A 64,065-nucleotide genomic window follows, 5' to 3' on the forward strand; every position below is an offset into this window, starting at 1 on the left:
CTGCTAGCTGGAATTTAAAAAATTATTTTAAAGTTGCTTCTGCTAGTTGGAATAGAAATAATTTGATTGGAAGTCAGATAGTCTAGATTTGACTCTTAGTTCTTATCCTTATAGGTTGTTTAAGTTTGAGCAAGACTTTAGACTCAGAGCTTCAATTTTCTCAAGAGTAAAATAAGAATACTGCTACCCACATCACAGGGGTATTTTTTAGTATTAAATGAGATAAGCCATGTGGAAAATATTATTATGTAAAAATACTATAAACTTCAGGTCATAAATGGCAGGCTGTTGGCCAAATGTAGCCACAAATATGTTTGAATTGGCTGTCATAGTTTTGGCTTTTAGCAGTGCTGTAAAACAATTTTAATTAGTCGTCAACTTTCAAAGATTTGTTAATTTCACATAAAATATGGACTTTTGAGTTTTCCTTAAAAAGTCATATTAGCTGGCAATATTGGCTTTGCATTCTTCACTGCAAAAGCAACAAAATGCAAGTCTGATTCTCACCTTGGAGGGACTTTGCACTCCCATCGGTTGCACTTCCCATCATTTAATTATCTTTTCCCTGACACTGAAGAAAGAGAGGCTCAGTTTTCCTTGTCTGGTCAATTTCATTCACTTGTGTCTTTTTTTTTTTTTTGAGACGGAATCTCTTTCGACAGGCTGGAGTGCAGTGGTACCATCTTGGCTCATTGCAACCTCTACCTCCTGGGTTCAAGAGATTCTCCTGCCTCAGCCTCCAGATTCTCCTGCCTCAGCCTCCGGATTCTCCTGCCTCAGCCTCCGGAATAGCTGGTACTACAGGTGCCCGCCACCACGCCCAGCTAATTTTTGTGTTTTTAGTAGAGATGGGGTTTCACTATGTTGGCCAGGATGGTCTTGATCTCTTGACCTCGTGATCCGCCTGTCCTGGCCTCCCAAAGTGCTGGGATTACAGGCATGAGCCACCAGCCCCGAGCCGCTTGTGTCTTAATTCCTCTTGGTAGTGCATTTTAGTTTGTGTCACCCACCTCTGTAAGTTGAAATACTTTTACCATTTCAGTAACTTGAAAACAAATTGCTCATTTTTCTTCTTTATCAGTTATGAAACTAAATATATAAAATCTTCTTATCCCTAGTCATCCAGGATTGACTGCTCCTTCTTCAGAAGAGTCTCTGCAGGTCCCAGTATACCAAACACGTAGTATTAATCAATATTCATGGAGTGAATGAAAAAATGAATGAATGAAAGTGATATATTTGCTACCTTACAGATAACATGTGAGTAGTTTTTTGTTTTAATTTTAACATTTCTTATGCTTTTGCTATCTAGATACGGTTACTGTATCTGAAGTAGAGAAAAATGTTGTTTTTCCGGCTGGGCACGATGGCTCACCCCTGTAATCCCAGCACTTTGGGAGGTCAAGGTGGGTGGATCACCTGAGGTCAGGAGTTTGAGACCAGCCTGGCCAACAAGGTGAAACACTGTCTCGACTAAGAATACAAAAATTAGCCAGGTGTGGTGGCCTGCACCTGTAATACCAGCTATTCAGGAGGCTGAGGCAGGAGAATTGCTTGAACCTGGGAGGCAGAGGTTGCAGTGAGCCAAGATCACACCACTGCATTCCAGCCTAGGTGACAAAGCAAGACTCCTTTAAAAAAAAAAAAGAAAGAAAGAGAGAAAGAGAGAAAGAAAGAAAGGAAGGAGGGAAGGAAGGAAGGGGGGAAGGAAGGAAGGGGGGAAGGAAGGAAGGAAGGAAGGAAGGAAGGAAGGAAGGAAGAAGGAAGGAAGGAAGGAAGGAAGGAAGGAAGGAAGGAAGGAAGGAAGGATGGAAAGAAGGAAGGAAGGAAGAGAAAAGTGTTGTATTATTTTATTTTTACAAAATTTTATTACAGGTTATCCCCAGATAAGATATGGCCTCAATTATCAGCTAAAATGTACTTGCAAAAATGGTGGCCTTTGCAATTCTGCAAATAGAAGGTCTATCTGTGGCCTTGGGTGGACAGGAAATTATTGTGAAAAAAGCAAGTTGATCCACTGCCTTTTTTTCGTCAATAAAGATCTACTTTAGGCCTGATGCAGTGGCTCACACTTGTAATTCCAGCACTTTGGGAGGCTGAGGCGGGCAGATCATGAGGTCAAGAGATTGAGACCATCCTGGCCAATATGGTGAAACCCTGTCTCTACTAAAAATACAAAAATTAGCTGGGCATGGTGGCAGGTGCCTGTAGTCCCAGCTATTCTGGAGGCTGAGGCAGGAGAATCGCTTGAACCCAGGAGGCGGAGGTTGCCGTGAGCTAACCTTGCGCCCCTGCACTCCAGCCTGGCTACAGAGCAAGACTCCGTCTCAAAAAAAAAAAAAAAGGATCTACTTTTGAGAATGCTGTCATTGGTTGATAAAATACAGCAGAAACTTGTGAAGAAGCTATTTTCCAGTAAGCTAATTCAAGTTGTTTAGAACTATAATTGAATTTCCAATAAAATTGTTATGTAAATATGATTGATATGTTCCCTTGTTACTGAAATATCACATGAAAACTCCTAAACTCCTTAAGTAATTGAAATAGTTTTAATGTGAAAGAGCTCCTCTGAGACCTAAACTTAACTCCCCTACCAGCCACTTTTTAAGTCTAAAGGCTTTGTGGACACCATATCTACTAAGTCTTGAGTTTCTAGGCATGAAGCTGAAGAATCTCCACCACCCCTAAGGCTTTGAGGCAGGCAAGGTGGAGGATACAGGGCTCTGGGAGAAGCCAGATCACATGAATAAGAATAGGCACAGCTGCAAAGAGGGAAGAGGACCGCCCAAAAGTCTCCAAAATTTGTTTCATCAGGAAAAATTTAATCAGTACAGTAGTCCCCCTTTGCCTGTGGTTTACCTGTGGTATAGTACAGTAAGATTTTTGTAAGACTGGCAAAACTCTAATTAAGTATATTGATGTAATTTTTTATTTTATTAGTTACTGTGAATGCCTTATTATGCCTAATTTATGAATTAAACTTTATTATTGTTATGTATGTATAAGTGGAAAACGTAGTGTATATAGGGTTCAATACTATCTGAGCTTTCAGACGTCCACTGGGAGTCTTGGAATGTATTCTCCATGGATGAGGGGGCCTGCTATACCACTATATATGCATTTTTATTTATAAATGACATTCTTGCACTTCTTGACTAATAAGTATATTATAAAATGTAGATAAATGTTTAAATTGATAAAAATTGATTAAATGAATATTGATAGTGGTTCTAATGTTTGTTTTCCTGAACCACAATTTATTATTTTGTACAACATTGGAAAGCACCAACTTTATTTAGAGCACACTATTGTAGGAGACATTGTATTTTGGCAGATTACAGAGCAAAGGTTCTGGCAAAGTGTGGATGAGAACATTGTGCTGGAGGCCTAAACTTGAGACACTCAGAGTAGAAAAAATTCACAGTGTACGTTTACCTAGATGGTTTCAACTACGAGTGGTGTGACTGTTTAGACCTGGTGAAAATAAGTGTGATTATCTACCATCCTTCACTACTAATTCAACTTTCATGAAATTCAACAACATGGTATAGAAGAAACCACATTGCAATGGTCATGGATAAGCATGAATGCTAACCCTAGCTCTGCTAATACCATGTGGTCTACCTTTGGGCAGCTCACATCCTCTTTGTGATTTAATTTTCCCATCTGAAAATGAGGGTATTGAGCTGAATAATACCTGACAGTCCTTCCAAATCTGAGATTCAAGGCCATTTTTCATGGGATTTTGAAAAGATGGATATCCTGCCTAATTCATGGGAGATGGCTCTTACCAGTTTTGTGATTTGAGATTACAAAATCAGCTTTTTAAAAACAGACAGTACTATCATGTCCATGCTCTTTTTGATTGTAAATTGAGTAATTTTCTGGCATTTAGTATGTGGGATATTTTTACTGTTGATTCTATCATTTAAACTTTTTATTATGTAATATTTCAAACACATACAAGAGTTAAGAGAATGCTATAATGGTATAATGAATCTCCATATATCTGTCATTCACCTTCAACAATAATCAATTTGTGATTAATCTTGTGTCATCTGTACTTCCACCCAATCCCTCACTCTGTACCTCTATGGTATTATTTAGAAGCAGATCATGGTCATATTATTTATTGATAAGTATTAGTAGTATTCTTTTAAAAATATATTCACAATACTTCACCATATCTAATCATTTAAAAAACTGTTTTAATTTTAATTGTCTTATTGTTTAATCTAAACAGAACCAATCAAAATATGTCTTTAATAAAGTTATAGGATTTTCTTTTTAATGAAGATTTTAATCCTATGTAAATCTAGAGAGGTTAATATATGAATCCTAATGTACCTGTCACCCAGTCACAATAATTAGAAACTCATGGCTAGTTCTGTTCCTCTCTCCTAACTGTTTTGAAACAAATCCTAAGCATCATTTCATTTTATCCATACATTCTCATAGCATATATCTTTAAAAGATAAGAATTTGTTTTTTAAATGTAACTATGATATAATTTTCATATCTAAAATAATAATTTCTTTATATAATCAAATAGTCTTCAAGTATTATGATGTTTTAATACATTTATTGGCTCAAGATTCAAATACTACCTCTAAAATTCAGTTCTTAATATGTTTCTTTAATATCTTTTAACACATTGAAGTTCCTTCTTTTTCTTTCTCCCTCTTGTAAGATACATGTTGAAAAAATTAGGTCGCCGCTGTTGTCAAGTTTCTCGTTTTGCTCTTTGCATATTTTGATACTGTAGTCACACATTTCTCTATCTTCTGCCTTCCCTGGGTAGATGAAGTCTTGATCGGATTCAGGCTTGATATATTGATGAGAACACTTCATGGGTGATGTGTCTTCCACAAGAAGGCACATAATGTCTGGTTTGCCTATCTTTTTGTTATGCTAGCCGTCAATGATCATTATTGCCCTGATCCATGAATTCATTAAAGCTTACAGAAGATTGATATTCTAAGTCCATAAATTTTTCTTTATTTGTTAGTTAGAATAGGTCTATGTAGACAAGTTTTCTCTGATCACATATGTGGTTATTTTGAAGCATGGTTCGAATGGAAAAGTCAAGATAAATGCTTTCTACTTTCCACTTATTTATCAATTTACAAGATAGTTGATTTACCAGTATCCTTCAGAGATGAACAAAAAACTACATTTTGGGAGCACTATTATGAAATCATGGAGGTCAAACATGTTGATACACTTAGATTCATACAGTTAGTATACTTATTGATGTCACACTTTTCTATCATTGGACAGAGGGGCCTCTTAACAACTGGCTCTTGAGTTCCAATTACACAACCCCAGTAATATGATCCATTCCTTGCTATCTGAGATGACTAGGTGCTTGTTCTATGCTTAATTGTACATATCCACTTCCAAATCTGAAATATCTACTTCTTCCAAGGTGCTCTGGTTTTCTTTAGTTGGAAACAGTATATAGAAACCAAAATTTGGTTGTGCTCACTGCAACTGGGATAGTTATTTTTTTCTAAGGCTTTCTCTGGACAGAGCTATGAAATGCCTTTTTATTAAGTAGCAACTATATAATGAGTTCATACAGATGCAGTTCAAAGTGAGGACCACAGCAATTTTACATACCCTCTTTGTTCTTACATATGTATTTTCTTTCTCCCATATTAAAATTCCTGATTCTGAACAACATCAGTATAATTTCTCATTTGCTTTATTCCATAGTACAGTCAAGTCTCAAAATAGCAACACTACTGACATCAGTATAATTCTGAAAATTATTTTAAATATTAACTATTTCAATTAAATATTAAACTATTTTAAATAATAGAGTAATTTTGGTTTAATTTTAAGTTGATCAGTTTAATAATTTAATTAAATTTAATATTTAAATATTTAAATCACGTTAATACATATTTTAAATATTTGAAGTTTTTTGGTAGTTTTTTTCTTATACTTTCCACTAGACACATGTTGTCCAATTACTGTGTTTTGAAGTTATTTGAAATAGTTCTCTGCTACATAGTTTTGCCACCAATTCAATTATAGTTAGGTTCATTTCATTGATTTTAATTATTATTTACAATGACATAAAATATTTACATATCTAAAAAATGTTATAATCAGAGAAGTCTAGCTTCTTTCTTGCTGTTTCCACTCTATTCCTTCATCCCAAATATAAATGGCCTTTAAAAAAAAGTTTCTATGGCATATTATTCAATTTTTTAATTTAAGAAAATAGACATATGTATTCCTATCTCCCTTTCTTATAATTCAATAGTATGCAATTTTCCACTTTGCTTGTTAAATGCTCTTTATTTTGAAATAATTATAGCATCACAAGAAGTTACAAAAGTAGGAGTCCCTTGTATCTGTCACCTATCTACTTCGAACAGTGGTATATTATAACTATGGTACAATATTAAAACCAAGAAATTGATATTGGTACATTACTGTTAACTAGACTATAGAACTAATATAGTTTTTACCTACATTCATTGTATGTGCATATCTGTGTGTGTGTGTGTGAGTGTGTGTGTGTTTGTAGTTCTATGCAGTTGTATAGATTTGTGCAATTACCACCAAAATCAAGATACAGAATAGTTCTGTTTCCACAAAAAGAACTGTTTCATGCTGTCTCTTCATTATATATTCACACCCACCCCCATTTCATCCCCAAATCAACTTCTGGCAGTAACTTATCTCTACAGTTTTATAATTTCAAGGATATTATGGAACATAAACATGTATGCAAGAGATTGCTCTCTAATAGTATGTGAAGCTATTCTTCACTCCTTTTCATAGCTGAATGGTGCTTCACTGTGTGAATGCAGCATAATTTATTCAACCAGTCTCCTAATAACAGATATTTAGGTTGTTTCCAAGCTTTTGGTATTATAAATTTTGAATCAATAAATAGTTTTGTGCATATATTGTTTAATATTTTTGCCAGTTCTCCTTCTCTAGCAATATCAGTGAGTCCTGCATCTTTGGGTAAATTAAAATGTAATTCTGTGATGTACAAGAAGTTCTTCTCCATTGTGGAGTTGTATCATTTTGCATTGTCATAAGCAATATATGAAATGTCTGTTCTCACAGCATCATCCAAAGATTATGTTGTGCCTACTTTCTCTCAGGGAGAACTGACTTATTTATATTAACTCTCCAAGAATAAACATGGTGTTTCTGCATTTGTTTAAACATTTTGTTTCCTATTAAATAAGATGTTGGGCTGGGCCAATGGCTCATGCCTGTAATCCCAGCACTTTGGGAGGCTAAAGTGGGAAAATCACTTGAGCCCAGGAGTTTGAGGCAAGCCTGGGCAACATAGTGAGACCCCATGTCAACAAAACCTTTTTATGAAAAATAGCCAGGCATAGTGGCACATGCCTGTTCTCCTGGCTACTTGGGAGGCTGAGGTGGGAGGATCGCTTGAGCCCAGGAAGTCAAGGCTGCAGTAAGGCATGCCACTGCACATCAGCCTGGGTGACAGAGCAAGACCCTGTCTCAAAAAAAAGATGTTAGCTTTTAATATTCATATTAACATATAGCTATTAATTTTCTAATTTATTCAATATTTTTATACCAAATTTATAGTGAATCTCTTGCAAATGTCTTTTCTTTACCTACACAATTAGTGATATGATTCCCTCTGTAGGCTGATAAATATCATGTGTTGTACTAATGAACTTTCGTATAACGAATGACTTTACATCTAGGAATAAATACTACTTTGCTGTGATCTATACTCTGTAATGTACTGTTAGATCCTGTATATTTACATTTTTTATGATTTTGACATTGATATTCATGAGTGAAACTGAGCTTTAGTTTTTAGTGTAACTTTTGTCAGATTTTGAAGTTGATGTTATATGCACTCAACACAATGTAGTTGAAATTTTCCTTATAATGCTCTGAAACAGTGTAAGTAGTAAGGTGATGATCTGATTGGTAAAGCTTTATAAAATTTTTTTGTGAACCTGAAACTGCTGAGTTTTTTTGTTTGTTTGTTTGTTTGTTTAATGCAGGCGCTATTTTACTATTTTCTATATTGTTTTTCTAACTTAATTACCTTGTCTAGATTTTCTGCCTCAAATTGGGACAATTTTGGTAAGTTATTTTCTATAACATTTTTCATTTCATTCAGCTTTTTAAATTTATTTATATTGTAGCTTTTATATTTATCTCATTTGATGGTCATTCCCTCCACCTTAAACAATCTTTTTCGTATATTTGCATTTTATCCATTTTATCTTACTGGGGTTAACTAATGGTTTGTCGGTTTTTTTGTTTGTTTGTTTGTTTTTTTGAGATGGAGTTTTGCTTTTGTTGCCCAGGCTGGAGTGCAATGGCACCATCTCAGCTCACTGCAACCTCTGCCTCCTGGGTTCAAGCGATTCTCCCGCCTCAGCCTCCCGAGTAGCTGGGATTACAGACGCCTGCCACCATATCCAGCTAATTTTTGTGTTTTTAGTAGAGATGGGGTTTCACCATGTGGGCCAGGCTGGTCTCGAACTCTGACCTCAGGCCATCCACCTGTCTCGGCATCCCAAAGTGTTGGAGATAAAGATAAGGAAAATGGAGGAATCAAAGATGGCTCCAAAATTCCAAGCCACGGAGGGAACTTGGAAAAATGATAGTATTATTTAGCAAAATGGAGACATCAAGCATGGCAACCTTTATTATTCTCATGTTTGTTGTTGTTGTTGTTGTTGTTGTTGTTTTGAGATGGAGTTTCACTCTTGTTGCTCAGGCTAAAGTGCAATGGCGCCATCTCGGCTCACCACAACTTCTGCCCCTGCCCAGGTTCACGTGATTCTCCTGCCTCAGCCTCCTGAGTAACTGGGATTGCAGACAGGCACCCCCACGCCCAGCTAGTTTTGTATTTTTAATAGGGACGGGGTTTCTCCATGTTTGTCAGGCTGGTCTCAAACTCCCGACCTCAGGTGATCCGCCTGCCTCGGCCTCCCAAAGTGCTGGGATTACAGGTGTGAGCCACGGTGTATCTCAGTTTTATATATAATTAAAGTAAGGGGGATAAAGGAAATCTGGTATTTCTAAGTATTCTCGATAAAAATTGATTAATAGGAACAAACAGAAGAAACTATGCACTGGATTTCTATTATTTTTAAACATTGTATGAGGTCAGTAAATGAAAGAATATATGCATATAATTCATTCTTTATCTTCTTTCAGTTTTACTTCTTTTTTCTGCTCCTTGAATGTGAGTGCTTCCTAATGATAAATCTGTCATGAGTAACTTCATGCATACTGGAGAAGTATCATCCACATCAAGCCTAGTCAAATTCAACTCTACATGTCTGTTAAGAGGGCAGAGGGGGATCAGAGAGAGAGAGGGAGAAGAGAGAAAAACAAAGGCAAAAGGAGATAATAAATAAAGGGTGAGGAAATTGCATTCCATGCGTGAGTGGTAAGCATAGCCCTAGAGAAAACTCAAGAAAAGAAATGGAAATCCTTTGTCCACAGTCAAGCTCTCCCACACCTCTTCAGAGTGAGCATCTCCCCTGGCAGATGACGATTTTAGCTTTCAAATAAAGGTATTTGCTTAGACTACATGAATTCTAAATACAAACAAATGACTTCTTCTGATGTTCAGCCAGAAAAATATTGATCTTCTCCAGTCTTTCTTGGAGTAAAACCTCCAAGAGGTTTTAAGTCTTCCATATTGGACTTACATATTCTGTATTGTACTTGATCGGCCGCCTAAGGAAATGTTCCAAAGGTTAAATTTTACAGACTTTAAAACCTAGTTTCCTTGTAAGATATTTACCTACGATATATGCATCATATTATTTTACTTTCTTTCTTCCTTCTTCTCTTCCTCCTTCCTTTCTCTCACACCCATCTCTGTCATTTACTCCCAGGACTTCAAATATCAAAAATTATATGATATCACCTTCCAGAGATACTCTTATTTATTTAAATAATTTAATTTAAAAATAATTCTCACTAAATTTAGCCTGGATTTGAACACATTGCTTCTTTATGTCTTTAAGGTCTTGAAGGATTTTTTTCTTTTTTTCTTTTTTTTTTTTTTTTTTGAGGTGGAGTCTCGCTCTGTCACCTGTCATCCAGGCTGGGGTGCAGTGGCACAATCTCGGCTCACTGCAACCTCTGCCTCTTGGGTTCAAAAGATTCTCCTGCCTCAGCCTCCTGAGTAGCTGGGATTACAGACATGCATCACCACGCCCGGCTAATTTTTATATTTTTAGTAGAGATGGGGTTTCACCATGTTGGTCAGGCTAGTCTTGAACTCCTGACTTCATGATCCACCTGCCTTGGCCTCCCAAAGTCCTGGGATTACAGGTGTGAGCCACCGCACCCAGCCAGTATTGAAGGATTTTAGGAAAGGCTTTGGCCAAATGTTATGTGCACATCATAGGACATAAGCACGATCTACTTAAAGCTATTTCAATTTCCTCATTCATTTTTCTAGACTACTTATGGAGACTGGCACCTATATATTCACTTATTTGTGTGACCAAACTATTGTCAATATGCTTCTCTGTACAATTTTTTCTTTCTTTCCAATTCTCTCATCTCTTTATTTGGTATTGGGAAACAAATGAATTGAACATATTCTAATTTTCCTTTCATTTTACTTTTAAAGTAAATAAAACTCTAATTTTCCTTTTATTTTTAAAGTAATAGTATTTTGACATTTCCATTTCCCAGTGTGCCCTCCTGTATTTTGTGGCTTGAATTGTGCTCACATCTGTGACTGCAAAAAATGGAGCTAGTTGTGATGCAGCAAGTGAACAGTGCATTTGCCCAGCAGGTGTTCATGGCAGCCAATGTGAAAAAGATATTGCCAGAGCATTTTTAAGGACATAAATGTGAGAATTCTGTGTGACTATGTGATCTTCTCATCTGGTGACAAACATGTAAACGAAGCTGAAAATATGCAATAATTACTTAAACATTCAACTTGCACATTAAAGTGGTAGAAATTCACTCAATGGCCAATATAATGAGTCCTTCTGATTTTGTGGCTGATTGGTCAAAATTTTATTTTCCTTTATATAAAGTTGTGAGATATTTCAAAACACCACTAAAACTGTTAGCCTTTGATGGACAAGGATTCTACCTCTGAATAAGAATAAATATTTCATTAAATGCTTTTAAGGAATGTGACCTATGTATTGGGTTCAATGGCATTAAAAGAGATACCAGAAATTTATGAAAATATTTAAAGATGTGAATTAGGCATTTACCACTAGAAAGTAATCATGGCCATGAGTGGAGATAAAGATATAAAGGTGAGAATTTGGGCTACTCAGTTTGAAATAAAATATTATAAAGCCCTAAAAGCCACTAACTCAGGAAACAACACAAAGTCCTGTTTTGGCCTATATTATGTATAGTCTTGTGTCTATAGTTACAACAATCATGATTATTATAATTATAGTATGATGATAATGGTAGTCAAAGTTATAGTCTGTGGCCTTTAAAAAGGATCTATATATTAGTCTCATAATATGTTCTCAATTGTCACTATAAAGAAAAATATCAATATTTTTCTGGCTGCAGTGGTGTGATCATAAATAAGACATAAAGAAGCAATGTGTTCAAATCCAGGCTAAATTTAGTGAGAATGTTTTTTAAATTAAATTATTTAAATAAATAAGAGAGTATCTGTGGAAGGTGATATCATATAGTTTTTGATATTTGAAGTCCTGGGAGTAAATGACAGAGATGGGTGTGAGAGAAAGGAAGGAGGAGGAGAAGAAGGAAGAAAGAGAGTAAAAGAATATGATGCATATACGGTAGCTAAATATCTTACAAGGGAGTTAGGTTTTAAAGTCTGTAAAATTTAATCTTTGAAACATTTCCTTAGGTGGCCGATCAAGTACAATACAGAATTGTCTCTTAGTAAGTCCAATATGGAGGACTTAAACCTCTTGGAGATTTTACCTCCAAGACTGGAGAAGATCATATTTTTCTGGCTGAACATCAGAAGAAGTAATTGGTTACAAATTAAAATCAGATTCTGGAGTGCTCAGGAGAGATACTGACTCACAACTCTTTTTGTACATCCTTCATTATTCATGTATTATTTAGTGATTCAATAAAATGTCACCCATTATATGTCTGTGGTAGCAATAAGATAACAAATTCCAACCTGACTCTAGTATACTATCACATGACAAGTAGCAGGCCCTGTGTTAAATTCTGGAAATATAGTGGAAAACATGGAGTTTATTGCTTCTAGAGAGATGAATAATAAAAACACTTTAAGGGGAAATATTAAAAGTAAGACGCTTGGCTTGTAGACTTGGTTTCCTTCCTAAAGCTCCTACCTTCAAAAATTTTATTTGCATTCTAAAAGATATATACTAGTGTTAAAGTAAATCAACTTTAAGACTTGCATGTCCAATCAGTTATAGAATGGACCTTCGTTCTGACATTCCAAAACTTTTCTTTCTTCTTTTGACCAGCAAATTCCAGTATCATCCCACTTTACTATTTGGAACTCAATCTTGAGGAAATTTTATATTTAGTTTTAATTAAGATGCATTAATGAAAGTGTAAGGTGTTAATTTTTCAGCATTTCTCCTTTTTTGGTCAGTGTTCACCTGGCATGTTTGGAGATGATTGCCATCAACTTTGTGACTATGAAGGAGAAAACTTCTGCCACCCAAAAACTGAAAAATGCCTCTGCCCCCCTGGGAGAACTGGAGCCAGATGTGATGCTGGTAGGACCCAAAGCACCTCAGGACTCCCCCCAACCCATGGTTATACAGAGATCTGTAGACATTTTCCACTAGAAGTGGTACTCTATTAAAGAGCATTGCCCAGAATTGCTTGATACTTTCCCCTTAGTATGATGAGCAGGGTTTGTAGCTGTTACATCACGGGCAGCTCAAACAACACTACAGCTGTTGGAGGACACATGGTAAGTATTTAAAGGGACACAGTTAAATGCCCCATCACAAAGGTGATTTGTAGAAATCACTGAGAATTAAGGCAGTTAAGGTGTGGTCCAGATAGTATTCTTGAGACCCAAGCTTCCAGCTACTCTTTGGGAATTGAAATGTATATTTAGTTTTTTCTTTTCACTCAGAGAAATAATGACCTAAAATATAAAGTTCTAATTCTTCAGGGACTGTCTTAAGAAGAAGAGAGAGTAGATTGAGTAATTTTGAACTAATCACTTGCTACTAGACTTAATGGATGCTTATCAGATGAAAAGTTTTATATAATTCACAATAGACCTGAAGGACTGACCCTGCCACAGATATTACCCAAAATAGAGGGTTTAATCTCAGAATTTACTTTTCTCATCTGCAAAAGAGAAGGGTTGAAGCTTCATTGCTAAAAGAAGGGTTATTTCTAAATAAAGTCATGGCCTACGCAGATGTCCTACAAGGTCTTTTATTTTCATTTTTATTTTCAATTAAGCATGGTTCATCTGTGATATTAAGTGTGAACAGCTGTGTCTATGCAGGCACCATAAAGATAAAAGACCTCATTTTAACTTGAACTCTGGTAAAGGTGCTATTAAACAGCCATAATATTAATTCATAAAAGCATATAACAACCTTTTATTGGTTTATTATCCCCCCCATTGGTAAATTAACATTTGCAGACATTCAAACAGATGTCTTAAATATACATCATTTTTAACATGAAAATGTGGTGTTTTTATAAATTAAAATCAGATTCTGGAGTGCTCAGGAGAGATCCTGACTCACAACTCTTTTTCTAATAAGAACACTCAATCTTGCCACCAAACTAAGTAATCCTCCCACACACTGGGGCAGAGGTATCTGGGTTGAACTTCATTTGAAATGACATAGGATTTTAAAAAATTTTTCACAAAGTTTCATGGTTTAAAGATTCAGAGCAGCATTTGTGTTACCTCCAAAGCTTCTTCCTAAAGAAAACTGTTGCTCCTTCATTTAGGAAGGGATTGAATTACTGTTTGCTAATGTTGAACCCTTGTAAAAATAATTAATTGCAAAATTGGTTTATGTTTCTATTTGCCTTATATTTATAATCTAATTAGTTAATTAAGGCAAGAGAGCTAGGCCACATCTTAACCTATGTTCATAATGCAAAAGAATAAAAAAAATACATCCAACTGCTCATCTCTGACCCAGCATAAAGGATAGTGAGTCAATAAAGAAGTTTTTAACAAAAATTTGCCCAAAGTTTCAGAATTTACCCCAGGGCCTGTATCTTCATATTTACTGACATTTCCCAAATTCTCACTTTCCTGCCTTTTACTTTTTTATTAGGGCTTTCTTCTGCATATGTTTAATACCTTGCATCCGCTCATATAGTAGTGTAAAATGGGGAAAGAGCACTAGGTAAGAATTCTAAAACCCAGCTCTGCTGTTTATCAGAGATATATTATAGTAATTGAGAAGATCTTTTAAGCCATACCAAACCAAGGTTTATTTCTCTGTGGAATGCGAGAGCTTACCTCACTGCCTTGCCCACCTCACAGGTGTTAGTTAGAACCAACAGAGATAATGTATTAGAGACCCACTTTGTAAACTCCACAAGGGTAGGTGACTGTTATGATTGCACAGTTGAGTTTCTCTGATCCTTAAACATTGATAAACTGAGTTTCTTCCCAGTCCTGCCTGACAGAGTAGGAAATATGAATCTATTTTCTGTTTTCATGAGCTGGGCTGGGCTTTCTCCTTATCCTCATAATTCTTCAGAAACAGAACTTGTTAATTCTTTGCTGGAAATTAGGCTAAGAGCAAACACCCGGGCTGGGGCTTTTTGGTCAACATTTGGTTGTTTTAATAAAGCTAACACTTTCTATAATTTTCCATCATTTCTCTTTCTGTTGCAAGCACAATGCAGTTCAATTTAAAGATAGTTAGAGTCCTGTCGGACATAGATCAGGGGATCTGTGGACCTTCTGGCATATTTTAAGAAATGAAACAGTTGAAATTATAGTCACTTCATTTTCAATAACATAAGCACAAATAATTGTGTTTTCATCCTAAAGATAAGTCTCCAGTGTTGGGCATTCAGCATGAGTGTTGCCTTTTTCTGACCTCAAGAAAACTAGCCAACTTTCCCTGTGTCCTTCACAGTGCAACCGCTAAAGTTCTACTGAATACTCTAATTCTGAGAAGGCACCTTAAAAATGTAAGTTGCTGTCCCCACTTCTCTTTTCAGTGTTGTCACTAACTTCCTTGACACTCCTGCCCTTCTCCTGTTTTCCATTGATGTTCTTACTTTTATCACGTAGCATTCTAGCATGGGAAGATAACTCATGGTAAAAAAGAATATTTTACAAGCGCATAATTATCCTATTGAATGCCAAGAAGTAATAGTAAGAACACTGTGTGTTTGAAAAGCGTATCTGAATTGCTTTTATTTTTATTTTCTCCCTCATAGAATGCAGGCCAGGCCTGTATGGACCAAACTGTGCTCTCCAGTGTCAGTGTGGTCACATAGCTCACTGCAGCCCTCTCAATGGGAGCTGCACCTGCCTTTTTAAGACAATGGACCCAACCTGTGAGGAAAGTGGTTGATATGATCCTCAATATCCAAATACTAACAACTTTTCCATTGGTGAATAGAATTTTGCAGACTTTCATCCATGGTTTATCGTTTTAACTTTGACAGAGAAATGTACTTACTCAGCCATCTTCAGCCCATCCCGACCTGTTGTGGGGTAAATAACAGGATGTCTCAACTTTGTCATCTCCAAGCACAAGTCTCATTCTCTAGCCTAGCCTTCCCAACGTTTTTTTTTGCTGAAGAATATAGCCAATAATCAGAGAATGTTATTTCAGGATCCCAATCATAGTAACATTTGGACTAATAAGTGGACCTTTTTTATATGCACAGGAGGTATTTAAATTTGGACGTAAGAATTACTTTTCAGTTCAGGTTGGACTACACTGAAGTATTCACACCTATTCACTGAAGACTTCAGTGGCCATGAAATAGCTGGATCCTCTTTAGAAATGTCTAGAATTTGATCTGTTTATTCTCAGTATCCTTCTTCATAACAAACTCTGCTCCGGATTGCTAATGTATTGTGTTTCAAACATGACTTTGGTGTGGGAGACTATAAAGACTTTAGCCACATAATGACGTGCACTTTTATAGTGAAACGTCAAAATGTTTAGTGTGTTTTCTCCGTCACTGGCCAGCAGACAGGAAAAAAGTGGGTAGCAGTGACCAAGGCCAGGGCTTAGCCTACTCTGGGGGACACAAATTTCCTATAAATCAGGACCTACTTGTAATCAGGCTTTTAATTCACAGTGGTAATCTTGATTCAAATTGTTCATCATTTAGGACAACTATATAGCCATTTATGAGCCTAAGATGGGTACTGTGATAAGCCAAGAAAGATACGGCAATAAATACTATTTTATTTTTGCTCTCAAGTAGTTTGTAAGCACTTAAATTTTTCAGACCACTGGTTAATTCACATCAGCAAACAAAACTTTCTTGATTGGAAATGTTGTTTCTTGTGTTACCCATGCTTTATTGGGATAAAAATAGAGAATATTACAATTATATGACTGAATATTTGACTTATACAAGATGTATGAGTGGCGTTTAAATCAAAACAGATTTAGGATAGAATTGACTGAAGGATTTATAAAAATACTTTTATCAATTCAGTACAGTTTCTCATTTTAATGATTATCTTTCTAAATCTCAGCACTTTTAACAGAGCAGAGATATAGCTACCTATAATGACCAGCCATGTCAAATTTAATGTTATTAAATGATATAAGGGAGTTAATGAGATCACTTTCCAAAAAAATTTTGTACTTTTTATTTTATTTTATTTTTTATTTATTTTATTTTATTTATTTTTTTTTGAGACGGAAGCTCACTCTGTCGCCCAGGCTAGAGTGCAGTGGCGGGATCTCGAGATCTCGGTTCACTGCAAGCTCCGCATCCCAGGTTAACGCCATTCTCCTGACTCAGCCTCCCAAGTAGCTGGGACTACAGGCACCCCCCACCATGCCTGCCTAATTTTTTGTATTTTTAGTAGAGACGGGGTTTTGCCTTGTTAGCCAGGATGGTCTCAATCTCCTGACCTCGTGATCCACCCGCCTCGGTCTCCCAAAGTGCTGGGATTACAGGTGTGAGCCACTGTGCCCGGCGTATACTTTTTATTTTTTTAGGGATAGAGTCTCCCTTTGTTGCCCAGACTTGGGTGCAGTGGTATGATCATAGCTCACTGCAACCTCAGACTCTTGGGCACAAGGAATCCTCTCACCTCAGCCCCCTCAAGTAGCTGGAACTACAGACATGCACTACCGTGCCCATCTGATTTTTAAAAATTTGTAGAAACGAAGGTCTCACTATGTCACCCAGGCTGGCCTTGAACTCCAGGCCTCAAATTATCCTCCTGCCTCAACCTTCCAAAGCACTGAGATTACACACGTGAGCCACCACTCCTGGCTTCTCCAAGAGATTATTAATTTAGTTTAGTCTTAAATGAGATAAAATAAATTACCTTTTTACTCCAGTATTTGGAATTAGAGATTTACATTTCAGTGCATTTTAACCATTTAAATCAGTCAATAATCTGTTATTTCAAATAAGCTGAAAACTATTCTTTATTCTGAACGTTTGCCCATTTTCTTTACCTGCTATTTTTTTAGTTTCTCTCAACTATCACCATCTAACCTTTAAAGAGAATAAAGTAAATAAAAGTAGCATTCCTTCTTGGGCTGCCAGCCCCCTCTGGATTTTCTTTATTTCATGACTGTTAAAAAATTGTGACTGCAAACAGGGAAAAGAGAAAGAAATCAGGCTTTTCTTCCTCAGTAGAGACTGTATTTCTATTCAGGCAGATGAGAAAAATCTAGATTTGATAGGAATAAAAATAAGGGATTTATTTTGGCTATTCTTTTTGATTTTATATTACTTAACTTTTTATAAGTGAGAAACCATATGTAAAATGTTAAACAAGTTTCTTGGCAAATGGCAGATGTTTCATATATTATCTCCTTTCATCCCCTTTCCACCCAACACTAAAACAAATTGTGGGACCGGGAAAGCAAAGTCAGAGCATGAACCTGTATTTGTGCCATCCCAGGACCCTTTAGACAAATTGAATTTTCATTCTTATACCAGTCAGCATGAACAAGTGCAGTTTACTGTAGCCCCTTTTCTTTATAAAAGTTTTATAAGTTGTCTTTCATGTTAAAAAATAAAAATGAGAAAATGTTTAAAATCTAGAATGTTTCCATTGTACTTTTGGTTATCTTGAAAAATCTTGATAAGCAATGCAGAGTGATCCCCCCTAAAAATACCTCAGTTCTGCTTGAGAACACTAGCAGATGTCCTGAAAATTATTATATGCAATATTTCATGCATAAACCAACATATAATAAACATTGATCTAAAATAATTCTACAGCTGGAAAATTATGAAATATAATTTCCTTGAAAGTTTATATAATAGAATTTAAAATTTTATTTTTTATAACTGCCACATTAAAACTGCTTCAAATTAAGAAAACAGTGCACAAAGACCTCACCTTTTTTAAACAAATAAATAAAGGATACTGTTCACTTTGGCACTACATAAGCATTTACCTGAGGTTTTTACATGTAAACCACTATTCAGGTACAGTGAAGTATGATTTGGCTACCAAGAAATAATTTGCACAAAATGTTAAAGAATCCAACTATTAAGTGAAGTACAATCTAATAGGCGTGTCCTCTTTAAGCTAAAGTTTAATGTAAAATTGGAATCCTTGTCATTGGATACAAATATTTTATATATTACTCCTCTACTTTTTCTCCCTGTTTCATCTATCCTTTAAATGTAAAAATGCTGATCTTCGAAGGAAATGTATCCACTCATAATATTTAACTGACCTAGAAAGGTGCATGTGCTGTGATGTTTTAGCCTCTTTCATTTGAAATACAAGATCAGAGTGGGGATTATTATGCTTTTCTGCAATAATATAGCTCAAGTTTAAAGAAAAGTGAGCAGATGTGTGGAAGTATGCTGGCTAATTTGGAGTCTCAATTCAACATGCCTGGGATAAACCATTTCAGTATGACACCTAACTTTCCCCTACTCTTTCTAACTTCTACATTCGTTTATTGAGTTTTCCAGATGAGACAGCTACTTGACACAGGTTAAATTATTTTTAGAGAACTTGGAAATCATTCCAAGAGTTAGTGGCAAGAATGGCATTTCCTTTGTTAGAAATAGCAAAGAGGGTTTGTCCTCTCCTGGGCCTCTTTCACCTTGATTTCTCTAGGACCTGGTAATACAGATGTAGCAAGAATTTAAAAGAGCATTTGATGAAGTGAACAAATAATAGCAACTGTCTACACTCTAGGAGTTATGTACGCAATTCAGCTGAAATAACTTTTCTTGGGTCTGTAACAGAAAAAAAAACCAAAGTAGTTGAGCTTTTAAAATAGATTTAAAAGACATTCCAAAGCTTTGTCTCTTTTAGCTAATTATGTGAAGACTATTTTCTACTTTTCCTGCTTATATTTTACTTTTTCTAAATAAAAAAACTTAAATATAAATAAAGTCTAAGATATGCATTTAAAAGTGATAGATGCCTCTTTTAGGTTCTTCCAAATATTTACAGACTTTTATCTCTAAATCTTATATCAGGATTACATGAAACACCATTTAATAATTCTTCATTTTAATGTTTGTGTACAAACAGCTCTAATTTTGAAGAATATTAATTCAAATAAGATATTAACAAATTAGATATTGTTCTTCCAACAGAAGTCTTAAAATATATAAAATGTTTTAATATTAATGCCTCCACTTAAAAAGGATATAAGAAAATGCATTAAATATAGTTTTTTTGCCGAGACTTCATGAGAAAAATTCAGCAATAGTTCAACAGACAAAACGATTCAGAACTGGATGTTTAGTGCTTAAGTGTTGACAATATTGCTCTCTTGAAACATAGAGTATTGGCTTGTGAATAAAATTCCATATGTGAGATTTGGATGAATTTGGGAGAGAGCATTCAACATGTGTTTGATGAATAGTGGAACCCATGACAGATCAGATATCTAAATGGTCAATTGGTAATATTTCAAATAGTTCATTAATTGAAAAATGCCTTAATTCGTGTCAATTTTCAACCATTGTCTACAAAGAAATTTTCTGCATTTTAACTCTACCTTGAATTCACTACATAATTTTAAAATTTGTAGTGCCTACTATACTAGGTACTGTTTTAGGCATGAAAAAAGTAGTGAACAAGATGGATGTGTTCTCTGCCCTCATAAACTTGCAGTCAAGAGACTGTGATAGCCAACAAGGGCAATGTTTTTAAATATCTCTAGCTGTGCAGTCAGTTTTATAGTTCATCAATCCTTTTATAGTTCATTAATCCTTTCCTAAGTGTATTTCTCACAAATTTGTTAATCCTCCTATGTTAATGCACACTTCGATAAATCAAATATATTTTACCTAACTTTAAATTCATGTAGCAGGTTTTACTCTTAGTGCTGTGATAGGAATTAAATTAAAAAAAAAACTCATGAAATATCATTTCACATTTATAGAAAGCTGTATTATTCTTTGCAATGTAAAAGGAAAGTTCACTTTTAAAGCTCTTGTTGAAGCCCTACTGTTATGAGGATTTACGTAGTGGAAGTAGAGAAAAAGAAAATATTCCTCATGATCTGACAACTGTTGCATCCTTTTCAGCATCCATTATGCCTTCTCTTTTAATGGAGATGAATGTTTCCTAATGATAGAGGAGGGATTTTAGGCATTTTTTGAAATCTGACTTTATTACTAGGCAAGTAATTCTGACAAACATTAACAAAATCTTGCCATTTTAGTGGGGTTTCAAAACAAGATTAGATTTTTTAAAATTAAGGTAAAATGAACATAACATAAAAGATAGCATCTTAACCATTTTTAAGTGTACAGTTCAGTGACATTAAGTGCATTACATTGTTGTGCTGTATTCACCAAGGGTTATTTCTTTTAATACAGGAAAAACTTCCTGATGACATTTGAGTAACATGTAGGGTTCTCAGGCTGAAGTTGCTGGTCTACTTGAATAACATAGTTGTGTACTGCCTGCACTCCTGAAATTTTTCACATTCTTTAAAAATTTAATTATTTGAAAATATACTTTCTATACATTTATTTTTATTTACTAGGCATTTTTGCAACAAAGACATGCTGCACATTTAAGTAGAGTTATACTTTTACTGGAGACCAGAAGAGCAGTCATTTTTACTAAGCTTATCATAGTCGCAGCTCACAACTTTATCATGTTTCTGAACATACTAAAACATAAAACATCAGTACATTCATTATGCTCTATGAAATAAAAATTGAATTCATAATTCTATTTTTAACAACCCTCATGCATTTCCAAGATTTTTGCCATTTTCCTAAATATCTGCTCCCTGGGCTCCACTCTGGCCTAAGGCAGTCATGGTACCAAGGCCTTGAGGCCTCCAGCAGTGTTTCCTGATGAGTATTTGATGGAGTTACAAATTTACAAATTAACAGTATTTAGTAAAGTAGAACCAGGGAAAGTGGGTAGAATTGGTTGGATTTTATACTTGGTAACACCATAACTAGGAAACTCTGGTTTAAATAGAACTAAATAGTATACTTTATTGCAGTACTTGTTGGGAACCCAATATGTTGTCATTTGTGAATTTCTAGGAGGAAGACAGAGTACATAAAGAATCTCAAATAAAGAATTTCAAATTGTTTAACTAGGAGTTCCTTTTTGTGAGGAATGTTTTGGAAAAATTAGTGTCTCAAGGAAAAGTTTTTGTGAAAAACAGAGATAAGTATCTACTTAAGTGAGCCTTCAGAAGCATCCTTGGTCTGGATGCCCTGATCACACGTTTTCATGGTGTTTTTAATCATTGCCTAAGCAAATTCTAAGGCTTGTATTACTTTATAGTTCCCCATCGAATCCTCTGTGAGCCAGTACACATTTCTCAAAAGGGTCTTTGGAAATACAAATCAAAATGTTGATGAAGCTTTTAGAGAACTTTGCCTTTCTTGCCTGTCCAATTAATATGAAAAATTAATTTTTAAAACATTAAGGACAATTAGGAAGATGTAAAATACATTGTGTTCTTTTAAAATTGAATTTTATAAAAGTTACATAGGAATAAGTGTTGAAAAATAAAAGACCAAAATTTTGCTAACATCTGGGCATTTTATAGAAGTTTTACATACCCTATTTTGAATAACCCGTGGGGTTTATTTAAATGCATCAAAATTCCAAAGAGAGAATGTTGAGTAGCATATTGGATTAAATCCATTTTGACAATCACTAAATGGCTGCTGGCATGCCATGATTGAAGCGTGAGGATTCTAATAATGCTAGAGTTATCTAAGTATTTTGGCTACTGAATTTTATATTATTTATTAAATAAAATATTGAACATGAATTACCCCACAGCTCTCCACAAACACACACATACACATAGACCTATCTATGAGTTTGGGAGTTTCTTTTAGGATTATATATTTAAGACATCTTCTGTTAAAATGACATTAAAATTTCAAGTTTTTACAAATATATATATATATATATATATATATACTTTAGTAATGAGAAAAATCTTTCTTGCTTACAGATACCTGCAGTTCAACATGGTTTTTATAGACATCTATTTAAATTTTAAAATTAATAAATGAGGAAATAAACCTAATCTCAACTTGTCAGGCTAAACTACAGACTCTATTCATACTTTGGAATAGTTATCCTAGCTATATTATGTGTTGGATAACCAAAGAAAACAAAGGGGCAACAATTATGGAGTAGAGAATCTTATATGCTTGCAATCACAAAAGTCAGAATTTAAAGAGACTTTAAAGCTTCCCCAGTCTTTTTGGTTCATAAGCAAGAAAACTGAGACTAATCAGAGAATTCGGTCCTATAGTGAAAAAATCAGAGAACGAAGACTTTCTCATCTCTTAATCTCTGTTTTCTCATGTCTCTCATCTTACGTCTTTTGATTAGTCCCTTTTCGTTTCTTCTTTTTTTTTTTTTAACTTTTGTTTTAGGTTCAGGGGTACATGTGTAGGTTTGTTATATGGGTAAACTCTTGTCACAGTGGTTTGTTGTATAGATGGTTTTCTCATCCAGGTACTAAGCTGAGTACCCAACAGTTATTTTTTCTATTCCTCTCCCTCCTCCCGCCCTCCACCCTCCAGTAGGCCCCAGTGTCTGTTGTTCCCCTCTTTGTGCCCATGAGTTCTCATCATTTAGCTCCCACTTATGAAAAAAGCCCAATATCACTGATCATTAGAGAAATGCAAATCAAAACCACAGTGAGATACCATCTCACACCAATCAGAATGGCTAGTATTGAAAAGTCAAAAAATAACAGATGCTGGCAAGATTGCAGAGAAAAGGGAACACCTATATACTGTAGGTGGTAATGTAAATTAGTTCAAGCATTGTGGAAAGCAGTGTGGCAATTCCTCAAAGAGCTAAGAACTACCATTCGATCAGCAGTGCCATTACTGAATACATACCTAAGGGAGTATAAATCATTCTACCGTAAAGACACATGGATGCGTGTGTTTATTGCAGCACGATTCCCCTTTTTGAGATGTGAGACATTCTTTTGGCAAGGAGGGTCAGTGAATCTTACTTTACAGAAATCCCTTTGAATTCCAGCTTTAGTGTTACAGACCTTTAAAACTTGAGTTGTCACCATTTATTTGATTCTACACTGTGTATGGGAGAAGTAGTTAAATACAAATATAGGAAATTAAAGCCAATGAGAGATTCAAGGTCCTGTAATGATTTCATCATCATTTAAGGAAAGTAATTTAAATATTAATGGTTTTCATACCTTATTTGGCATATGTTATTCAAACTTTATATTTTAAACACTATTTTGTCAACAGATTTTAAGAATATCTTCAGTTGACACAGCTTAACAATTTCTGTAATGAATGACAAACACAATTCTCAGAATTAATCCATACAAACATGGCTTTTTTTTTTAAGTTCATTATCTAAGTGCCAAATAAACCTCTGAGAAGCATTATTGGTCAGTAACTCATTTGTAGCCATAAGGAACAGTTGCATTCACTTTATTTTTTTTTGCTGTTCATTAGTTTAAGAACTCTTGTGATAAGAACCCCATAAAATATTAATGAGTTTATTCCCCTTAAATTTGACTAACCAAGTTTGCTGGCTCATGTTTTACTTAAGACATATTCAAGGAAATTTAAGACAATTAAATAATGAATTAAATGAATAATCTGGATATGTGTCCTTCTAAAACAGTGTTTCTCAAACTTAATTGGGAGATAGAACATCTGAATATCATTATACTCAAGGTGGAACATGAATTATTAAAATATTTAATAATATATGAGCTGGAATAAATATTTCTTAGAGAAACTATATTATATGCATATTATATAAAAATCTAAAACATGCATATATAGGACCACAAAATTTTCTTAACTCTTCAGTTAGATACAATCACTTTTCTGAGAAATTTCATCAATTCATATTACTTGGACATTCACTTTGCCAGACTCAATAATTATTTGGCATCAATTGTTTTTTAAAGAAACTCTTATTGGTGAAAATGTTAAATAAGAAAATCTAATCAAATGCGAACTTGAAGAAAGATTGGTCATATTCAATTAAGCAATGGAACCCTTTTCCCAGGTTACATAGTTTGAGGACTATTAATTTAAAGTCTGTATTAGTTTGTTGGTTGAAAGGTAAACATGGCATCTGTTTTTTGATCTATATACATATAATTTTTTAAAATAAATGAAAACTTTATGCAATGTACTTTTTAAAAATAAACGTGTGTTATATGTATGGCATTCATTTTAATCAGATGTTTTTATCATATGTTTTCTTTGTGATAATGTTATGTGTTAAGAGTTATAACTGAGGCCGGGTGCAGTGGCTCATGCCTATAATCCCAGCACTTTGGGAGGCTGAGGTGGGCAGATTATGAGGTCAGGAGACAGAGACCATCCTGGCCAACATGTTGAAACCCTGTCTCTACTAAAAATACAAAAATTAGCTGAGTGTGGTGGTGCGTGCCTGTAATACCAGCTACTTGGGAGGCTGAGGCAGGAAAATCTCTTGAACCTGGGAGGTGGGAGGTTGCAGTGAGCTGAGATCGCACCACTGCACTCCAGCCTGGCTACAGAGTGAGACTCTGTGTCAAAAAAAAAAAAAAAAAAAACTTATAACTGAAACCCTACTATTGGGGCAAATCATCTACACTTGAGAAATCAACAGCCAGCTATTTACAAAGGCTAAATAAATCTGATATTTATTAGATCCCCATCATTTGATTTGACAATATCAATTCACTAGGTGACATCATGTTTTTCCACTCTAGTTATCTGAAAGAGCCAGTCAGGACAAATTAATCTTATTAAGAGTTTTTTTTTTATTTTTCCTTTGTCTTCTTGGTCTATTCTGGCATGAATTTATTGGTATTTTTCTTTTTCTTTTGGATGTTTTATACTTTTTTTCTTTTTCTTTTTTCTTCTTCTTCTTTGTAAACCATAGGAATATTTTATATTTTCTAACTCACAGGGTTGGTGCAAAAACCAAATTATTTGCTTGTGAGAGAATACTTCTTAAGCACTAAAGCAAGCTTGTCCAACCCATGGCCCAGGACAGCTCTGAATGCAGCCCAACAAAAATTCATAAGCCTTCTTAAAACATTGAGATTTTTTGTGTGAATTTTTTTTTTTTTTTTTAGCTCATCAGCTATCATCAGTGTTAGTGTATTTTATATGTGGCCCATGACAATTCTTCTTCTTCCAGTGTGGTCCAATTAAGCCAAAAGATTGGACGCCCCTGCAATAAAGTATTATATATGCTCATATTATTACCCTTTTGTTCATGATTTAATCAGGCAAAATGCAGTGAATCAATTGGCTCTAGTGTATAGATAAAGTTGTTTTTACAGATTTTTCCTCAAACTGATTATGCGCATTTATCTTTGGGTGATAATAATAATTACATAATTGACTAATGACTTGTATAAAGTTATTAGAATATACCAGACAGTATATAAGCATGTTTACAACATTTTGCTTAATCTTCATGATAACTAGTAGATATGATTAACTGTCTGATTTTCATTTTTAAAAGTTGAATCTAATAGCTTGCTCGGATCATATGGCTCCTAAATGGAGCAGAACTCAGGTTTGCCTCATTCCAGAGGCCACATTCTTGACTATAGCATGCATGCAATTATAAAACACTACCATCTAGGATGAAAATCCATACCTGTAAATTTTGGAAAGTAATAAAATTTTGATGAATCCAAGTCAGAATGAGTTCATACTCCAGTTGCTAATCAAGACATACACAGGTAGTCACATTTTCAACCACCTTTATTTTTGATGCATAAAAAAAAAAAACTGTGAGTGCATTTTGTCCTTTGAGTGTTTTCTTTTGACATGTATGTAAGCAGTGGTTAAACAAACAGTATCTCTGAAGGACCTTCACTTTAACCAAAAACATTCACAGTAATTCCATCTGTACCATGTTCTCTCCCAACCCCCAATCAAATCCTTAAAAATGAGAATGGAAAAAAATATTTTTTTCAGTTAAGCTGACTATAGTATTGCATACTTTTATTCTTAGCTTAATAACAATATTTTGAAATACATTTTGTCCCTAGTGAACAGTCCAGTTAACTTCAGACCTACGGTATAGACATTCTTTGCTAGTTTTCTTTTCACATTTTGTGGAATGTAATACTCCATTTCTCAGTATTCACAGTGATAGAGCTTACATTCTTCACTCAAAAACATTTAATAATGGCACTTCATAGCAAAAAATCTACCTTTTCTACCATTGTGTCTACACCTCTTCACTATGTGCCCTCAGCTACATAAGGAGAACTTGACCTAGTCCTGAAATCACCACGCCTCCATACATTTTCTCTGCTTGCAATTCTCTATGTTTCCTGCATGGCAAAGTTATTCATCCTTAAAGGCTCCTTCAAAGAGTCTTACCTACCCCTCAAACCCCTACCCAAAATTATACAGAAAGTTTCTTTTAAGGCTTCTATAGCACAGGAGCTAGTATATAATGGGAGAAAAACAAATGATTTGTAGAATTGTCAACTGCATTAAAAATGAATTAGAGACTGATCTACCTGTCAGGAGGCCTCTTCTGTCTCACAAAATTTAAAGCTCCTTGTTTAAATTTCAAATACCCACTCCCTTTGTGGCTATAATTGACTTGGACTAGCAATAGCCAAATGAACATATGTGAACAGTAGATGCCAAATAATGCAATTTCATTGAAATACGAATGTGGCTTTTTTGTTGGTGGGAGAATGTGCTGCTCTCCCACCATATATACTTGTTTCAAAAAATGCAGCATAAGGAAAAAACCAGATCCCATCTGCCAGGCAAAATAGCTATAAAGTGGAAAAATCAGGTTTTTAATGAATCCATTGAGAGTAACTTGAGTTATTTTTTAATGTAAGGGCAAATAAACTTTTGAGCAGAGTTACATAACCATGTAGTAGTCTTTTAATTTATAGCTAGGCCAAATTCAAATCCTGGTTTTAGCTAAATTAGAGTGCTCCCAAAAGAGAGAATGATTAGATAATACAAGTAGGCTTTTGTTGGCCTCTTCTTCTGCAATATAGCTCACAGTCTAAGAAGACTAGAATTCCAATTTTCAATTCAAGTAAACATGTCTCCATAGATTCATAAGACTCACTGAACAACTCAACTTTGTTTTTTTATTTTCTTTAGCACATATCCACAATAAGAGTGTTGCTCTTTCATAGTCCAGTCGGAAGTAGTGTAGAATAAAGGCAGACACCTGTTCTTTCATCCGTTTTGGCCACATCTTCTAGCTCCATTTTAAGACTTCAATTTTGACAATTTTTTCTCTTAATCTACCAATAGAATAATTTGAAATATAACTCATCCATAGGAATTAGATGGTTAGCAAAGAAAGAGCCTCTATATTGATAAATAATTAATTATAATGTGTGTTATGTGAAGGCCAAGATATTGCAGACAAACAGAGGTATTTAGGGCTTGTCACTGTTAATATTTGTTGTTCTCCTTGAGCGTCATTATACTTCACAACGTTTTTCTTCACAACAGGAGGAAGAATTTCATAGAAACATGACTTTGAATCCAACATATGTCCTGTACCAATTGAGTGGTCTTGGCCACTAGTTTAACTCATCTGTCTCAGGAAGGGAATAATGGTGTTCTATCTACCTTATGGGTTAATGTGAACATTTTCATATTATGATTATTAAGCAGTACAGGTTGTTTGGCTAATTGTATATGAAACAGGCGAAGGCATTTTGTAAATTCTTTGCCTCAGTCTTGGACTTAGGAAACCTTAGCTTGCAGCCCAGCTCTACCTCTGGGCAGCTTTGTGAGCCAAGCACACTTAATCTTTTGAACTTCATTTATTCATCTGGACAGAGAGGAACAAAATTCCTCACTCAAAGTTACAGTGGTTTAAATGAAAACAAAAAGCCCATCATCTGGAACATATAGATGATAAATATAAGTTGAATCTTAACTATAGAATATAAGTTTTCCACCTGTTAATAGTAATACCATTAACAACAATAATAATGGCACACAGATTTCACATTCTTAATGTTGGGGCTCAGAACATAATAACCCAAAAGATGTCACCTTAGTGTACTTAGTATTTTAAGTTGAAGGAACCTGAAAAAAATCACAGAAGCAGGAGTCTCTGACCTCCCTCCCTTCTCCCCCGAAGACCCTAATGTGACAGGTGTTCTGCCATGAATGCGGAGAAGAAGTGTCACACCTCTTAGAGAGGCTAAGAAGAATCTGGACAAACAGACCTTGCTATGTTCCTTCCAGTTTATTACCATTAGATCATACACTTTTGTCATCCCATCATACTTCTTCTGCACAACTATTCATAAAATTCACAGTTTCCCTGCGTTTTTGGCTCTTCATTTCTGACGGCTTCTATGTCATGTAGAACTATGGCTAAATAAATTTGTTATGTTTTTCTTTTGTTAATCTGTTTTTCATTACAGGAGTCTCAGCTATGAACCTTGTGATGGTTGAAGAAAACATGTTACTTTATCTCCCCTTCACTGCTGAGTGCAGAAAGCTGGTCTAAGCACTGGATGTTACAGTTCTCCCGTCTATGGCATGTATTTGTATTTCAGAAGCAAAGTAAAAGAAATCCACATTTTTAATATTATCAAAGAAGCATACCCAAACAGCTGAATTATCCCTCTAGTATTTACACTTTTGAGTAGAATAGGTTTTCTAAATATCTAAGTTGCCTAAAATTCTAAATACCTTTATGAAGTTCTTTTTGTTAGAAGATAATTGGTCATGGGTATTTGAAAGAAAAGTTTCTAGGACTCTGGTTGTTTCCTAAAAGTATGGTGTTATAAAAACATTTGCTTCCTACTCACAGTCAGTGAGAGGTAAGGGTATCACACTCATTGGGGATCACCCAAAGAATACCCTGGACTAGGGGACTTGGATGTTTAGGAAGATTGTTCAGAGAATGTTTTTGACCATTTCTGAGTGAGATAATATAGAGAATAATGGGGATGGAGGAAGGAACGGATAGCATGGGTTATGTCTGGATAATTAGATGAATTGTTGGAATCAGAACCCATCTTATTCTCTGTGATTTGTCTGAAGCCCCCGCGAGCCCCAAGTCAAGGGCCCTGCCCCGCCACTTATTGTAAATAATTAACACATTGTGGTAAATTAAACAAGTCACTATTTTCTGTCACTTCTGATTCTACTTAAATCAGAGACTTTATCACGAACAGTTTGCCACTCTTTGGCGTTGTTCTCAAGGGCAATTTGCCCCAGTGATTCTTTGCACAGAAAGTCAGCACCTTCTGGCAATACAGGAAGAAGGTGGGAGTCAGATGGGTTAAAAGTAGAGAAGAAAAGAAAAACCAACACCTTTGACTTGTAGAATGTGGGGCAAATGTGTTGGCAATGTATAATAGAATCCAAGGTTGAAAGGGATCTTTTAAAAAAACCTGTTTTAGTTCTCACTCAGTGGAGCAATCATTTTTATTACCATATGACTGATATCCACCTCACCTCTTCTTGAATGCCATCCATAATTCTTGAGTATCAGTCTGTTCCTTCGTTGCTAGAAATGTCTTTAAGACAAGTGCTGTCGTTATAGAACCTCCAGTCTTGACAATCCTCTACTTGACAGTTCTTCTGATAGTTGAAGGTAGCTTTCATGTTTCATTAATTTTTCTCTGAGTAAAAAAATCAGTGCTTTAATAGCTCCCAATATTGTTAACCAACCTCCTCTGATGATACACAGTAAGTCCTTCTTGTAATTGCAAAAGCCATGGGGCTGTGGTTTAAAATACATTATTATGGAAAATTTCATTTTTTTAATTATGTAAGTAATATATGCATATTATGCTGAATCATTCATAATCCCACCCTGAAATAACCACTGTTTACATTTTCATGTGCTTTTCTTTATGTATTTTATATCATTTAGAAAAATAGGTTATATAAATAATTTGAGTCCTGCTTTGTTTCCAATGTTATGGTTCCAACAATTGTCTATGTCTTTAATGCTCTTTTAGAAGATGTCATCAGCAATTCATCCTAAATCCAGTATTCTTTTCTGATAATACCTTCTTCTTAACCTCTTAATCCTAAGTATCTGCAAAGATTCTTTTGAAAGTAGTTAGTCAACATCAGGAAGATGGCTTCAAAGACTTGAAGAGCTGGCCTGGTAATCATTGATAACAAAACACTTCAGGTACAACAGAAAGCCAATGCTTTTTATTTAAAAAGTTAGCTTAAACTGAGAACACTTTCTTCTTTGTTGACTAAATCTTCCTTCTTGAAAAGACATTTCTTAAGCAGATAAAGAAATTTACACCCTCAGTTCATAAGGTATTTAATGTTTATATTCTTGTGATGACAAACTGAGAGCCATTAGCACAAGGAGACTCTCTTCTGATGACAGAGGTGGATCTCCAGTGAAAGGAACCAAGTGAAGGTAAAGCAGTACAAGGCTTTGTAACCATAGTTACTTTAAGTCTAAGATTTTAAAGCTATTGTCTCCATTATGAAAGATGCATTAACATTCCTTTATGTCTACTCTTGGAAACCTTGTTATCATGACTAGCCTATTTACTTACTTATCTCTTAAGAGGTGGTTAGGCTTAATTAATTCTTAAACATTAACCTTGAAGATATGTTCTGGAGGGCGGGAGAAGGGTTTTACTCTTTGAAAATGGGATGGAGTAAACTCAATGAAATGCTCAAATTCTGAGAGTAGCAGAAACTTTACCTTATGGACTTATTTAAGAATTTGCTTCTACTTAATCCAGAAAATTCTGGAAATGCCCTCTTATGTCAATATGCATGCACCTAAATGAAATGAAAGGTGAAATGGGGGTACTTTGGAAAGCAGTCTTAAAAAGAAACTTGTTATGTACTTAGCAGCTAATCATTCTTTTAGTTGTAACAGCTGTTTTCTTGTAAACGGTAAAAATATTCACGGTAAACTACGGGAATTATTCATATATTCATGACGCTGAAGTAAGATGTTCTTTTATGACTAGGCTGTTACCACATTAAGAGAAAATGCTGCCTCAGATTTTTTCTTTTCCCCTTTGTAGCCAATATTCTGACAACCACACAATTTTATCATTTGCATTGAGAGGCTGGCTACAGTAAACTACTATATCATTGTAAAAAGCACGTTCTCATTGCTGTTTCCATTTTTGAAGACGGAATACTAGTGAGTTGTTCCTAATTGTTTATAATAAATTTTCAGCATAAGAAGTTTTCAACTTACTTTTCAAAAACATTCTAAACACCAGTGTTAGCCTTACTAAAGACTTTTTTCTGAAGTTGTTTATTGCCTTGTAGAGCAAGAGGAATTTAACTCTCACTTAAAGCAGGTCTATATAATTTAATATGATAATCTTCCTCAATTAGACTCAACATGCTTACCCGAGTACTGTGCATCCAGGAAATTTTAGCTTAGACATAATTTTCTCAGAGAAGCCTTCTGTTTCTCTGCACTAAAACAGCCATGCTACCAACACACTCCCTGATCATATTTTAAGTCCTCCTAGCACCCTAATTTTCTTTATATGACTGAGCACATTTTAAATTCTTACTCAGTTCTTATCTTTTCCACCAAGTTTAAAACTATGTCAAAGTAAACTATCTATGCTTTCCTAGTGCTGTTTCCTCAGGACCATGCATAGTGCTTTGCACATGGCTGGCCTTAGATAAATGTTTGCTGAATGAGTAAAATTGCTGCATTAAATGTACTGTGTTATGTTCCTTGAAGCATGAACTTTTCCATAATACCACTTTATCAGTTTTGTTTGAGAAAAAAAGATGAGGAGTGCAACTCCATGCTTTGGAAGGCAAAATCTAGAATATCTGACTTGATGCATGCCCATAGTTAGTGACATAGTCTACCATCTTGGATTAAGCTTGAGACTTTTTCCCTCTCACCCCAACCTCTATTCCATCTCAGGAAGAGTATGAACATAAACCAAGGGCAATATTGGGTCATGAGCAAGAATATGAAACGTTTCACTTGACAACAGAAGTTAAAACATTTTGTGTTCCCATAGTAAATATTGTGATTGGGAAGAAATATTTGACTCCTTGAGAAGATTATAGAGAGTTTTTCAATTTGACTGTTTCCTTGAGGATAAGGAAAGAAAATTCATTATTACAACTGAAAATGAATGAATGAAGATCCAGGGTAAATGTATTCTGGAAATAATATTTCACGGAAGATACTCCCCCTTTATTCTAAGCACTGCCAAAAATGATTTGATGCCGAATGTAACATTCAGGTCAAAATAATATCAAAAGGGAGTGTATTATAGTTATATTAAGCTAGTCTGATCCTTTGAAATCTGTGTAAAAGGCCTGACAAAGCAGTTATTTTTACATTTGGAAATGTATTTATAATAAAAGCATACAAATAATAAATTGCCTTTGTTGAAGTGAATAAAGTTAGATTAAATTCACAATGCCTGTAAAACCAGCATATTGTGAAAAACAAACAAAAAACCAACCTGTAGTCTGCAGCTCCGTGTTCTAGTACAACTTTTTTGTCTTAAAATTATCATGGGCATTATGATAAATTATCATAATCTGTTTGAGATTCAGCTTCACCACAGGTAAAAATATACTTAGATTAAATGACCTTAGGTATTCCTACCAATTTTACTGTTGTATTAGTCCATTTTCATACTGCTGATAAAGACATATCCGAGGCTGGGAAGAAAAAAAGGTTTAATTGGACTTACAGTTCCACATGGCTGGGGAGGCCCCAGAATCACAGCAGGAGGTGAAAAGCATTTCTTACATGGCGCAGCAAGAGAAAATGAGGAAGATGCGAAAGTGGAAACCCCTGATAAAACCATCAGATCTTGTGAGACTTATTCACCACCACAAGAAAAGTATGGGGAAAACAGCCCCCATGATTCAAATTATCTCCCACTGGGTCCCTCCCACAACACGTGGGAATTATAGGAATACAATTCAAGATGAGATTTGGGTGGGGACACAGAGGCAAACTGTATCATTCCACCCCGGCCCCTCCAAGTCTCATGTCCTCACATTTCAAAAACAATCATGCCTTCCCAATAGTCCCCCAAAGACTTAACTCATTTCAGCATTAACCCAAAAGTCCACAGTCCAATGTGTCATCTGAGAGAAGGCAAGTCCCTTCTGTCTATAAGCCTGTAAAATCAAAAGCAAGCTAGTTACTTCCTAGATACAATGGGGGTACAGGTATTGGGTAAATACAGCCATTCCAACTGGGAGAAATTGTCCAAAAAAGGGGGTTACAGGGCCCATTCAAGTCCAAAATCCAGGGAGGAAGTCAAATTTTAAAGCTCCAAAATGATATCTTTTGAGTTCAGGTCTCACATCCAGGTCACGCTGATGCAAGAGGTGAGTTCCCACGGTCTTGGGCATCTCTGCCTCTGTGGCTTTGCAGGGTACAGCCTCCCTCCCAGCTGCTTTCATGAGCTGGCACTGAGTGTCTGCCGCTTTTCCAGGCGAATGGTGCAAGCTTTCATGCGCGTCCATGTGAAGAGACCACCAAACAGGTTTTGGGTGAGCAACACGGCTGTTTATTTCACATGGGTGCAGGCGGGCTGAGTCTGAAAAGAGAGTCAGCAAGAGGTGGTGGATTATCATTAGTTCTTATAGGTTTTGGGATAGGCAGTGAAGTTAGGAGCAATGTTTTGGGGGCAGGGGGTGGATCTGACAGAAGGGAAGAAGTGACTGTGGTGGCCTTCTCAGACCCTGTAGGAAAGGCCTCTACCCATCCAGTGAAAGTGTCTACCTAGACTAAGAGATATTTTAGTTTTCTGACTCGAGGCATGTGAGTAAAGTCAATTTGCCAGTCCTGGGCAGGGGCAAATCCCAGAGCTTGATGAGTAGGAAAGGGAGGAGGCCTGAACAATCCATGAGGGGTAGTAGAATAGCAGATGGAACACTGAGAAGTGATCTCCTTGAGGATAGATTTCCATGATGGAAAGGAAATGAGAGGTTCTAAGAGATGGGCTAGCGGCTTGTAACCTACATGGAAGAGGTTATGAAACGACGACAGAATAGAATGGGACTGTGAGGCTGGAAGGAGATATTTTTCTTGGTCTAAGAACCATTTGCCTTGTGTGGGAAGAGATTGATAGGTGGAAGTTTCAGCAGGGGAGTAGGTGGGAGTGACCGATGTGAAGGAGAAAAACTGGCCGTGAGGAACAGAAGTCAGAGAATTAGCTGCTTGTCTAGCCACCTTATCAGTATAAGCATTGCCTAGAGCAATGGGATCTGACGCCTTTTGATGTCCCTTGCAGTGAGTGAATGGCCCCAGCTTCCTTTGGAAGTAAAGTGGCCTTGAGTGGAGTTTTTATTAAAGAAGCATTAATGATGGAGGACCCTTGTGTAGTGAGAAAACCTCTTTCAGCCCTTATGACCACATGGTGGTGCAGAATATGAAAGGCATATTTAGAGTCAGTATAGATATTGACACGTAGTCCTTTTGCAAGAGTGAGGGCTTGAGTTAAGGCAACTAGTTCAGCTTGCTGAGAGGTAGTGGAGGGGGAGAGCAGTAGCCTCAATGATAGATGTGGAAGATACTATAGCATAGCCTGCCTTTGCTGGTGAGTGGCGATTAGTCCTGGTGGAACTGCCATCAATAAACCAAGTGTGATCAGGGTGAGAAACAGGGAAGAAGGAAATGTGGGGAAATGGGGTGAATATCAGGTGGATCAGAGAGATGCAGTCATGAGGGTCAGGTGTGGTATCCAGAATAATGTGGGAGGCTGGATTGAAGTCTGGGCCAGGAACAACGGTAATTGTGGGAGACTCAACAAAGAGTGAGTACAGCTGAAGGAGCTGGGAAGCAGAAAGTATATGCGTCAGGTATGAGGAAGAAAATAGATTTTGGAAGTTATGAGAACTGTAGAGAGTGAGTTGAGCATAGTTTGTGATTTTGAGGGCCTCTAAAAGTATTAAAGCAGCGGCAGCCACTGCACGCAGACATGAGGGCTAGGCTAAAACAGTAAGGTCAAGTTGTTTGGACAGAAAGGCTACAGGGTGTGGTCCTGGCTCTTGTGTAAGAACTCTGACTGCGCTAACCATGCCTAGGAAGGAAAGGAGTTGTTTTGTAGAAGGTGCTGGGGTTTGAGAGATCAGTCGGACACAATTGGCAGGGAGAGCACGTGTGTTTTTATGAGAATTATGCTGAGATAGGTAACAGATGAGGAAGAAATTTGGGCTTGACTGAAGTAATGGGGGCTGTCTGTGAAGCTTTGAGGCAGTACAGCCTAGGTAATTTGCTGAGTTTGATGGGTGTCAGGGTCAGTCCAAGTGAAAGCTAAGAGAGGCTGGGATTAAGGGTGCAAAGGAATAGTAAAGAAAGCATGTTTGAGATCTAGAATAGAATAATGGGTTGTAGAGGCCGGTATTGAGGATAGGAGAGTATATGGGTTTGGCACCACAGGATGGATAGGCAAAACAATTTGGTCGATAAGGTGCAGATCTTGAACTAACCTGTAAGCCTTGTCTGGTTTTAGGACAGGTGAAATGGGGAAATTGTAAGGGGAGTTTATAGGTTTTAGAAGCCCATGCTGTAGCAGGCAAGTGGTAACAGGCTTTAATCTTTTTAAAGCATCCTGCGGGATGGGATATTGGCGTTGAGTGGGGTAAGGGTGATTAGGTTTTAATGAGATGGTAAGGGGTGCATGATCAGTCACCAAGGAGGGAGTAGAGGTATCCTATACTTGTGGGTTAAGGTGGGGGGATACAAGAGGAGGATGTGAAGGAGGCTTTGAACTGGGAGAAAAGGTGGTAATGAGGTGTGGCTGTAGCCCAGGAATAGTCAGGGAAGCAGATAATTTAGTTAAAGTGTCTCTGCCTAATAAGGGAACTGGGCAGGTGGGGATAACTAAAAGGAGTGCTTAAAAGAGTATTGTCGAAGTTGGCACCAGAGTTGGGGAGTTGTAAGAGGTTTAGAAGCCTGGCCATCAATACCCACAACAGTTATGGAGGCAAAGGAAACAGGCCCTTGAAAAAGAAGGTAATGTGGAGTGGGTAGCCTCCGTATTGATTAAGAAGGGGACGGACTTACCCTCCACTGTGAGAGTTATGCAGAGCACCTGTCATGGTCCTGTAGGCTTCCAAGGCAATTGGGCGGTGTCGGTCTTCAGCTGCTAAGCCAAGAAGATCTGGGAAGGAGTCAGAGAGCCTTGGTCCAGAGTTCCAGGGGCTCTGGGAGAGGCTGCCAGGTGAGTTGAACAGTCCGATTTTCAGTGGGGTCCCACACAGATGGGATGTGGCTTAGGAGGAATCCCGGGCTGCGGGCATTCCTTGGCCTGGTGGCCAGATTTCTGGCACTTGTAGCAAGCTCCTGGGGGAGGCAGGCCTGGAGGAACGCCTGGCCGCTGCAGTTCAGGCGTTTGGAAGTTCTTATGTGCTGGAGATATGGCTGGGGTTTGTCTCACAGTGGAGGGAAGGAATTGCAACTTTTTTCTATTACTGTACACCTTGAAAATGAGGTTAATTAAGTCCTGTTGTGGAGTTTGAGGGCTGGAATTTAATTTTTGGAGTTTTATTTTAAAGTTGGGAGTGCATTGGGTAATGAAATGTATACTGAGAATAAGACGGCGTTTTGACCTTTTAGGGTCTAGGGCTGTAAAGCGTCTCAGCGTTGCTGCCAAATGAGCCATGAACTGGGCTGGGTTTTTCATATTTGTTGAAAAAGAGCCTAAATGCTAACTGATTTAGGAGAGGTTGGATAAAGAAAAAGGAGCATCAACCTTGACTACACCTTTAGCTCCAGCCACCTTTTTGAGAGGAAATTGCTGGGCAGGTGGGGGAGGGCTAGTCGTGGAACGAAACTGTAAGCTGGACCGGGTGTGAGGAGGGGAGGTGATAAAAGGATTATAGGGTGGAGGGGCGGAGGCTGAGGAAGAATTGGGACCTAGCTCGGCCTGGCAAGGAGGGGAGATGTCAGATGGGTCTGTAGAAAAGGAAGATTAGAAAGACTCAGTGACGCTTGGGGTTGGGACTGATGGGACAGGCAGGAGGGAAAGGAGGAAGATTTGGGAGGAGTCGCATTGGGCACAGAGACTAGGAAGGGACTGATGTGTAAAAGAATGCCTGGACGTCAGGCACCTCAGACTATTTGCCTGTTTTACAACAAGAATTATTTAGATCTTGCAGGATGGAAAAGTTGAAAGTGTGGTTTTCTGGCTATTTGGAACTACTGTTGAGTTTGTATTGGGGTCAAGTGGGATTGCAGAAGAAAATAAGGCATTTAAGTTTTAGGTCAGGTGTGAGTTGAAGAGGTTTTAAGTTTTTGAGAACACAGGCTAAGGGAGAAAAAGGAGGAATGGAGGGTGGAAGGTTGCCTATAGTGAAGGAGGCAAGTTTAAAGAAAAGGGAGGGTAGAGACATGGAGGGAAGTGGTTCAGGGGTTCTTACCTTCCAGAAAAGCAGGAAAGGGGTTGGGGTGCAGAGATACAAGGTCGGGGCATGGAAATAAGGGATCAGGGTGCAGAGATATGAGGTTATGGTACTTGCCCCTCCCCTAGAAAAGCGGGACTTGCCGCTAAGGGTGAAGGACCAAGGCAGGCGTCCCTGTGTGGTCTGACACCTCTGAAACATGGGTGAATGATCAGAGAGGCTCTCTGCAATGATTAAACACCAAGGGAAGGCTGCCTTCCCAGTCCGTGACCGGTGCCGGAGTTTTGGGTCCACAGATAAAACGTGTCTCCTTTGTCTCTACCAGAAAATGAAAGGAATTGAAATTACGAGAAGGGAGAGATTGAAGAGTGGAAAGGAGAAAGTGGTTGAGGGATAGTGAGAGAGGTTGGAGAAGAGAGTAAGAAGAGGCCACTTACCTGATTTAAAATTGGTGAGATGTTCCTTGGGCTGGTGGGTCTGAGGACCTGAGGTTGTAGGTGAATCTTTTTCACGAATCAAAGAACAGGAGGACAGGGGATTGATCTCCCAAGGAAGGTCCCCCGATCCGAGTCACGGCACCAAATTTCATGCGCGTCCATGTCAGAGACCACCAAACAGGCTTTGTGTGAGCAACATGGCTGTTTATTTCACCTGGGTGCAGGCAGGCTGAGTCTGAAAAGAGAGTCAGCAAAGGGTGGTGGATTATCATTAGTTCTTATAGGTTTTGGGATAGGCGGTGAAGTTAGGAGCAATGTTTTGGGGGCAGGGGGTGGGTCTCTCGAAGTACATTCTCAGGGGTAGGGAGAATTACAAAGAACCTTCTTAAGGGTGGGGGAGATTACAAAGTACATTGATCAGTTAGAGTGGGGCAGAAACAAATGACAATGATGGAATGTCATCGGTTAAGGCTATTTTTACTTCTTTTGTGGATCTTCGTTACTTCAAGGCCATCTGGATGTATACGTGCAAGTCACAGGGGATGTAATGGCTTGGCTTGGGCTCAGAGGCCTGACAGAAGCTATTGGTGGATATAACATTCTGGGGTCTGCAGGACGGTGGCCCTTTTCTCTCAGCTCCACTAAGTGATGAGGCCTCTGTGGCCCCTACGGGAAATGGGCATGCCTAGCAGGGACCCAGGAGGGACTTAGACTCCACATTTCCCTTCAGCACTACTCTAGCAGAGGTTCTCCATGAGAGCCCCACCCAGGGGCCCAGCAAACATGCCTGGGCATCCAGGATATTCCATACATCTTCTGAAATCTAGGCTGAGGTTCCCAAACCTCAATTCCTGACTTCTGTGCACTCGCAGGCTCAACATCATCTTGGTGGAAGCTTCCAAGACTTGGGGCTTGCACCCTCTGAAGCCATGGCCCAATCTCTACAGTGGCCCCTTTCAGCCACAGCTGGAGCAGCTGGGACGCAGGACACCAAGTCCCTAGGCTGCACACAGCACTGCGACCCTGGGCCTGGACCACTAAACATTTCCTCCTAGGCTTCCTGGCCTGTGATGGGAGGGCCTGCTGTGAAAACCTCTGACATGCCCTGGAGACATTTTCCCCATTGTGTTGGGATTAACATTCAGCTCCAAGTTACTTTATGCAAATTTCTGCAGCCAGCTTGAATTTCTCCCCAGAAAATGGGTTTTTCTTTTCTATCACATTGTCAGGCTGCAAATTTTCCAAACTTTTATGCTCTGCTTCCCTTATAAAGCTGAATGCCTTTAATAGCACCCAAGTCACTTCTTGAATGCTTTGCTGCTTAGAAATTTCTTCCACCAGATACCCTAAATCATCTCTCTCAAATTCAAGGTTCCACAAATCTCTAGGGCAAGGGCAAAATGCTGCCAGTCTCCTTGCTAAAACATAACAAGAGTCACCTTTGCTCCAGTTTCCAGCAAGTTCCTCATCTCCATCTGAAACTACCTCAGCCTGGACCTTATTTTCCATGTCACTATCAGGCTTTTGGTCAAAGCCATTCAAGAAGTCCCTAGGAAGTACCAAACTTTCCCACACTTTCCTGTCTTCTTCTGAGCCCTCCAAACTGTTCCAACCACTGCCTATTACCCTGTCCCAAAGTCGCTTCCACATTTTCAGGTATCTTTTTATCTACGCCCCACTCTATTGGTACCAATTTACTGTATTAGGCCATTTTTATGCTGCTGATAAAGACATACCCGAGACTAGGAAGAAAAAGACGTTTAATTGGACTTACAGTTCCACATGGCTGGGAGGCCTCAGAATCATGGTAGGTGTCATGCGCATCCATCTGAAGAGACCACCAACAGGCTTTATGTGAGTAATAAAGCTTTTTAATCATGTGAGAGCAGGTGGCTGAGTCTGAAAGGAGAGTCAGCAAAGGGAGTTAGGGGTGGGGCAGTTTTATAGGATTTGGGTAGGTAGTGGAAAATTACAGTCAAAGGGAGTTGTTCTCTTGCAGGCAGGGGCAGAGTTCACAAGGTGCTCAGCTGGGGAATTTCTTAGTCAGGAGAAGGAATTTCACAAGGTAATGTCATCAGTTAAGGCAGGAACCGGCCATTTTCACTTTTGTGATTCTTCAGTTGCTTCAGGCCATCTGGGTGTATACGTGCAGGCTTGGGCTCAAAGGCCTGACATTCCTGTCTTCTTATATTAATAAGAAAAAGAAAACCAGATAGTGGCGAAGTGTTAGGGTGGCGAAAATTTTTGGGGGTGGTATGAAGAGATAATGGGCGATGTTTCTCAGGGCTGTTTCGAGTGGGATTAGGGGTGGCATGGGAACCTAGAGTGGGAGAGATTAAGCTGAAGAAAGATTTTGTGGTAAGGGGTGATATTGTGGGGTTGTTAGAAGGAGGATTTGTTGTGTAGAATGATAGGTGATGGCCTGGATACTGTTTTGGATGAATTGAGAAACTAAACAGAAGACACAAGGACTGAATAAGAGAAGGAGAAAAACAGGTATTAAAGGACTAAGAGTTGAGAGGACCCAGGACATCCAATTAGAGAGTGCCCAAGGGGGTTCAGCATGATTACTTGCTTGGTTGGTGAGTTTTTGGGCTCTATCTTTGAGTTTTTTTATGTTGCCATGTACCAGGCCAGACTGATTTAGGTAAAAACAACACTCTTCATTTAAAAATATACAGAGTCCTCCTTTTTCAGCAGTGAGTAAGTCCAGACCTATTCCTGTCTTATTGTATTAATACTAAGAAAAACAAAACAAGATAGTGGTGAAGTGTTGGTGTCAAGAGGGGAACAGGAAGCTGTTCGGTCATATTTGCAAACTGATTTTTGGGGGTAAGGAAAACTAGTGTACATGTGCCTGTCTAATTAACAGGTAGACACATATAGGTGGAGGAGCCACAGAGGAAGAAGACACCTTGTGTAAAGCAAAACTAGAAATGTAAAGTGGGTGAAAGAATTGGAGTGTGTTTTTTCAGCAAAGGTCACTTATCCACTGTAAGAGGGAGTTAAGAGTGGTGGTTAGGGGATAAGACCAGGACCAGCTATGATGGTTTGGCGAAAAAATAGAAGCCAGTAGTGTAGACAAGGGTGGGCACTCATGGATAGGTGAGAATGAAGAATAAGAGTATGACTAGACAGAAGACAGCAAGGATGAAAGGTTTTTGGGATGCAGTCTAAGTAGTAGGGGTGGCTGCATAAAGCCCTATTGCAAAGAGTAAGGTAAGGATGAATAGATCTAACAAAATGAAAGGATGTATTAGGCTCATAAGGGTTACTACTGTCCTTTAGAAATGTGGGTGAGTTTAAGGGAAGTAGGGATAAGTACTTGTGACTTCTAGGAGGAAGAGGAGAGATCAAGCTGGCTGTCCAATGGACACAACTTCATTCTGGAATGGTAAACCCAGTGGGGAGGGTCCTGCAGGTGGAGGCAGTTGGGGTATTATAGATGACTAAGTAGGGTCTGGTCCAATGAGTTTGTAGAGTTTGAGGGGTCAGATTCTTAACAAGAACTGATTGTTCAGCTAGAGTGTCTTTATATGGCTGGGAATCTGGAGTAGGCAAGAGAAGATTAGCAACCTGGCGAATTTCCTGTCTAGCCTGCTGGGGGACTGGAAGATAGTTGCCTAGAGGGCTGGTGTCTGGGGAGAGGTTGGGGCTGAGCAAGAAAGTGAATTATGTCTAACAGAAGGGAAGAAATGACTGCAGTGGCCTTCTCAGGACCTGTGGGAAAGGCCTCTACATGTCCAGTGAAAGTGTCTTTCCAGACCAAGAGGTATTTTAGTTTCCTGACTCAGGGCTTGTGAGTAAAGTCAATTTGCCAGCCCTGGGCAGGGGCAAATTCGTTTCGGGACCAAATGTCAAGTGCATCTGTGTGAAGAGACCACCAACAGGCTTTGTGTGAGCAATAAAGCTTTTTAATCACCTGGGTGCAGGTGGGCTGAGTCCAAAAAGAGTCAGCAAAGGGAGTTAGGGGTGGGGCAGCTTTATAGGGTTTGGGTAGGTAGTGGAAAATTATGGTCAAAGGGGGTTGTTCTCTTGCAAGCAGGGGCAGCGGTCACAAGGTGCTCAGTGGGGAGCTTCTGAGCCAGGAGAAGGAATTTCACAAGGTAATGTCATCAGTTAAGGCAGGAACCGGCCATTTTCACTTCTTTTGTGATTCTTCAGTTGCTTCAGGCCATCCGGATATATGTGCAGGCTTGGGCTCAGAGGCCTGACAGTGGGAGGTGAAAGGAACTTCTTACATGGGGGCAGCAAGAGAAAATGAGGAAGACACAAAAGCAGAAAGCCCTGATAAAACCATCAGATCTCGTGAGACTTATTCACTACCACAAGAACAGTATGGGGGAACCACCCCCATGATTCAAATTATCTCCCACCAAGTCCCTTCCACAACACGTGGGAATTATGGGAGTACAATTCAACGTGAGATTTGGGTGGGAACACAGAGCCAAACCATATCAACTCCTTTGTGACCCAAAATACTCCAGTTGTTCTAAGAGCTCAAGATGGCTAGCAATGATGCTGCCTCTTGCATTGGAAGGGAAGAGGAGGTGTACTGAAAGGAATAAGTTAATGAGAAGATGGAGGCAAAGAGAAGGCAACATGTTTGTGGATTAGCATATGAATAAATGTATGAAAGAACGTGTATCGGTTACCTACAGTTGCCATAGCAAAGTACCACAAACTGGGTGGTTCAAAAAGACAGGAACTTATTGTCTCACAGTTTTGTATGCTGAAAGTTTAAAACCGAGGTGTTGGCAGGCCTATGTTCCCTCTGAAACCTGTAGGGAAGAATTCTTTTTCTAGCTTTTGGTGGTTTGCTATTAATCTTTGGCATGCCTTACGATGCAGATGCATAGCATGGCTAGCACGGCATTCATCTTGTGTCTCTATCTCATTACATGGGTATCTTCTTATAAAGACACCAATCAGATTTAGTTAGAGATCCAACCTACTCTAGTATGACTTTATCTTAATTGAATCTGCAATGACTCCATTTCCAATAAAGTCACATTCTGAAGTACTGGGGGTTAGGACTTCAGCATATCTTTTGGGAGAAGACATTATTCAACTCATAACAAATTGCATCTGAGATAATCCTCAAGTAATTTTTCTCAATCTTTTATCCAGTGTTGTTCCACTAAGACACCCCTTTGGATATCTTCTTCATAATTGCTCCTCCAAGAAATGTTAACACCACAGATCTATTCTATATCTGTTTAAATCATTTAGCCCTTTGGAAAATCAAACACCATTGTTGTGTCTAAGAATCTAAGGGTTTGTTTTTGTTTTTGCCTATCAGGAAGTATCTATTTTTATGTTCTTGATAATTGAGAATACATGCTGAGAATTAGGGAAAAATTCATGTTTTATGATCAAAGGAAACTTTTTAATAATATATATTGTTATTATTTTGTTTGCCTGGACCAGGACATTTGGTCTGTTATAAATAAAATGCTAATATTGTTTTGTTTTGTGTTAAAGAGACATTATATATAGTAAACATTTTGAATTATTCTTTTTTAATAGTTTTCTTATTTTCAGGGTATTAAAATGGTTATTTTAGGTTTTTTTTTTTTTTTTTTGAAACAGAGTCTTTCTCCATCACCCAGGCTGGAGTGCAGTGGCGTGATCTCATCTCACTGCAACCTCCATCTCATGGGTTCAAGCAATTCTCCTGCCTCAGCCTCCTGAGTAGCTGGGACTACAGGTGCATGCTGCCATGCCCAGCTAATTTTTCTGTGTGTGTGTATTTTTAGTAGAGACAGGGTTTCACTGTGTTGCCCAGGCAGGTCTTGAACTCCTGAGCTCAGGCAATCCTCCCGCCTCAGCCTCCCAAAGTGCTAGGATTACAGGCATGAGCCACTGTGCCCAGCCTATTCTGGGTAATTATAATCCAGATTATTTCATTGATTTCTTGGAGCCATAAAATATGTTGAATTACCATGGATATCTAAAAATGAGTTTTAAAAATTTTATTTTTTCATCAGAAATACTCTTGGCTGTGGTTTAATTCTTTTTCATGTTATATATAAGTTAAATGTATGAAAGCAAGAGAAAATGCTCTAAGATTCCTTATAATCCCCATGTGGGATTCAGGCTTTTTTAATTGGAATTCAATTTATGACAAAGTTGAGTGCATAGGAAAAAATCTTGGTAGAGACAGCATATTATTATAGATGAATTACATATGCTCTAGACAATATGTTTTGCTAAGAGAAGAGATCAAGAAGACAAAAGGACAAAATCAAGAGAAAGAGGTCTCACAACTAAGAGGGAGGGAGAAATCAAGCTGTCTTTATTCACAAGTGACATAATTGTCTATGTAGAAAACCCGAAAGAGCCAGCAAAAAACCTCCTGGTACTAATAAGCAAATATAACAAGGTTGCAGGATACAAGATTGATATACAGAAGTCTATCACTTTCTTATACATTAGCAATGAGTAAGTGTAATTTGAAATTAACAACACAATGCCATTTACATTAGCACCCTAAAAAATAAAATATCTCAATACCTTGAGATATTGAGGGTCCAGGTAAAGACCACTGCAATAAAGCAAATATTGCAATAAAGCAAGTCACAAAAATGTTTTAGTTTCCCAATGCATATAAAAGTTATGTTTACATTATATGTAGTCTATTAAATATGCAATAGCATTATATCTAAAAAGCAATATATGTCCCTTCATTTAAAAATACAGTATTGCTTCCAAATGCTAACAGTCATCTGAGACTTCAGCAAGTCGTAATCTTTTTGCTTGTGGAGAACTTTGCCTTGATGTTGATGGTTGTGGACTGATCCGAGTAATGTTTAGAAAAGATTGGGATGGCTATGACAATTTCTTAAAATGATACAACCATGAAGTTTGCTACCTTGATTGACTCTTTCACTCACCAAGGATTTCTCTGTAATGTGAGATGCTATTTAATAGCATTTTATCCCCAGTAGAATTTCCTTCAGAAATGGAGTCAATCCTCTCAAATCTTGCTGTTCCTTTATTAATTATGTTTATGTAATATTCTGAATGCTGTCTTGTAATTCCAACAATGTTTAAAGAATCCTCAGTAGGAATAGATTTCACCTCAAGAAACTGCTTTCCTTGTCATCTATAAAAAACAACTCCTCACCCATTCAAGTTTGATCATGAGATTATAGCAATTCAGTCACACCTCCAGGCTCCACTCCTAATTCTAGTTCTCTTGCTATTTCTACCACATCTGCAGTTACTTCCTCCACTGAAGTCTTGAACTTCTCAAAGTCATCCATGGTGGTTGAAATCAATTTCTTCCCAACTCCTGTTTATATTAATATATTGACCTCTTTCATGAATTATAAATGTTCTTAATGGCATTGAGAACAGTAAATCCTTTCCAGAAGGTTTTCAATTTACTTTGTACACATCCATTGCAGAAATCACTATCTATGCAAATGATAGCTTTATGAAATGTATTTGTTAAATAATAAGACTTGAAAGTCAAAATTACTTCTTGATCCATGAACTACAGAGTGGATGTTGTGTTAACAAGCATGAAAACAACATTAATCTCCTTCACATCTCCATCAGAGCTCTTGGGTGACCAGGTGTGTTTTCAATGAGTAATAATATTTTGAGAGGAATCCTTTTTTCTGAGCAGTAGGTCTCAGTAGTGGGCTTAAAATATTCAATAAACCATGCCGTAAACAGACATGCTCTCTCATCCAGGCGTGGTTGTTCCATTTATAGGGCACAAGCAAAGTAGGCTGGGAATAATTGTTAAGAGCCCTAGGATTTTTAAAATGGTAAATGAGCATTGACTTCAACTTAAAGTTACCAATGGCATTGGCCCCTAACAAGAGAGGTAGCCTATTTTTTGAAGCTTTGAAGCCAGGCACTTACTTCTCTCTATCTATGGCATCTTCTTCCAATATAAGGCTGTTTTGTCTACACTGGAAATACATTGTTCTGTGTAGCCACCTTCATCAATTATTTTAGCTAGATCTTCTGGATAACTTGCTGTAGCTTCTACATCAGCATTTGAAGCTTCACTCACCACCATTATGTTATGGAGAGGACTTCTTTCCTTAAACCTCATGAACAAACTTCTGCTTGCTTCACACTTTTCCTCTGTAGCTTCCTTACCTCTCTCAGTCTTTATAGAATTAAGGAGAGTTTGCAATGCAAAGGAAAATTGTGGATAATTGAATTTTTTCCAGAAGACCCCTAGCTTTTGGCCTACCTTAGCTCTTGACATGTTTTCCTCACCAAACTTTATCATTTCTAGTTGATTTAAAGTGAGAAACAGCTTAATACATGGGTGATGAAATAATCTGTACAAAAACCACCATGAAACAAGTTTGCCTATGTAACGAACCTGCACATGTACCCCTAAACTTAAAAGTTAAAAAAAAAAGTGAAAAACATGTGACTCTCCCTCTCACTTGAATACTTAGAGGCCATTGTAGGGTTATTTATTGACCTAATTTTAATATTTTTGTGTCTCAGGGCATAGAGAGGCCAAAACAAGGGAGAGAGATGGGAAATGGCTGGATGATGGGTCAGTTAGAACACACACAACATTCATTGATTAAGTTAACCATCTCATATGGACACAGTTTGTGGCACACCAAAACAATCACAATAGTAACATCAAAGATCACTGATCACAGATAACCAAAACAGACATAATAATAATGAAAAAGTTTGAAATATTATGAAAATTACCAAAACATGACAGAGAGACATAAAGTGAGCACATGTTGTTGCAAAAATGGCACCAATAGACTTGCTTGATGGAAGATTGTCATGAACATTTAATGGTAAAAAACACAGTATCTGTGAAGTGCAATAAAGTGAAACACAAATGAGTTATGCCTTAAGCATATCTTAGGTATGCACTTAGGAATAAATCTAACAAAATTATGTACAACATCTCTATGATGAAACATAAAACACTCTGCTGAAAGAAATCAATGAATTAAATAAATGGATATTCCACATTCATTGAGAAAAATATAATATTGTCAAGCTGTGAGTTCTTCCCAGCTTGATCTATATTCAGTGCAATCTCAGTCAAAATTCCAGCAAATCATTCTGTGAATATTTGTAAACTATGTCTAAAGTTTATGTGGAGAGACAACAGACTTGCCAACACAATATTGAAAGATAACAAAGTTGAAGGACTAATAGTACCCAACTTTAAGACTTACTATAAAGCTATAATAATCTTACCATATGACCCAGCAAGTGAGTTTCTTGGTATTTACCCAAAAAGTTGAAAACTTACATTCACACAAAACTTCACACAGATGTTTATAGCAGCTTTATCCATAATTGCCAAAACTAGGAAGCAAACAACATATCCTTCAGTAGGGTGAATGGATAAGTAAATGGTGGTACATTTTCATAATAGAATATCATTGAACACTAAAAGATATGAACCATCAAGCCATGAAAACACATGAAGAAACCTGAAATGCATATTACTGAGTGGAAGAAGCCAGTCTGAAAATGCCAAATATTGTATGATTGCAACTATACGACATTCTGGAAAAAGAAAAACTAAGGAGGCAATAAAAGAATCAGTGGTTGTCAGGGAATGTGGAGAAGGAGGGATGAATTAGAGGAGTACTTTTTAGGCCAGTGAAACTATTCTTTATGATACTATATGAATGGATACATGTCATCCTACATCTGTGAAATCCATAAAATGTATACTAGGAGTGAACCTTAATGTAAACTATAGATAAAGGGTGATGATGTGTTAATGTAAGTTGATCAGTTGTAACAAATGAACCATTCTGATATGGGATGTTGATAGTAGGAGAGGTTATGTATGTGTGGGGGCAGGGAGTATATGGGAACTCTGTACCTTTCACTAAATTTCTCTGTGAACTGCTCTAAAATATAACACCTATTAAAATAACAGCAACAAGGAGAGAGAATTCCAAGAAGAAAAGATGGATCATTGCTTCTAAGAATTAACCTGGTAAGGGAAGAATAGTAAGGATTGAGAAATAAAAGAAATGAATCTTTATTTGCATTGAGTCTTTATGTGTATTCAAAGATCATAGAGTAGGTAATACCAAATAACAATAGATGTTACTTATACAGATTTATGAAATTTTAAATGATGGCTTTCACATTTTGATTTGATTTGAATGTTTAATTATACATGATAGCTTGTGAAAGATATCTGCAAATTAAATATGAATATGTTAGAATAGTGCACCAAACCCATAACACATAACAGAACAATTGCCCAATTATGTTCCTGAGACAGAGTTGTAATTTCTAGAACAGATTAACCTAGGGGCTTTTTCTGAGTCCTGGTGGGGATTGAAGCTCTATTTTCCACTGAACTTACCCTTAGGAATACAGATAGTTCCCAACTTACAATGGTTCAACCTGCAATTTTTTGACTTTACAATGGTGCAAAAGTGATATGCATTCAGTGGGAACCATACTTCTATTATGGTTTTGTGTTAGATTTTTCCCAATTGTAGGGTAATGTAAGTGTTCTGATGTTTAAGGTAGGCTAAGCTAAGCTATGACATCTGGTAGGTTAGGTGTGTATTAAATACATCTTTGACTTATGACATCTTCAACTTACAATAGAACTTAATTCATTGTAAGTCAAGGAGTATCTGTATTTAAACTATGGCTGCTAGCTTCTCTTTCCTGGGGCAATCACTGTCCTATGAGGGCCTCAACACTGTAGTGGGTTTGACCTCTAGGAATTCCACCAGGTTGTCATGGTAAAGAGCCAAGAAAGATCACTTTGTGGTTCTGGGAATTTGAGGTGAAAACTAATCATTGTAAAACATGCTCTCAGTGTTCTCTGTAACAAAAGCCTACTTTTCGGATGAAAATTGTCTGCCAAAACCTCTGCCAAAATCACCTGGGGGAAAAGCATTTTCCTGACTCCAATCCAGCCTACCCCCTACTCCTAGCCTACACCCTTATCCCCAGCCTTCCTGTATCACTTAAGGGATGTAAAAAGCTAAGAAACAGTTGTGAAGGACACAGGCCAGGGATACAGGCCCACTAAAAGAACTGAAATGTCATCATAAGATTATAGAAAGCTTAACCCTTCAGTGTTTTACAACCATACCAACAGGACTCCGTTTAATAACAGTGGGTTAAAGCTAAAATAGCTGCAAGATGCAGACTCTATCAAAGAATTTCTTAGAAAGGTCCAAAGAAAATAGGGGAGACAAAAAAAAAGGACACTATAAAAGTTTTAAGCCTCTGGAACGCACAGCCATAGCAAATATTAAACAAAGACCAACTCCTAGCTGGACTAATATAAATCCTCACACTAGGACATACTCACCTTACTTTCCATTACCTGACACACCTTTAAAAAAAAAAAAAAAAAAAAAAAAAACATTACAAGTCATGCTAAAAGGCAGGAAAAAGTACGATCTGAACAGACAAAGCAAACGTCAAAAATCTGACTTGAGTATGGCATAGATTTTTGAATATCCTTAACCAAAATGCTTGAGAACAGAAATGTTTTTAGATTTTGGAACATTTGCACTATGTTTACCAGTTGAGCATCCCAAATCTGAAAATTCAAACTCTAAAATGCTCCAGTGAGCATTTCCTTTGAACATCATATCAGCACTCAAAAAGATTTGAATTCTGGGGTATTTTGAATTTTCAGATTTGGGATGCTCAACCTGTATCAGACAGAGACTTTAAAACAGCTATTAATAATAACCAAAGGGCTATAATGCAAAAAGTTGGCAACATTCAGGAACACATGGATAAAGTAAGCAGAGGAATAAAATCCTAAGAAATCATCAAAAGGAAATCCTAGAAAGCAGAAATAGTAACAGAAATTCGGAATGCCTTTGATGAACTCACAAACAGACCAAGCACAGCTGAGAATAGAATCAGTGAACTTGAAGATAGAAAAAAAAATCAGAAAAAAACATCCAAATACTGTGAAACAATTTTAAAAGGTGTAATGTAGGCTGGGCGCGGTGGCTCACGCTTGTAATCCCAGCACTTTGGGAGGCCGAGGCGGGTGGATCACGAGGTCAGGAGATCGAGACCACGGTGAAACACCGTCTCTACTAAAAATACAAAAAAATTAGCCGGGCGTGGTGGCGGGCGCCTGTAGTCCCAGCTACTTGGAGAGGCTGAGGCAGAAGAATGGCGTGAACCCGGGAGGCAGAGCTTGCAGTGAGCTGAGATTGCGCTACTGCACTCCAGCCTGGGTGACAGAGCGAGACCCCGTCTCAAAAAAAAAAAAAAAAAAAAAAGGTGTAATGTATAGGTAATTGGAGTACCAGAAGGAAAAAAAAAAAGAAACTTAAGTAAAGAAATATTTGAAGTAAAAAAGGCTGAAAATTTTACAAAATTAATGGCAGACACAGTTCAGAGAATACTAAGTAGGATAATAACAAATATATAACTTTATATATTATATTCAAGCTGTAAAAAACTGAAGACAAGAAGAAAATCTTGAAAGAAGCCAGAGGGGGCCAGGTGCTATGGCTCATGCCTATAATCCCAGCACTTTGGGAGGTCGAGGCTGGCAGATCACTTGATGCCAGGAGTTCGAGACCAGCCTGGCTAACATGGTGAAACCCCATCTCTACTAAAAATACAAAAATTAGCCGGGCGTGGTGGTGCATGCCATAATCTCAGCTACTCAGGAGGCTGAGGCACGAGAATCACTTGAACCTGGGGGCTGGAGGTTGTAATGAGCTATTATCTGTAATGAGCCCACTGTACTCCAGCCTGGGTGACAGAGCAATACTCTATCAAAAAAAAAAAAAAAAGCCAGAAGGGGGAAATATACCCTTGCTTAGAGAGGAGCAAGGACAAGAATTACAATGTACTTTTTATCAGAAGCCATGCAAACAAGAGTAGACTGGAGTAAAATATTTAAAGTTTTGAAAAAATAAAACCACCAACTTTGAATTCTGTATCCACCAAAATCATTCTTCAAAAGGGAGGGAGATATAAGGACATTCTCAGACAAATAAAAAGGAAAATTATATAGGTCCAAAAACTTGGAACTACATCAATAAAGGAAAAACACTGGAGAAGAAATAAATGAAGGTAAGATAAAATCTTTTATCTTTCTTATCCTTAATTTATCTAAAAGATAATTGTTTAAAGCAATTATAGTAATAATTTACTGAATAATTATAGCATGCAAATAAGTGAAATGAATGATAGCAATGTCATTGGAAATGGGAAGAGGAATTGGGAATAATCTCTTACAAGGTACTTCCCCTACAAGTGAAATGGTAGAGTACTATTTTATGTTAAACTTAGATTCATTAAAAATATATATTGCAAACTCTAGGGCAACCACTGATTTTTTTTTTTTCAAGAAAAGAGATAAAATGGAGCTAAATAAAATTCTCAATTAAATTAGAGAAAGCATAAAATAGTTCTCCTTGAAGAGGTCCTTCATGTCCCTTGTAAGTTGGATTCCTAAGTATTTTATTCTCTTTGAAGCAATTGTGAATGGGAGTTCACTCATGATTTGGCTCTCTGTTTGTCTGTGATTGGTGTACAAGAATGCTTGTGATTTTTGTACATTGATTTTGTATCCTGAGAATTTGCTGAAGTTGCTTATGAGCTTGAGGAGATTTTGGGCTGAGACAATGGGGTTTTCTAGATATACAATTCATGTCATCTGCAAACAGGGACAGTTTGACTTCCTCTTTTCCTAATTGAATACCCTTTATTTCCGTCTCCTGCCTGATTGCCCTGGCCAGAACTTCCAACACTATGTTGAATAGGAGTGGTGAGAGAGGGCATCCCTGTCTTGTGCCAGTTTTCAAAGGGAATGCTTCCAGTTTTTGCCCATTCAGTATGATATTGGCTGTGGGTTTGTCATAAATAGCTCTTATTATTTTGAGATACATCCCATCAATACCTAATTTACTGAGAGTTTTTAGCATGAAGGATTGTTGAACTTTGTAAAAGGCCTTTTCTGCATCTATTGAGATAATCATGCGGTTTTTGACATTGGTTCTGTTTATATGCTGGATTACATTTATTGATTTGTGTATGTTGAACCAGCCTTGCATCCCAGGGATGAAGCCCACTTGATCGTGGTGGATAAGCTTTTTGATGTGCTACTGGATTCGGTTTGCCAGTATTTTATTGAAGATTTTTGCATCAATGTTCATCAAGGATATTGGTCTGAAATTCTCTTTTTTGGTTGTGTCTCTGCCAGGCTTTGGTATCAGGATGGTGCTGGCCTTATAAAATGCGTTAGGGAGGATTCCCTCTTTTTCTATTGATTGGAATAGTTTCAGAAGGAACAGTACCAGTTCCTCCTTGTACCTCTGGTAGAATTCGGCTGTGAATCCATCAGGTCCTGGACTCTTTTTGGTTGGTAAGCTATTGATTATTGCCTCAATTTCAGAGCCTGTTATTCAGAGATTCAACTTCTTCCTGGTTTAGTCTTGGGAGGGTGTATGTGTCGAGGAATTTATCCATTTCTTCTAGATTTTCTAGTTTATTTGCATAGAGGTGTTTGTAGTATTCTCTGATGGTAGATTGTATTTCTGTGGGATCAGTGGTGATATCCCCTTTATCATTTTTTATTGCATCTATTTGATCCTTCTCTATTTTCTTCCTTATTAGTCTTGCTAGCGGTCTATCAATTTTGTTGATCTTTTCAAAAAACCAGCTCCTGGATTCATTAATTTTTTGAAGGGATTTTTGTGTCTCTATTTCCTTCAGTTCTGCTCTGATTTTAGTTATTTCTTGCCTTCTGCTAGCTTTTGAATGTGTTTGCTCTTGCTTTTCTAGTTCTTTTAACTGTAATGTTAGGGTGTCAATTTTGGATCTTTCCTGCTTTCTCTTGTAGGCATTTAGTGCTATAAATTTCCCTCTACACACTGCTTTGAATGTGTCCCAGAGATTCTGGTATGTTGTGTCTTTGTTCTCATTGGTTTCAAAGAACATCTTTATTTCTGCCTTCAATTCGTTATGTACCCAGTAGTCATTCAGGAGCAGGTTGTTCAGTTTCCATGTAGTTGAGCAGTTTTGAGTGAGTTTCTTAAACCACTGCTCAATGAAATAAAAGAGGATACAAACAAATGGAAGAACATTCCATGCTCATGAGTTGGAAGAATCAATATCGTGAAAATGGCCATAGTGCCCAAGGTAATTTATAGATTCAATGCCATTCCTATCAAGCTACCAATTACTTTCTTCACAGAATTGGAAAAAACTACTTTAAAGTTCATGTGGAACCAAAAAAGAGCCCGCATCACCAAGTCAATCCTAAGCCAAAAGAACAAAGCTGGAGGCATCACGCTACCTGACTTCGAACTATACTACAAGGCTACAGTAACCAAAACAGCATGGTACTGGTACCACAACAGAGACATAGATCAATGGAACAGAACAGAGCCCTCAGAAATAATGCCATGTATCTACAACTATCTGAACTTTGACAAACCTGACAAAAACAAGCAATGGGGAAAGGATTCCCTATTTAATAAATGGTGCTGGGAAAACTGGCTAGCCATATGTAGAAAGCTGAAACTTGATCCCTTCCTTACACCTTATACAAAAATTAATTCAAGATGGATTAAAGACTTACATGTTAAACCTAAAACCATAAAAACCCTAGAAGAAAACCTAGGCAATACTATTCAGGACATAGGCATGGGCAAGGACTTCATGTCTAAAACACCAAAAGCAATGGCAACAAAAGCCAAAATTGACAAATGGTATCTAATTAAACTAAAGAGCTTCTGCACAGCAAAAGAAACTACCATCAAAGTGAACAGGCAACCTACAGAATGGGAGAAAATTTTTGCAACCTACTCATCTGACAAAGGGCTAATATCCAGAATCTACAATGAACTCAAACAAATTTACAAGAAAAAAACAACCCCATCAAAAAGTGGGCAAAGGACATGAACAGACACTTCTCAAAAGAAGACATTTATGCAGCCAAAAAACACATGAAAAAATGCTCATCATCACTGGCCATCAGAGAAATGCAAATCAAAATCACAATGAGATACCATCTCACACCAGTTAGAATGGCCATCATTAAAAAGTCAGGAAACAACAGGTGCTGGAGAGGATGTGGAGAAATAGGAACACTTTTACACTGTTGGTGGGACTGTAAACTAGTTCAACCACTGTGGAAGTCAGTGTGGCGATTCCTCAGGGATCTAGAACTAGAAATACCATTTGACCCAGCCATCCCATTACTGGGTATATACCCAAAGGACTATAAATCATGCTGCTATAAAGACACATGCACACGTATGTTTATTGTGGCACTATTCACAATATCAAAGAGTTGGAACCAACCCAAATGTCCAACAACGATAGACTGGATTAAGAAAATATGGCACATATACACCATGGAATACTATGCAGCCATAAAAAATGATGAGTTCATGTCCTTTGTAGGGACATGGATGAAACTGGAAAACATCATTCTCAGTAAACTATTGCAAGGACAAAAAACCAAACACTGCATGTTCTCACAGGTGGGAATTTAACAATGAGAACTCATGGACACAGGAAGGGGAACATCACACTCCGGGGACTGTTGTGGGGTGAGGGGAGTGGGGAGGGACAGCATTAGCAGCATTAGGAGATATACCTAATGCTAAATGATGAGTTAATGGGTACAGCACACCAACATGGCACATGGATACATATGTAACAAACCTGCACATTGTGCACATGTACCCTAAAACTTAAAGTATAATAATAATTTAAAAAAAGAAAAAAGAAAGCATAAAATAAAATGAGGGGGAACAAATAACAATAATGCAAATAATAGAAGAGAGTTACAACATGGTAGATACTAATCTAACTTTATCAATACTCACTTTAAATGTAAATGATCTGAAATACTGCATGTTCTCACTTATAAATGGGAGTTAAACCTTGGGTACTCATGGACATAAAGATGGCAACAGTAGACCAGGGACTACTAGATGGGAAAGGGCATATGAGAGTCAAAAGGCTCTTGGGTACTATGCTTAGTATGTGGGTGATGGGATCATTTGTACCCCAAACCACAGCATCACGCAATATACTCAGATAAGAAACCTGCACATGTACCCCCTGAATTTAAAATAAAAGTTACAAAAGAAAAAAAAAGCAAAAATTAAATAAATAAATATAAATTATCAGAATACACCACTTAAAAGACAAAGATTGTCAGTGTGGATTTTTTTAAAAACACTACCATATGTTATCTACAGGAAAGCCACTTTAAGTATAATGGCACAGATTGGTTAAAACTAAAGAGATGGAGAAAGATATGTCGTTGCACTAATCAAAAGAATGCTGAAGTCGCTATATTAATTTCAAACTAAGCAGACTTCAGAACAAGAAAACATGTCAGAGATAAAGAAAAGCCTTAAATAACAGTAAAGGGGTTGATTCTCCAAGAAGACATAACAATCTTTTTTGTTTTTTGAGACAGAGTCTAGCTCTGTCGCCCAGGCTGGAGTGCAGTGGCACGATCTTGGCTCACTGCAAGCTCTGCCTCCCAGGTTCATGCCATTCTCCTGCCTCAGCCTCCTGAGTAGCTGGGACTATGGTTGCCCGCCACCACTCCTGGCTAATTTTTTTTTTTGTATTTTTAGTAGAGACGGGGTTTCAATGGGGTTAATGGTCTCAATCTCCTGACCTCTTGATCTGCCCGCCTTGGCCTCCCAAAGTGCTGGGATTACAGGCGTGAGCCACCGCGCCCTGCCAACTATCTTTAATGTATATGTAATTAACAACAGAGTATAAAAATGCACGTGGCAAAAATTGATAGAACTGCAAGGAGAAATAGGCAATCTATTCTTATAATAGAAGACTTCACCACACCACTTTCAGTAATTGATAAATCAAACAGGCCAGAAAGTAAGGATATAGTTGACTTGAACAGCAGCATCAATCAACTGGATCTAATTGATATTGATAGAATACTTCATCCAACAGCAGCAGAATAAACATTCTTTTCAAGCTTACATGGAAAATTCACCACGATAGACCATATTCTGTGTTACAAAACACATCTTAATAAATTTAAAATAATAGAAATCATATGAGGATGCTCTGAGATCACAATGGAATTAAGCCAGAAATCAATAAAGAAAGACAGATGGAAAATACCAGTGTGTTTGGAAATTAAACAACACACTTTCCAAATAACACATAGGTCAAAGAAGTCTTAAGGGCAATAAAAAATATCTTGAACTGAATAAAAATGAAAATAAAATATTAAAAAGGATGGGATACAACACAAGCAGTGCTTAGAGTGACTTTTTTTTTTTTTTGAAACAAGGTCTCACTCTGTCACCCAGGCTGGAGTACAGTGGCATGATCACAGCTCACCATAGCCTTGACCTCCCAGGCTCAAGTGATCTTCCCACCACAGCTTCCTGAGTAGCTGAGATTATAGGTGCCCACCATCATGCCTGACTATTTTTTGTAATTTTTGTAGAGACAGGATTTTGCCATGTTGCCCAGGCTGGTCTCGAACTCCTGGGCTCAAGTGATCCACCCGCCTCAGCCTCCCAAAGTGCTAGGATTACAGGTGTGAGCCACAGTGCCCGGCTTACAGTGACATTTACAGCATTAAATGCAAATAATTAGAAAAAAGAAGGATCCAAAAGAAATAATCAAAGCTTCTGACTTAGGAAAATACAGAAAGAACAATTTAAGCCTAAAGCAAATAGAATGAAATAATAGAAATTAGGGCACAAACATTTGAAATGACCAATGACATTGCTATACCTTTAAGTAATCTAATCAAGACAAAAAAGAAAAAAATTAACAATATCAGAAATGAAAGAGGGGTCACAACTACTACTGTTCTTATTGACATCAAAAGAATAATGAAAAATACTGCAAATAACTCTATGCCCACAAATTTGATAACTTAGATTCAATGGACCAATTTTTTGAAAGGCAAAAACTAAAGAAGAAAGAGATAAGTTCATTCAAGAAGAAAGAGATAATTTTAATAGTCAAAAGAATGCAGAAGGCAACTGAAAGAATTTCCAATGACTAAAGGTGGAACAATTTCAACAATAAAATCACTAGTGTTGAATTATGACCAAACTATAATATACTCAGACTATAATATACTGAACTGTAATAATGTTATGTAATATACTCATGAATGTTTATCCATGAGTCTATACTGATATAAGACATTATTAAATAAATAAATGGACTAAAAGAGGTAAATTTATCATGCAGATAAATTCTAAATAATTTATGTATATTCTCCACCCTAAATGAAGTGAAGCATAACTTTCCATAACTGAAGTATGAGTTGCTCATAGTGACATCTTTCCAAATAATACAGTATGGAAAGAGGGAATGAAGACAGTAACTTTACAGTGAAGAACCCTTATAAATATTCCTTCAGCTAGGTGATCAAGATTACCATCAACAATTATGTCATCATGTTGATAGTATGTACCCTTTATATGGTGTGATGAAAAGGGTAACAAACTTCTGTGATTGTTCCCAAAAGACTAATCCTCAGTTTAATCATGAGAAAAAACAACAGCCAAATCACAATAGAGTCATTCCACAAGATACCTGATCAGTACTCCTTTAAATGGTCAAGGTCATCAAAACCAAGAAAAGTCAAGAACTGTCACAGCCAAAAGGAGCTAAAAAGACAAGACAGCAAAATGTAACATGGTATCTTGGTTCATCTGTGCTGGTGTAACAAAATATTTATTTCACACAGTTCTGGAAGCTAGTAAGTCCAAGATTAAAGCCACCAGCAGGTTGCATGCTGGGCGAGGACTGCTCTCTGCTTCCAAGATGGCACCTTGTTGCTGCACTGTCTGCGGGAGAGGAATGCCCTGTTCTTAGAAGAGCAAAAGAGCCAAAAGAGCCTAAACTACTTGCCTGCAGCTCTTAAGGCACTAATCCATTCATAAGGGTAAATAATAATGTATCAATATTTGTTCATTAGTCATAAGAAATATACCATACTAATGTAAGATGGTAATAATAGGGGAATATGTGTGTGTATGTGGTTGGGGGGAAATGGGAATTCTCTGTAGTATCTTTGAAATTTTTTTTCTTTTCTTTTTTTTTTTTTTTTTAATTATACTTTAGGTTTTAGGGTACATGTGCACAATGTGCAGGTTTGTTACATATGTATCCATGTGCCATATTGATTTCCTGCACCCATTAACTCATCATTTAGCATTAGGTATATCTCCTAATGCTGTCCCTCCCCCCTCCCCCCACCCCACAACAGTCCCTGGAATGTGATGTTCCCCTTCCTGTGTCCATGAGTTCTCATTGTTCAATTCCCACCTATGAGTGAGAATATGTGGTGTTTGGTTATTTGTCCTTGCGATAGTTTACTGAGAATGACGTTTTCCAGTTTCATCCATGTCCCTACAAAGGACATGAACTCATCATTTTTTATGGCTGCATAGTATTCCATGGTGTATATGTGCCACATTTTCTTAATCCAGTCTATCGTTGTTGGACATTTGGGTTGGTTCCAACTCTTTGATATTGTGAATAGTGCCGCAATAAACATACGTGTGCATGTGTCTTTATAGCAGCATGATTTATAGTCCTTTGGGTATTACCCAGTAATGGGATGGCTGGGTCAAATGGTATTTCTAGTTCTAGATCCCTGAGGAATCGCCACACTGACTTCCACAATGGTTGAACTAGTTTACAGTCCCACCAACAGTGTAAAAGTGTTCCTATTTCTCCACATCCTCTCCAGCACCTGTTGTTTCCTGTTTTTTTAATGATGGCCATTCTAACTGGTGTGAGATGGTATCTCACTGTGGTTTTGATTTGCATTTCTCTGATGGCCAGTGATGATGAGCATTTCTTCATGTGTTTTTTGGCTGCATAAATGTCTTCTTTTGAGAAGTGTCTGTTCATGTCCTTTGCCCACCTTTTGATGGGGTTGTTTGTTTTTTTCTTGTAAATTTGTTTGAGTTCATTGTAGATTCTGGATATTAGCCCTTTGTCAGATGAGTAGGTTGCAAAAATTTTCTCCCATTCTGTAGGTTGCCTGTTCACTCTGATGGTAGTTTCTTTTGCTGTGCAGAAGCTCTTTAGTTTAATTAGATCCATTTGTCAATTTTGGCTTTTGTAGCCATTGCTTTTGGTGTTTTAGACATGAAGTCCTTGCCCACGCCTATGTCCTGAATAGTATTGCCTAGGTTTTCTTGTAGGATTTTAATGGTTTTAGGTCTAACATGTAAGTCTTTAATCCATCTTGAATTAATTTTTGTATAAGGTGTAAGGAAGGGATCAAGTTTCAGCTTTCTACATATGGCTAGCCAGTTTTCCCAGCACCATTTATTAAATAGGGAATCCTTTCCCCATTGCTTGTTTTTGTCAGGTTTGTCAAAGATCAGGTAGTTGTAGATATGCGGCATTATTTCTGAGGGCTCTGTTCTGTTCCATTGATCTATATCTCTGTTGTGGTACCAGTACCATGCTGTTTTCGTTACTGTAGCCTTGTAGTATAGTTTGAAGTCAGGTAGCGCGATGCCTCCAGCTTTGTTCTTTTGGCTTAGGATTGACTTGGCGATGCGGGCTCTTTTTTGGTTCCATATGAACTTTAAAGTAGTTTTTTCCAATTCTGTGAAGAAAGTCATTGGTAGCTTGATGGGGATGGCATTGAATCTATAAATTACTTTGGGCAGTATGGCCATTTTCACGATATTGATTCTTCCAACCCATGAGCATGGAATGTTATTCCATTTGTTTGTATCCTCTTTTATTTCATTGAGCAGTGGTTTGTAGTTCTCCTTGAAGAGGTCCTTCACATCCCTTGTAAGTTGGATTCCTAGGTATTTTATTCTCTTTGAAGCAATTGTGAATGGGAGTTCACTCATGATTTGGCTCTCTGTTTTTGTCTGTTATTGGTGTATAAGAATGCTTGTGATTTTTGTACATTGATTTTGTATCCTGAGACTTTGCTGAAGTTGCTAATCAGCTTAAGGAGATTTTGGGCTGAGACAATGGGATTTTCTAGATATACAATCATGTCATCTGCAAACAGGGACAGTTTGACTTCCTCTTTTCCTAATTGAATACCCTTTATTTCCTTCTCCTGCCTGATTGCTCTGGCCAGAACTTCCAGCACTATGTTGAATAGGAGTGGTGAGAGAGGGCATCCCTGCCTTGTGCCAGTTTTCAGAGGGAATGCTTCCAGTTTTTGCCCATTCAGTATGATATTGGCTGTGGGTTTGTCATAAATAGCTCTTATTATTTTGAGATACGTCCCATCAATACCTAATTTATTGAGAGTTTTTAGCATGAAGGGTTGTTGAATTTTATCAAAGGCCTTTTCTGCATCTATTGAGATAATCATGTGGTTTTTGTCTTTGGTTCTGTTTATATGCTGGATTACATTTATTGATTTGCGTATGTTGAACCAGCCTTGCATCGCAGGGATGAAGCCCACTTGATCATGGTGTATAAGCTTTTGGATGTGCTGCTGGATTCGGTTTGCCAGTATTTTATTGAGGATTTTTGCATCAATGTTCATCAAGGATATTGGTCTAAAATTCTCTTTTTTGGTTGTGTCTCTGCCTGGCTTTGGTATCAGGATGATGCTGGCTTCATAAAATGTGTTAGGGAGGATTCCCTCTTTTTCTATTGATTGGAATAGTTTCAGAAGGAATGGTACCAGTTCCTCCTTGTACCTCTGGTAGAATTCAGCTGTGAATCCATTAGGTCCTGGACTCTTTTTGGTTGGTAAGCTATTGATTATTGCCACAATTTCAGAACCTGTTATTGGTCTATTCAGAGATTCGACTTCTTCCTGATTTAGTCTTGGGAGGGTGTATTTGTCGAGGAATTTATCCATCTCTTCTAGATTTTCTAGTTTATTTGCATAGAGGTGTTTGTAGTATTCTCTGATGGTAGATTGTATTTCTGTGGGATCAGTGGTGATATCCCCTTTTTCATTTTTTATTGCATCTATTTTATTCTTCTCTCTTTTCTTCTTTATTAGTCTTGCTAGCGGTCTATCAATTTTGTTGATCTTCTCAAAAAACCAGCTCCTGGATTCATTAATTTTTTGAAGGGTTTTTTGTGTCTCTATTTCCTTCAGTTCTGCTCTGATTTTAGTTATTTCTTGCCTTCTGCTAGCTTTTGAATGTGTTTGCTCTTGCTTTTCTAGTTCTTTTAATTGTGATGTTAGGGTGTCAATTTTGGATCTTTCCTGCTTTCTCTTGTGGGCATTTAGTGCTATAAGTTTCCCTCTACACACTGCTTTGAATGTGTCCCAGAGATTCTGGTATGTTGTGTCTTTGTTCTCGCTGGTTTCAAAGAACATCTTTATTTCTGCCTTCATTTCATTATGTACCCAATAGTCATTCAGGAGCAGGTTGTTCAGTTTCCATGTAGTTGAGCGGTTTTGAGTGAGTTTTTTAATCCTGAGTTCTAGTTTGATTGCACTGTGGTCTGAGAGACAGTTTGTTATAATTTCTGTTCTTTTACATTTGCTGAGGAGAGCTTTACTTCCAACTATGTGGTCAATTTTGGAATAGGTGTGGTGTGGTGCTGAAAAAAATGTATATTCTGTTGATTTGGGGTGGAGAGTTCTGTAGATGTCTATTAGGTCCACTTTGTTTAGAGCTGAGTTCAATTCCTGGATATCCTTGTTAACTTTCTGTCTCGATGATCTGTCTAATGTTGACAGTGGGGTGTTAAAATCTCCCATTATTATTGTGTGGGAGTTTAAGTCCCTTTGTAGGTCACTCAGGACTTGCTTTATGAATCTGGGTGCTCCTGTGTTGGGTGCATATATATTTAGGATAGTTAGCTCTTCTTGTTGAATTGATCCCTTTCCCATTATGTAATGGCCTTCTTTGTCTCTTTTGATCTTTGTTGGTTTAAAGTCTATTTTATCGGAGACTAGTATTGCAACCCCTGCCTTTTTTTGTTTTCCATTTGCTTGATAGATCTTCCTCCATCCCTTTATTTTGAGTCTATGTGTGTCTCTGCATGTGAGATGGGTTTCCTGAATACAGCACACTGATGGGTCCTGACTCCTTATCCAGTTTGCCAGTCTGTGTCTTTTAATTGGAGCATTTAGCCCATTTACATTTAACGTTAATATTGTTATGTGTGAATCTGATCCTGTCATTATGATGTTAGTTGGTTATTTTGCTCATTAGTTGATGCAGTTTCTTCCTAGCCTCGATGGTCTTTACAATTTGGCATGTTTTTGCAGGGGCTGGTACCAGTTGTTCCTTTCCATGTTTAGTGCTTCCTTCAGGAGCTCTTTTACGGCAGGCCTGGTGGTGACAAAATCACTCAGCGTTTGCTTGTCTGTAAAGTATTTTATCTCTCCTTCACTTATGAAGCTTAGTTTGGCTGGATATGAAATTCTGGGTTGAAAATTCTTTTCTTTAAGAATGTTGAATATCGGCCCCCACTCTCTTCTGGCTTGTAGAGTTTCTGCCGAGAGATCAGCTGTTAGTCTGATGGGCTTCCCTTTGTGGGTAACCCGACCTTTCTCTCTGGCTGCCCTTAACATTTTTTCCTTCATCTCAACTTTGGTGAATCTGACAATTATGTGTCTTGGAGTTGCTCTTCTCGAGGAGTATCTTTGTGGCATTCTCTGTATTTCCTGAATCTGAATGTTGGCCTGCCTTGCTAGATTGGGGAAGTTCTCCTGGATAATATCTTGCAGAGTGTTTTCCAACTTGGTTCCATTCTCCCCGTCATTTTCAGGTACACCAACCAGACGTAGCTTTGGTCTTTTCACATAGTCCCAAATTTCTTGGAGGCTTTGTTCATTTCTTTTTATTCTTTTTTCTCTAGACTTCCCTTCTCTCTTCATTTCATTCATTTCATCTTCCATCAGCGATACCCTTTCTTCCAGTTGATCACATCTGCTACTGAGGCTTCTGCAATCTTCACGTAGTTCTCGAAACTTGGCTTTCAGCTCCATCATCTCCTTTAAGCCCTTCTCTCCATTGGTTATTCTAGTTATCCATTCTTCTAATTTTTTTTCAAAGTTTTTAACTTCTTTGCTATTGTTTTGAATTTCCTCCCATAGCTCAGAGTAGTTTGATCGTCTGACGCCTTCTTCTCTCAACTCGTCAAAGTCATCCTCCGTCCAGCTTTGTTCCGTTGCTGGTGAGGAACTGCGTTCCTTTGGAGGAGGAGAGGTGCTCTGCTTTTTAGAGTTTCCAGTTTTTCTGCTCTGTTTTTTCCCCATCTTTGCGGTTTTATCTACTTTTTGGTCTTTGATGATGGTGATGTACAGATGGGTTTTTGGTGTGGATGTCCTTTCTGTTTGTTAGTTTTCCTTCTACCAGACAGGACCCTCAGCTGCAGGTCTATTGGAGTTTACTAGAGGTCCACTCCAGACCCTGTTTGGCTGGGTGTCAGCAGCGGTGGCTGCAGAACAGCGGATTTTCGTGAGACCACAAATTCAGCTGCCTGATAGTTCCTCTGGAAGTTTTGTCTAAGAGGAGTACCCGGCCAAGTGAGGTGTCAGTCTGTCCCTACTGGGGGGGTGCCTCCCAGTTAGGCTGCTCAGGGGTGAGGGACCCACTTTAGGAGGCAGTCTGTCCATTCTCAGTTCTCCAGCTGCGTGCTGGGAGAACCACTACTCTCTTCAAAGCTGTCAGTCCGACAGGGACATTTAAGTCTCCGGAATTTCCTGCTGACTTTTTGTTTGTCTGTGCCCTGCCCCCAGAGGTGGAGCCTACAGAGGCAGACAGGCCTCCTTGAG

General features: G+C 37.6%; 1 long non-coding RNA gene across 1 annotated transcript; it reads left to right on the forward strand.

The window, feature by feature from the left end:
• The first annotated feature begins 677 nt into the window (after positions 1-677).
• On the forward strand, positions 678-26,354 carry LOC101178688. The gene is made up of 5 exons (XR_001116553.2): positions 678-712; positions 2,239-2,415; positions 12,584-12,710; positions 14,984-15,126; positions 26,090-26,354. It is a non-coding gene; the product is annotated as an uncharacterized LOC101178688 (long non-coding RNA).
• Positions 26,355-64,065: the final 37,711 nt, after the last annotated feature.

This window comes from Nomascus leucogenys, chromosome 11 (assembly GCF_006542625.1).
Source record: "Nomascus leucogenys isolate Asia chromosome 11, Asia_NLE_v1, whole genome shotgun sequence".
NCBI classification, from domain to species: Eukaryota; Metazoa; Chordata; class Mammalia; order Primates; family Hylobatidae; genus Nomascus; species Nomascus leucogenys.